Raw genomic sequence first — 53,173 nt, 5'->3', positions numbered from 1 at the left:
ACACGTTGTCCCGTACCACTGTTAGTAGCTATTAGTCAGTTGTAAACATTTATACTAAGTAGTTGAACTCTTGCAGCATCAGTACATTCACTGGAAATACTTGTCTCCTTAGAGAATGTGTTTAGAATAGCAACAAAGACCTGCTCTGGACTGGTCTGGTAAAAAAACAACCGCTTGTTCTACACTTTGGGCAGTCGGTTGTCGGTCAGACCTCCTGTCAAAGTTTGAAATGATCTGATCTGATTTTAACCTTTGGCCTTGACGTTTGCAAGCGCCATGTTGACTGTGAAGAAAGTGACACCATATGAGCTATGCTACGAATGAAACTGAGTGCGCTGTAAACAAGCATCGCCCCCTGTGAAGAGAGGATTGGTGAGCCAAACAACATCGTAGGAAGGCGATGGCCAGATCCACTGGACATTTTTCACAAAATCACATGCAGAACTCCAGAGAAAGTTGCACCAAGGGTAAAAGAAGGAAGTACAACATAATCGTTTTCTTCATCAGTCACCTTGCACACAATGACAGAGAATAACAGCTGTCTTCAATCAGCTGTCATCACAATTTGAATCCACATAAATAGAATAGGTAGGATTTCTTATCAAAAATAAAGTAGATAATGTTAATTAAATGGAACTATCCTTGATGAAATGTGAATAATGTGAAAGTTTATAGATAAAATTGTCCAGATGATCTTTTTACGGTGTAGCAAGTTGTGTTTTGCTTAACCTATACTGAATTCTAGGCATCTTAAGATGATTGCTTTGTTTGTGCTGGATTTTATGAGGGTCCCTCTGAAACTCGACAGCATGCAGGGACGCTGCAGGCTAAGCTCAAGGATCTTTTGTTTAAACACACACTGAGACCGACGTGTAAAATCATGCCTCAAGGCATTTTACACAGCATGACTGCCAAAAACAAGTATTTGCCCACAACATCACATAGTCACAGATAAAACCTGGGAGCTATGACTCAATATAATAACATGTCTGATTTGGGACTTATTATGTGTTGTAATTTTCACTCGCAATGACTTGGCCAAAACCCTCAGAATCTAATAATCTACTATTACTAACAAAAAACTACTACAAGTAGATGTTGTTCAGATTGGCTGTGAAAGTGCTGACAAATATTTGAAAATGGTCAACATTTAATAAATAAGTGTAAAGGTACAATTAGGGTTTACACTGTCTTTACTTAGCTTAGTCTACATGTGGAAAAAAATACACATATACAAATCATTTTTAGAGGTGCACCCATAAATTGTACCTGATTTTCTTAATTTTAGATGATAAATGAGAAACTGATCTTGTCCACTGATCTTATACTTTTGCAAAGGTCTAACTCTATTGGAACATGGATCACAGCCAAAAGAACGAGGTTCCTGGAGGAAGCCTTCTAGCCTTACATGCAGCTCAGCTTTAGAAAAGGGGAGATGAGCTCTGTCTGTCATCCAAGGGAAAACTGGAGTAGAGCCGTGCTCCTCTGTATTCTGTCTTCCCTTCTTTCTTTTCCTCTTTCTTTCTTTCCCCATAAATTGACCCTTACAATATGGCGGCTAGGTTGACGTGTGTTCCTCTGGCGTTCTGTGTGTCAGCTCCCTGCCACATTTGTGCTGCTGTGCTGCCACCATTTGGTTAAGTGATGGTACTGCAAGAATGAAATTTTTGCTTTGAAGCGCTGGTTCTTCACAAATATTCGTGTCCGGTTTTTTTTTACTTTCAGCACCCATTTTGCCTCATATTTTTCAAACAAAAATAGTACATTTTTAAATCTTTTATATTAGTCCTTATTCCCTTTTGACAGATATTGAAGCTTCATTAACTATGATTCCTTTATCCAGTGCATATGGTGATGCATCACTAATACAGTATTAATATGCACAACTCTCTTTGTTCCCCTGGACCTTCTTCATTTTCTCCGCAGTCGTTAATGATTTGATTGGACTTACATCTGTAAAGACTTCACAACATTTTATTATTTTGTAACTAATAAAGTGATGAAATAATATTTCCAAATTTTGTTTTTGTTACAGCCTTTCTCCAAAATGGATTCAATTAACTTTTTCCCAAAAGATTCTGCACACAATATTCATAAGTGAAATGTAGTTAAAATAAAGCAAACATATATTCCATACACTGTATGAAAACTATAAGCCCTATCTCCACTGATCACCTTTCAGTTCATGTGTTTCTACAACTCCACTGTGATAAACCCAGCTGTCTGGAAGTGGTTTCAAGAGCCTCACCTCTGCCTACAGGGCCATAGTAACAGTTTATATCAAAGCCCAAGGCAAGTTATTAAGTTGCCCACAGATCTTTGAAATTATCCAGAGATATTTCTTCACCTCCACCTGCACACATCACACATGCAGATGTGAGGTTAGAAAATAAATGCAGGGATTTGAAATAAAAGCCACATGAAGGAAAAGAGAGACAAAGGAAGAGAACTCAAAACAGAGACAAAACCAACAACTGAGCAACTCAGATTCAGCAACTTTGCTGCTTTAATATTGCATAAGTAAATCACTATTGTTGTATTGAAATATTAAAGAGTAAATTATTAATTTTTCCAAATCTCTCCCCCGCCCCCTCCCCCTGCCCCCCCACACACACCTTGCCTTACCATATATGGGATGTTGGAGAATCCAGTTAACTGAAACACATTTAGTTACTACTGTTAATATTGATTGCATGATGTATTTTACAAGCTTACCCTTCAATTTGTTAACCAATATGATATTTCAAAATGTATTTAATTTTGGTTGTGTCCAAAATTTATGCAAAAGTTGCATCCAACATTCAGGGAACCTTTGGGAAATGCTCCCTTAGGATTCCACAAATGGTGTAAAATAGAACCAAACATCAGAAAACCTTCGGGAAATGTTATCTGTACAGTTACTCTGTAGGATCTGGTGTAAAATGGTTATTATTTTGACTAAATATAAACTATTTCTTCAGAAGAGTATACTAAAACAACTATTTCTCGGTTACTCTAGAGGTTCTGGTGTAAAATGGCTACTATTTTGTCTAGATATAAACGAATTCTTCAGGACTATATTCTAAAACAGATTTCCACTAAAGTTTAGAGGTTAATCTTGTTCGGCTAAACTCGGTAGTACTCGGGAATAATGGGCGTGTCTGACTCTCGTGCGTCTCAATCGGCGTGTGGTACAATCGGATGATCCCCGGTGGGCGGAGTCTAGCATGAGGAAATGGTACTGTTGGCTGATTGCTCCTTAGGAAACCGGCGACGACGAGCATCCGCACCCATCAGTCTGTCCATACATTCCCTGTCCCTTCAGTCCAACGTCAAAACTCCAGCTTGTACCGGGATCATTTTGTCAAACAAAGTCTGAAAACACCTCCCCGGTACGTTACAACCAAGCAGCTCTTGTATGCTTCGTTTTGGAGAAACATCTGTGAAGAACTCGGAGATTACGGTTTCAGAGAAGCTGCCGCAAGATGGAAACGCAGATACATGTGCCTGTCGGGTCGCCGGTTATCAGAAAAATCCCCATGTTTGTAGACGAGCACAACGTGAAAGAAGGGGCGATGAAGCTCATTAAAGAGTTGAGACCGGCGTGGGAGCCTGACAGCGTCAGAACCAAGGTAACATTAGCCGCTATGCTAGCCTGTGCTAGGCTAGGCTAAGATTGACAGCTCCGTAGCATCACCGGGCTGAGGCAGGGGCAGGGCCGGGGAAACATGATCTATTGGGCAGGTTGCATTTCTTTTACAGTGCGCTGACTGCTGGCGAGACGCTCTACTAATTTATTAATGATAGTGGATTATATGTCTAATATGTTCTGATAGTCATGTTAGCAAAAATATATTATTGTCATTTCAGAATGCTATGAATGAACTCAGTGATTAGACAGCTCCGTTATTAACGATGATGTATAGACGGTGGATGGCTCAGTTGGTGCCATCCACCAACTGAGCCATCCGGTTCTGGGTTCTGGGTATCGAACCCAGAACCAGCGTGGTGGTTCTGGGTTCGATGCCCGGTCTTGGGACCATTTGCCGCATGTCTTCATATTCACTTTTCTCTCTATTTCATGTCTATCAATTGAACAATAAATACCACTACAGCCTAAAAAAACAAAACAAAGACACTTGAATCCAAACTCCACAGCATACAGGGATCAATAACGCACCTTTCAGTTTAACAATTGTACGATTTAAAGATAGTTGGACAAATAAAAATCTGAAAGGTGTGGCTTGCAGTCGTATTCTGCTTGTCTCTACAAGCCTGGCAAACAAACAATTTCACTCATTCTAATATCTTTGAGGAACAATTTTCAAGAAGCATCACATATACCTAATGTAATGATAGGGGAAGCACTGTAATGTTGAAAGTCATCAAAGATCAGTCAGTCAGTCAACAACTACTGCCATGACATTAAAACAAACATATCTGTAGATTTGTTAGTGTCAGTCATGAATCTCTGACCGGCAACAGACCAGACTGCTTCACTGCTCTAAAGTAAAATGTAGCTACACCTTCCCGTTTGGACATCTTGCCATCCTTTGTTAAAATGTTTGCTGTTAAAGGGTCCATCATATGTTCAAAGAGGAAGACCAACTGTATTCAGCCTGCGGACTTTGAGTTTTGGTTTTTTATCATGTCTCCAGGTTTTAATGTCGAGGCTTAAAACCTGGACTGTGCTGCTGGGAGCAGTACAGTCAGAACATTCATCAACTCAAGCAAGGCTGCAGTTACGGCACAGTTCAGCAAAAATATTAGATAACGTAGAAGCATTATGTGATCTGCAGTTCACGTCAAAGCTATTGATCTTTGACCCTATGTCTTAAAAGTTTGTGTCCTTCCTAAAGGTGGGTTTTACAAATTAAAGATGAGCAAAAAACATGATTTTTTTTTTTTTTTGCTAAGTTTCTCTTGATTTGTAGTCTGGTTTTTTAAAAGAAGAGTCTGCATCAGACAGCAGTAATTGTGGTCTGTCAGCAGGACTAGTTAATACAAAAACCTGTTGAGGTGAGATCGGATGGAGACTGGAGTCTGACAGTGGGACAGGGGACAACTCACCCCCCTCAGTCGAAGTCAATCTGGTTTTTTGCGCCAAATATGGTGATATTCCAATCATGCTGAGGTTTAAAAAAAAAAAGGAAAGAAACAGACTGAACATGCTGGGTTCTTTTCTAGTCATTGTGGTAACTCAATGCCTTGCACTATGAAGTTTCATCAAGTTCCCATCTGTGTTAAAATCAGGATCACAGGTTGGTGTGAGACCTGCTGGCTAATGAAGAACATATTTAAACCATGCCTACCTAAATTTTTACTGCAAGAAGTTTCAATTCCAATTTGTTTAAAATGTGTGACCAAATTCTTTTTATACTTTAAAATGATTTATTTCTATTGCATTTAGATGATAGAATCAGAAAATCCCAGTTGAGTTCTAGTTAGGAGACAAATTCAAATTTAAAAATACTTCATTAATTCCAAAGTTAAATAAAATAAAATGGACATTTAAAGTGACACATGCAGCTTTTACTGCTCTTTATCTCCAGCTGCACGTTTCAAACACAGCTAGCATGTTTGCATCATAGTAGCTAATCCCTGCCTAAAACTGGTACCACACACAGCAACCAGACACACACCTGCTGCTGAGGGTGTAAACACCGTGCTACATGCATTGCTTTCACTAGATGTCCACCTTGTTTATCAGCCTCCATCAGGGTACTGATTGGTGGTGTTAGGCGCTGCATTGTGTGCTGGGTGGATGGGATCAGAGCTGTACTTGGACCTGTGTGTGCGTGTGCGTGTGCGTGTGCGTGTGCGTGTGTGTGTGTGTGTGTGTGTGTGTGTGTGCTGGTGAATGTTCAGTGATAACGGAGAAGCCTGTGCGCCCGTCTTTGTGGTGAGTCGCGTTTGGAATGTCAGATATGTGTGAGTGAGCGTCTGGGCAGAGACGGACGCAGGCGGCTTGTGTGTTGACATTGTCAATCAGACATTTAGTTTTTCATTCTGCTTGCTGTTGTTATTGCAGAAGAGCCTGACTGACACAATGAAGTTAGGTTTCTACAAACTCCTGGAACATTCCTAAGACCACTTCTTCAATAAGCCATTTTCTTCATCACCTCTTATGAAAATGAAATCTATTTGAACATTGGAGATGGAATCTCAACCAGTTGTGGAAAGACCCCCCATTATTGGAATATATATAAACATGACTTAAAAGATATGTGACTTTGCAATTAAGTACCTTGATATTAGGTCTCTGTCTCTTTAAAAACTCCTGCTCTTTCTAAAGCTCCACCTTCAGGAAGTCGTCAAAACATGGCTCCTCTGTTAACCCGTTTTCACCACGTTTTCACCAGCATTGCACTGAGAAGAAGCTCCTATAATGAGCTCAACGTATCTGCAGTTCCACCAGGTTTTTGCTAGTTGCTACTGGCTAGTCTGAAGGAGCTGAGTGGGACAGGGGTGGGAATTACAACATGATGTAAAGCTCAGAAAAGTCAATTCTAAATAATACTGCCCCTTTAAATACCATAAGCCTTCAAAGTGTATCTGAAACATTATGTATGAAGGCCAAACTACATTAATCAACTATGATATTGTTGTTCAAATGCAATTTGCGTTAACATTACGGTCGTTTTCACAGGCTTGAACTAAAAATACTTTCAACTTAACCTTCCTTATTTTCCCTTCTTTCACCTTTTCTCTCCCTCTACTTTGGACTAAGGTCTCTGGTTTTTCCTCACTCCTGAAAGCAACACAGCACACAGTAGCCAGCTTAGCAGCCAGACGGGCAGAAAACCCCCCCAAAACGTCATTCTGAAGGTGTAGCGGCTTTTATTTTGCCTTGCCAGAGGAAACCCTGAGGTGCCGGAATGGGGTAGACAGTTGACAGTTTGGAGTGAGTGTGATCCAGAAGGCGGTGGTGTGATTCTAAATCAATTATTGACACACCATGCTGCTCCTCCCTTAGTTATGAGCCAAACATCTCTCACTTCATCCGTAAATAAAGGAGAATATGTGCAGACCTGCTGTTCCTCTGCTGCATTCTGCTGCAGCTCATCATATTTACACAGGTGTTCCTCTGCTCTTGTTTGGTAAATAGAACACACTAGCTGCCATGGTTGCTGTGACGGACGTTTCCGTGGTAATGACTGCCCATGTGTGAGATGTCAGGGTGATTTCGTAGAGGCTCATCAGGGCTGACCTTCCCTCTGTCCAAGGCTTCTGCTGATGGAGGGCCGCATTAACTCATCCTGGTCTTTGTCTTTTTCAAAAACACCAAACCTCCAAAGAGCCAAAGCTCTGGCATCAACCTGAACTCCTTAGTGGAGAACTTGTTAGGGGTTTTTCCAGGTTTCACCTGCCTTGCTTGTGATGGTCCTCTGGTTCACTGTCGCAGAAATGATCAGCTTTAGTTCTTTTTCTCCATCTTCAGTATGGTTCCTCGTGCTTCAGTGTGGCTCTGGTCCAAGACAGTTTCCCCTTTCCTTCCAGACTCTGCAGCGCAACTTCTTGGCTTTGTGTTTAGCAATTATACACTTCCAAGTTCCACCTTTTGCCTTTCTCAAAATGAGGTTGAGTTTTAACATCTGTCAGTCAGTTTAGACTCAGACATGCCAACATCTCTATTGGAGCTGGGCAGTATGGCTGAAAAGTAAAACCAAGACCAAATTTTTTTCCCCCTCTTTTCTCACATTGTTTTCTTAAAAATAAATTACAAATATCAGAAGAACTGGCTTTTATTTCAACGATCTGTTTTGTGATTTGACCTGAATTCAAAGTCCAGATAAGTAGAAGATTGTCAAACTTTGAAACGTCTTTTAAGAACTGACCTTAAAAACTGAAAATTTGATCAGTCACTAAAATCAATAAATGGACCTGACCTTTCTTCATTTTGGTTGATTGGTTGATACATACAGATAAAAAAATATTGGTAAGGACCAAGACCAGAATTCCAACAACCGGAATAAAGACTGAAGTTGGTGCACCTTTAGTACTGACAGTATTCTTCTGTAAATAGAAGGGAGAAGCTGGTTCAGGTCAGTTTTCATGGTGTGCAGCAGGTTGGAGGTGGGAATGTTTCAGGAAACATGCCTCATAGCAGGAACGCTAACTTCCTGTCTTTCTCTTCAAGTCCTTCACCGATGGGACCACCAACAAGCTGGTTGGTTGCTATGTGGACGACAGCCCCAACGATGTGGTCCTCGTCCGAGTGTACGGCAACAAGACGGAGCTGATCGTGGACAGAGACAACGAGCTGAAGAGCTTCCAGGTAGCGTGGGCGTGTTGACCTCCAGGTGCGAGTGGTTTGGTTCTCCTGCCTAAACCTTTCTCTGATCCGCCGCGCTCCAGGTGCTGCACGCTAACGGCTGCGCCCCGCGCCTCTACTGCACCTTCCAGAACGGAATCTGCTACGAGTTCATGCAGGGGGACGCTCTGGGGCCACAGGACGTCCGGGACCCCACCCTGATCCGGTTAGGACCGCATCATCAACCAGTTGACTTCTGGGTTTGAACTCATTTCTAGCCGACTCATTGGTTCCGTTCTGCTCCCAGGCTGATAGCCAGGGAGATGGCTCGGATCCACGCCATCCATGCGCACAATGGCTGCATCCCCAAGCCCAACCTGTGGATCAAGATGCGGCAGTACTTCTCCTTGGTGGCCATAGAGTTCACCGATCAGGCCTCCAACATCAGGTAAGCTCTCTCTTTCCACTTTGTTCAACTTTCACCGTGACGTCCATGCAAATATTGCCTGAAGAGCTGCCTGGTTTGCCTGGAAAATAAGTGGGAGCAGCTGTGGTTTCCTCTGTCACCTCAGCACTTAGTGGAGAGGAAGAGAGAGAGAGGCAGTGTGTCTGGTTTGCAACTTTAAATAATGGCCTAGTAAATTCATTGCTGGGCTTTGATGTAGCCATATTAACAGAAGCATAAAAATCACTGGTTCTGATACAAATGTTGAGTTTATATATATATATATATATATATATATATATATATATATATATATATATTTGGGAACTTCTGATTTTGTTGTGACCATTTATTGTTTTTAGATTGTTTTGGATTGTGATCGCATGTGAACTTTGCCTTTATTTTTGCACTGACCAGCTGACATCAGCTCAAGTAAATGAATTTCTACATTAAAATTAGAGACGGGATTGGAGTCATTGTTTCTTGTCTAAACAAATCACCTTCTAAGAACGGACCATCCATGTAATGGATACAGATTAATCAGTCCTCCTCTATTTAAATATTTTCATTTTTTTTAAAGGTGACCTATTATGCTTCCTTGAACAGGTTAGGATGCTTCTATGGTCTATACAAAACATGTTCATTTCATTTTTTGCACAAAATCATTCTTGGATAATGAGATTTTAATGGATTTAGGGCGTCCTGTTACTTTGAATCCAAATAAGCTGCTGCTGGCCACGCCGTCCCCCCAACTCCACATTTACACTCGTGAAAATGGAGGCAATCAGATGCTCAATCATAGAACTGTATCTTTGAAAAGCAGACATGGATCCTCCTGCACAACCAACAAGAATGCAAAGTGGGTTCTGGACGGTAAATCAACAACTACTCACTAGTATTTTGAGCAGTTGCAGCCATTGCACAGCGAATGCAGCAGTAAAACCAGCCGACTAAACATTCTGGAGCTCAGCTTGGGTTGCTAGGTAACGGACTGAGCTCAGCTTCGTAATGACTCGGTGCCCGTTGAATGTGACTCATCAGCTGGGAGTTTTTTGTAAAAGCTTGTTTTTCTGACACCAACAAAAACATTAACTTATTGTGAATTTTGCACAATAAGTCCCCTTTATTCTCTTCTCTGTGTAATTTGCATGCAAACTCAACATGGACGGCTGAGTCTAAATGATTTTTACAAACAAAAAGACAGAAATCTTTATGGAATTTTAAACTTACCAGAATATTTGGTCCATAGAGGAGAATTATCTGGTAGGCTGAGGTTCCAGCAGAGCCGCTTACTGGTTCTGAAGGGTTATCTGCCAGAGATGTTAAAATTAAGTGTAAATATATCTAAAATATTGAACCCAAGAAACACAACAATGGTATCTCTAGCTCTTCCCTGTAACTGTACATTTCTTCTATGGTTTTAGCCAAACAAACTTTTATATCAGTTGAAGTCAAGCAACAAGTTATCCCAGAGTTACTTAGTGAATATTTAACATGTCAGTTAACATGATCGTGACCTCAGTCCTGCAGGAGGAAAAAAAAGAAGCTTTTTACATTCTGGATCCACACCGAGTCTGTCACAACATTACATCACCTCATCATTCATCCTGAATTTCAGTTCAGTTTCTACTCTTACCCCGAACAAGTTGAATAACATTTCCATAAGTTCACTGATAACTTATCTAAATGTCTGATTATAAGTAATCTATTCATCCATGTTGGCAGCTGGCTCACAGATAAGTCACTCTATTGATTCTTACTCTCGGAGCCTTTTAAAAGTATTCATTCACCTCCTTTGAACTTTTCCACACTTTCACGTTACGACCGCAACATTCGGTGTGATCTGCTGAAACAGACCAACACAGAGTCCTGCTTGAATAGAAAGGAAACTGATGCACAGTTTTCAGCTTCTTCCTCTCTAAACTATTTATTGTTGTGGAAATTATTTTTCTTATTCCTTTCAGCAGTAGTTGGACCAGGAGTGGTGGGTTTGTAATGGGATGTTATTCAATGACACAAACACTTTCATAATTTTATAATTATACATTTCATCCATCTTTTACGTCCTAAATTTCTCGCATGCGCACAATGCCAGAGGGCTAAAAGATTAATCTTTTATATGCCACCTGTAGCAGCACTGCTGCAGTAGTACAACTAAAGGAAACCTGGATGTGTAGGCCTCACTAATTTAGCGCAGTGCGCCACAATAAAGGGAAAATAATGCAGAAAAACAGTTGAAGAACAATTCAAAACCACTTGTATTCTTTTATTCTCTCTCGTCGTCTCAAAACTACACACAGATCAATTGCCATTGCAACTGACTGACAACAGCTCCACTAGCTGGTAGAGCAGAGATTAGTAAAAGTGTCTTAAGATTCAACACACACAAAAAAACACAAATATTTTCCACACTAAAAACAGAACTTTCAGTCCATTGTGGTATTTTTTTAGACTTGATATTTATTTTGCGATTATTAATGTGCGATCATCTGAACACAGTTGGTTAGTTAATGTAAACACCTGCTCTACTGATGATCTGTTATAGTTGGTATCTTAAACACCTTATTTTTAAGTGAAACACACAGAATTCCACAGCACATCTACATGTTAAGATTGTCAAAGTCAAGCTAGCATAACTAACCTTCTTACTCACTCTGGCAGTATTTTTTTTAATTAAGGTTTTCCTGACCTGTATAATGTGATATTCTTGGACCTTGCTATCTAGTTGTCATAGTGTTGATAATTACTAGAAAACACTGCATCCCTTTTATGTATCATGCATATGTTTAAAATTTAGCGTAACTTGACAGCTACTCATCATTAGCGAGCAGTGTTTGCCTTCCAGCAGGGAACACCACACATGTGATGTCACATTTTAACCCGTCTATTGGACTTATTTTTAGGTAAAAAGATCAAAATCGGGCAGTTCAAACCATCTTGAAAAAGATGTGTGTAGACAAAAAATCTTTTCTGATTAATTTGCCTGCTGTGTGAGTGTAGCCTAAGTTACACACAGGTAGATTTCAGTAGAGTCTGAGGGGTGTGATTACTTCAGCCTGTACTCTCCACCAATTAGCTGAATGAATCTGGCACACAGAGGTGTGTTGGTACAAAGCCAGGCTGTGTCTTATGTAACTGCTGACTGCATCAGTCTCACGGAGGCAGATGTTTGCTCCATGCACGGAGCAGCTCACTTTACTTCCTCGTTTCTTCCCACTGAGTTTCCCACAGATGCTTTCCTCACTATCCTGTGGTAAGATTACTGTAGATCAACCTTAAAACGTGGGATGAGCTGAAATCCAGTCAGTGAGGAGAAGCAGAGGGTGTGAAATCCAGCCTCGCCTCGTCCCGTCAGACTGACCCGGCCGGGATTAGGCCCCATAAGCCCATTAGACTCAGCGTAGGGGTCTCTGCTCAGCATCCCGGACCTGGTCAGCTGAGGCTCTCACAGAGGCTTAAACCTGTGGGCCAGAAACGGCCTGCAGATCATACAGGTCAGTTGAAAAGAGGCAGCCTGGAGCTAGATCACAACGACTAGATGAAAGTTAAAGGAGCAGTATTGTGTTTTCCAGGAACATAGTGCCATTTTATAGCACAATCAAGTAAATATGTTACCTTCAATTGTTAAAACATATGCTTTATATATATATATGTATATATATAGATGTGTGTGCGTGTGCGTGCGTGCGTGCGTGCGTGCGTGCGTGCGTGTGTCAAATATGATTTAAAAGAAATTTGACTTTGTAATTTATGTCCTTGAAATTGGGCCTCTGTTTCTTTAAATCCTCCTGCTCTTTGTAAACCTCCGCCTTCAGGAAGTCATCCCAACATGGCTCCTCTGTAAACGCTTTAACAAAGTTTTTACCAGTGTTTCACCGAGAAGTAGCTCCTATAATGAGTTCAGCTGATGCTCAGTTCCACCAGCTGTTTACTAATTGCTGCTGGCTAGTCTGAAGGAGCTGAGTGGAGGAGGGCTGCTCTGTGAGTCAGGAGCTCATAAACTCTGGAATTGCAGTTCGGAGGAGGAGCTGCATCTTGAAGGCGGAGCTTGGTCCGGGCAGGCGTTGTGCATAGCTGGATGGTTTCTATTGAGATTCAAGGATTTCTCAAACCCGCATAAAATCAATCCTGTTATGTTTTTGATGAGGAAATAATATTATAACATGGTATGCAGCTATTATATTATAACATGGCCCTTTAAGTTGCCGTAGGGAACATGCAGAGAAACGAAAAAGACAAACATGAATAAAAAAACTGAATCATGAGATGTGAAAAGCAGCAGGAGTTCCCCCTCCCACCACCGCCTGGTGCTGTGAGCTTTGCTCTGTTGTTCCCACTTGTTTTTCACCACATGTTTCCAGCTCACGGATTTCAAAACAAGAAGTGACACTTTATTTTGGTTAATAACAGCAAGCGTAACTGTACCTGCCACTTCCTGTTTACCTTGGCATTGGGTTTTCTGACACTCGTGGTTGTCGTCACAGCAAAGTGATCATTTCTCTATTTCCTCTCTCTCCCTCCCCAGAATCCAGCAGGAGGTTCCCAGCAAGGCGGTGCTGGAGCAGGAGATGCTGTGGATGAAGGAACATCTGTCCACGCTGGGCTCCCCTGTGGTGCTCTGCCACAACGACCTGCTCTGCAAGAACATCATCCACAACAGCAAGGAGGGTAGGTGGGCTCCGCTGGGCTGAGAGTCTGAGTCAAAGCCCAGCCTGAGATGGAAGATGGAGCTTTTTTCGAGCGGAATTGCACAGGAAGTCAACATCCAGGCTCAACAAAAAACTAATATCATCAGCATAGAGCCGTACTTTGTGTTGAGTGTGACCTCTCTGCAGGTTCTCAAAGCATCTGAGGAATTATGTCTTGGAACAATAGTGCAGCACATAACCGAAGACCATAAAGTAATGACTGGTTGTGTTTTAGGTCACGTTCGATTTATAGACTACGAATACTCCAGTTACAACTACCAGGCCTTCGACATCGGCAACCACTTCAACGAGTTTGCAGGTTGGTGATCAACTTTACGATTTGAATGCAGAAGGTGATTTTGTTTGGGTTATATCTCTGTTGTATCCTGTTGCTGTGGTGATCAGGCATGGCCGAGCTGGACTACGGCCTCTACCCGAGTCGCCAGATGCAGATGGACTGGCTGAAGGAGTATCTGCAGGCCTACAAGCTGTTCACCAAGAACACCGACCAGGTCAGCCAGCGGGAGCTGGAGACGCTCTACGTTCAGGTCAACAAGTTTGCTCTGGTGAGGAGAAACGGCCTGGTTCATGTTCAGATCAACACAGCCCGGCTGTGGAACCGCAGCTGATGTCTAACGTTTCTCCCCAAAGGCTTCCCACTTCTTCTGGGGCTTCTGGGCTCTCATCCAAGCCAAATACTCCTCCATAGACTTTGACTTCCTCGGGTATGTTCCTGTTCCTGTGTGTGAAAGTGTGGGAGACATATCTCACATGATGAATTAAAATAAGTGTGATATTTTCCATTTGGACAGCAGTCAGAGATGCTCCCCTTTAATATTGTTGAAAAGCTGCCATTTTGAGAAATGCAGCCAACATTTGATAAGAAGTATCAAATGTTTGCACTACCTGCCACTTTTGCCTGTTTTCCCTGTCTAAGCTGAATGCTGTTTTTTTAAAATATAGTTTAAGTTAGAGACTTCCTGACCCATTGTAAATATTTCTGTTTTATTTTGGATCTTTACATTTTTTCTGGTTCCACTGATAAATATTCTTTAGAAATTAAAGTTTTTTTTGTCTCCCCCCAGTGGGTGTGATTGCATTTTTATGCTTTTATTAGACCAGTAAAAAAATGATCTAAAAATAACAATATTATTGTTTATTACAATCATTTCTGGGACTGTTTATTGATTTATTGTCTGGTGTTCCTGCTGCTGTCAGTCACTTCCTGTTGTCTTTGGCAGGTACGCCGTTCTTCGTTTCAACCAGTACTTCCACATCAAACCCACAGTGATGGCGCTGCAGATCCCAGAGTGAGAGGAGGAGGAGGAAGAGGCCGAGGGTCGGGTCGGGTCGGGTCGGGTCGGTTCTGTCAACCTGCTGCTGGTGGGCGGGGCCTCTCACACCACCAGGCAGCCTTCGTCTTAATCAAGCGCAATTACTCTCCTGCAAACTTACCTCAGCATCCTTCACCAGTCTGACCGCAGAATGACTGAAGCTCCATGTTATTGATTGATTTCTTCATGTTGGGGTCAGAGGTGATGACCTCTGAGCCAGACTGAGGCTCGCAGTGCTCCCCCTGTCCGGATCATTCGTCCTCCTGCTCCTCCTCAGGTTTGGTGCCAGCAGCTCATGTCTGCTGGGACTCTGTGACTCCACGGCCCTCAGGCAGCTGCTGCTGAGCCTCGGCTCAGCCAACGTGTCAATCTGTTTGTTTGAATCACACAGTGAGGAAGAGGAGCTGGACGTTTAGTTTGTCTATTTATTTTCAGTTATTCTTGGTCTCACCTGCGGCTCTGCCAGGTGTTGGTGTTTTGCTTTTGGGGCGGAGCAGAGCATCTGTCCGCTTTTCCAGCTTCTTGGCTTTTATGGCTGCAGCGACTCGCTCTGCTAACTTTCCATTTCAGCTTTCCAGACATGTTGGAAAATCCTGACCTTTGACCCCTAAACCCAATATGTCTGCTCTCTCTCTCCTCATGTTTCAGCCTTCTGCTTCCCTCACTCCCACCTGCTTCCTACATCTGGAGCCATATTGGATTTTACTGTAACACATGGGATTTTGAGTCATTCAAGGTCACTTTGTTAGTTTGGACAAAATGAATCTTTGAACCCGATTTTAGAAATGCAAGTTAATAATAACTGTATAAATATTTCGGGGTGCACCGATCGCAATTTTTTAGCTCATCACCAATATTTTTTCCTTTTTTTTAAGCCTGACATTCCAGTTTTAGCCTTTGTCACTTTCTTTTCTCTGAAAAGTTGCTGAATGTGGCTCCAAAAGTTGCCAACAGTGGCTGAGTGTTGTTAAACGTCCACATCCAGCCCACCGGGTCACATGGACAACATGATTCATTCAACCCGTTTTTAGAAATGCAACCTTAACATGTCAGGGCACAGATTGCACTTTTTGACCAATCAACAATTTCTTTTTTTCTTTCTCTTTGAAGCCGAGTTTGGCTGACATCAATTTTTATTTATTTATTTATTTATTTTTCTTGGTCTGAAAAGTTGCTAATTAGATCATCAAAGGTTGTCAACTGCAGCTAATGCTACCATAAACGTCCAGCTTCAGATACAACCATACATGTCCAGCCGTGACCTGTGGGCCGGTCCGTCAGTCAGGTCACCAGGTCATGCAGAGCAAAGTGGGACAAGCTCATGTCCCAACCTTTGCAGAGGCCCATCACCAAAAATGTATAATATCTGAGCCAATTCCTCAGTGCATCCCTATAAAAAATTTTTAAAATAGGAAAAAAAAAAAAAGTCAAAGTGAAAAACGTGTAGTAAAGTCCCTCCTGTTGGATGACGTGTTCAGAGCCTGAAGATGGGAAGGATCTTCAGTAAACTTGTCTGGCTGTGGGGTTGGTGTGTCTATATGACTCAAAACACTCCATACTAGTTCATCTAAAAAAACAATAGGTGCCTAAATGAGGATTATCTTGCCATAATTTACTTTCTCTTACTTAAAACTACCAGAAGATTCCATTTCCGACCGCAAATAGAATCATAAAAACATCGACTACATAAAAACTTGATCGGTGCAGCTCAGCCTTTGTCTCCTTCATTCTGTCTCAAGTCATTTTGAGCCATTTCTTCACACTCCAACACTGTATGACGTCTGTCTGTAGTTCAGTACAGCCCCCACAGGGGGAGCCGGTGAGCCCGACCTTTGTCCTGCATTGCTGGTGTTGTGTAGCGGCTGGGTTTAATAATTGAGCAGACTCTGATGCTGATTCGCTTTGAGCTGCAGGGACTTCAGGGAGAAAGTGAAGGAGCCGTCCGTCTCTAAAGCCAAACCCTGTCTGTTCTGACAGAGGATTGTTTTTTATGTCGCCGTGACGACTGTTGAAACGTGGCTCATGTTTGGGAGCAGAGAAGCTGCAGTGATCACCAGGCCACAGAGCAGCTCATGTAGATTTTCAGACTAAGTTAGTGAAGTAAATACTTTGATGCACAATCACAGCTCGGCCTGGAGAGAAGCCGCATTTGCACCGTAGAAACGCTCCGAATTGACTTCTGACCTCGAGCCGACCTCATCTGCTGACAGACTTACTCAGAGAAAACGCTGCAGACTGATTCTGCTCAGAGTCGAGGCTCTATGTTTGGACCACTGAGGTTTCTCTCTCGTCATCAGTATTTCCAGATGAGCTGGTTGCTTTGTGCTCAGCAGAGCAGAATTAGCATTAAAACATTCCTGCACATTAATTTCCCACAAATCTGTGAAAGCAGTTTATTTATTGAGTGAAGCTAGCATTACATTTCCCACCTTTTTATCGTGTTCTTTGATCACACCAGTGACAGTCTAGCTTTGAACTGCAGCTTATTTAAGGTTGGATTATTTCCGAGTGAATGTACTAATGTATTTTAAAAAAACACTGTTGAGTTTAGTTTTTATTTTTACTTTAATTTCCTTTTTGTAAAGCATTGCCAGAAGGGCGGAGTTGTGTGTGAAAGGAGCCAGAGTCTGGCTTCCAGACAGGAATTTGTGAATGTGTGGAGAACTGAGGATGTAAATACTGTAATAAATCCTGTGAAAAGTTTACTGTACACTGATCGTTCACAGCCTGTAGGAGTGAAAAGAATTATTTAACGACTATCGGTAAATATTTCAATTAAAGGCTAAATTGATTTTAAAAGGATTCTTCTGTGTGATAAGCCTCATTGTCTGGGTGTGTGTGTGTGTGTGTGTGGATGGCCTGTGGTCCATGTTCCAGCTTCCTTTCTGCCCATGAAGAGCAGGGACTCAGGACCCGAGACGTCCTGCCTGTTACTGTAACACTCGGGTGGAAACAGAACGAGTTAAACCAGAAAACCACCACTGAACTGATCCAAACCGATCGTTATTTAACTGACACCGAGGATGCACCGATATGAAAGTCTGTGTCTTAATATCTCTGTTGTGGCCAATAACCAATATTTATTGATTTTATGTATTTCGCTTTCCTTTTGTTGCCAAATCCTCTTCCTCTGCATCCTGAAACAAATGGCAACAAGATGAAAATAAACATCAGGTGTTGGACCAATATCAGTAGTTTAAAAAATGAAACGCTTCATTTGTCGCCGACTGAATGCAGATATATTGCAGATCCCTCGTTTCTACAAAGATCCAACGAGGCAGAATTAACTGGACAGTTCCAGATAAACCAGAAAGTTTCTGTTGGTCCATCTGGAAGATCAAAACTGTTCCCTGCAAAACTTTATTTAAACTACATAAATTTTAATGTTAAAAATGTTAGTTACAGTATCATGTAAAATTGACTGTCATAATATGTCATGTCATAATATTCCTGTACCTAAAACATATCTGGAGTGTTGCCTTGATTCTTTCATCCATGTTTGACAAATTATTTAATCTCCATGGCAACCATTCAAGTTTGTAGAGCATTTGGGAGAACCAGGCAATTGGCAAGAAGTTTAACTTATTAAAAACATCAAACATGATTAAAACAACCAGTTTATTGTCTTTCAAAAACTCTGAAAACATATGGAAATGTACACCTTTAAATTACACAAGCTCTTATAAACAAAATAAAGTTTTTCTATATTTACATCAGCAGGGTAATGACAGGTGGTTCTAGTATGTAATAAAATAATTCATTTCTGATCTCTGTACACAAAAGAACCAGCATGTTTCTGATGAACCTTCATGTCCAGTTTAGGCCTGAGACACTTTGTTTAACCGACCTCACGCTTGGCTAATGGTGGATTAACAGCTAACAACTTCTTTATTGAAATAATCTAAATACCACAGAGCCAGGATATGATGAGAACAAAGACACCACAGTTATGAAGTTATATCTTGAAATTCATAAGAACATTTTTTTAACAAGATAAAACATTAAGTACCAGGTTTTCGTCTGTGTGATTTTAATGCAGCCAGTGAAGCTCAATAAGCTAACCTGTTAACTACTAGCTAACAGTTTTCTTCACCAATTTAAAAAAAATAAATAATCTTAAAACTTCTTCTCAAACATACATTTCTTTGCTGGAACCAGAATTGAGAAGTCTGAGTCAATAATTTCAATTTAATAAAAGGTAGGAATCATTTCAGGAACCTACAGTTTGTCAACTTGACCTATGCTAAAGTTTATACTATCAAAGTTAGCACATAAAGTCAAAAAGCCCCAGAACTTTGTGGAGGGAGTTAAAGATTAGGTGATGCCAAAAGGCCCGTCAAACTCAAAGTGAATTTGGGGAATGTTAAAACACTGCTTTCAGTAAGAGGAAACATCCATTACTTTACAATGAAATAGGTTTAATAATTCAGGGTCTAACTGTAGCTTATGATCATATTACTGGTAATCAAAAATTATAAATCTCAAGGAAGGAACAAAATTTAACTAACTTCTTGAGGTTTTGTTTGTTATTGCTGATATTAGCTTGTGTAGCTAGGGTTTCTGTTGGGTTAGCTCGCTGTTTAAACAAACACACCGGTCGCAGCTGGTTATGGTTTGCCCTAAAAATAAAGAGAAATGATTTGTCGTCCCTCATCGTCAGCAACTACATGCATCTTTTCTAAATGGATTCTCTTGTTGGCAGCAGTCTTACTGCAGCTAGCTAGCGATTTATGAACAAAACTCCAGTCAGTTTTTTTTTTTTCCATTAAAAGCTCGTAGGACGTAAACCTGATGTGATTCTGAAGCTAAATGTTTAAAAAAATCCTTGTATGCCATCACACCAATAACTGACCATCAGCCATTTGTAAAAACAGAACTTAATATCACACAGCCAGATAAGGAAGGGGGACCAACTATGGTGCCAGTGTACTCATCATGACCAGTGTCTCTAAAGAAGTGGAAAGTGCTATCGTATTACAATTTGTGTCTGCCGTCAGATGGGTGCAGGTTTATTTACGTTCAGCTCCCTTTCATACGCAACAGAAAGGTTGTGTTCAAAATCACTTTTTTTTTTTTTCTTTTTTTTTTCCATCTGGTTCTCCAAGGAAACCAACTTAATCCATTTCTTTTAGTGCTCCACTGTTGTCATAACTAATATTTTCTATTACAAAGCAAATCTTGAATATTATTACACCTCTGCAGGTCCAAGTTACAGTTCATCGTGGACCGAGTGATCTCAGACATTTTTCTTGCTGCTGGACGATCTGAACGAGAATGTAAACGATGATGAATGAAGGAACTTCAGCATCGTTTCACCAAGAAAAAAACAAAACAAACAATAAAAACATGTATTTAAATGCACAGATTAAACACAACAATCAAGAAACACTTAAAAAGCAAAAAACAAATATATGCAACAGGCTGGGGGTCAACCCTCCGAGCCGGAGAGAGAGCTGAAGCAAACACGCTTCACTTTAGGAAAACAGAAGAAATGTGGAGGAAAAGGAGGAGGAAGAGGAGGATGTGACTGGGGTTATCAGGTGATGATGGATTCACTCCTTTTCAAATCATAACTTTAAACAAATTTCTTTAAAACTGCTTTTATACCTGATATCTTCTGCACTTCATGCTCAAGTGATTTTATTATTGTATCTTTTAATTGATTTTATGCATTTTGTACGGTGGCAAGGAGCCAATGAATAATAAAATGTTTTTTTATGATTGTTAATTTCAGGTAAAAAAAAAAATCCAAGCTTTAATTTGTCCACCAGATTTTTCCCTTCGGTCTCCTGGTAGACTTTATGATGCCTTACAATCTGGGTTAGAAAATTCTTTAGTTCTGTTTGTTTGACAGGAATCATCAGGGGAGCAGACACCAACAGACAAACATACTCAGATTAAATGTTGGAGTTTTGAGATGACGGGTTAAATTATTTGAAGGCTTTTCCAGATGTGCTGATGAAAAAAAAAACACAATAAAACAAAGCAGCCGACTCTAAAAACAGACATGATGATGAAGCACCCTGCTGTCATCAGGCTTTTCTTTGGTCAGAGGTTTTGGGTTGGATGTGAACGGTCCAGTGCTACCTTTATGTCTGCCTTTTGTAATGACTAGCTTCCACCACCAGGGGGCGGTGCGGACCCAGTCTAGCGTCCTGGGCTGCCTGACAGGTGAAAAGCAGCTAATCTAAGTTGAACAGTTACTTTGGAGCTTCCTGCAGCGATTCTAATCCCTGGGAGGCGTATTGTTTGATAAAAGGCAACATGGAAGAAAAACAAGAAGCAGAAGGGATTAAATGATAACTTTCTACATTCTAACAATAGTTAAAAAAAAGAAAAAAGAAAAGAAAAAGAAACACAAAGCAGGTGATGACTCATCTGGGAAGGGAACTGATAAGGACTTGTATGAGGGAACTGGGTTTACTGGGGAGTTTGTATTAATGTACAACCGGAGAACGTATGTGTGTGTGTGTGTGTATCAGTCGTCCAGGATTTGGATTGTGATTGCCTCAAAACCAGGAGCGACATCTGAAGCTGAAGTTCTGTTCGTCTTCCTCTCCGTCTCCTCGCTCTGCCAGCCCACCAGACCCACCGGGCCCCCGGAGGCCCACCGGGCCCGACCTGATCAGTCTGTGAGCAGCACCAGTTCCCCTTCACTCCTCTCTCCCACGTCGCTTTCTTCTCCTTCGCTGTACGGCAATCGCTCTCGCTTTCTCTCCCTCTCTCTCTCCCTCTCTCTCTCCTGCACCCTCTCTCTTTCCCTGTCCCTGGGCAGTGGGGTGGGCGTGGCCCGGTCCTCGGACCTGCGGGCGGGGGGCGGGGCCTGCGGCAGGTAGTGCTCCAGCAGCGCCGGGTGAAACGGTAAGCCTGGGACGGAGATGGAGCCGCCGGCTGGGTACTGGTCGCTCTGGGAGTACTGAATCTGCTGCGGCTCTGATTGGCTGGAAGACAGGATGAGTCACCGTCAGGGCGTGGCATCAAACACGACGCAACACGATACATAAACAATGAGTCTTATTCATTTTATTCACTATTAAAAGTACTAATCTATGTGCTAAACCCGAATGAAACAGCTGGAGTGGAAAGCTGCTGAAAGAAACCAAACTTGAATTTACATGTAAAATGCTTCAACTGGGGAAAACTACAACTTTACGTCACCCTGAACGCACCATAAATTGTCCCAGAAATTATTGCGATAAATGATAATATTGTTTTGAGACCATTTTCAAATAACCTAATAGTAATGGCATAATAACACTGCAACAACACATTGTCAAAGACCAATAAACTTTAAATTCTAACTAACATTGAAAACTGGAACTGGAAGAGATTTTAAATATACAAAATAAAAATAAATCAATTATAAAGTCTCTAAACAAAATTGTCCTTCAATAAAAGTTCTAGTCATAAAATTAGAAATCATGGAGCTCATTTTAATTTATTTAATTGATTTATTGTTTATTGCAATAGGCCTAGTGGAGGCAGCATCATGCTGTAGGGATGTTAGAGGCTGGAACAGAGGCTCCCTCTTCCTGCTGCATGAAGATACTTCACTATTTTGATTCCCTCGTTTTAAATGTTTAACGTCTTTATTGTCCTAGTGATTAAAAAAATTCACTTAATTAAAAACAAACACACAGTAAGCACTCATAACAGTTCCTAAGGGTCACACAGGATTTCCAACTCTAGATATTATTTTGCAAAACCTGATTAGAAAGTTAACTGGTTTAGGTCAAAGCATTTTCATGTGTTAAAATGGCCTAGTCAAATTCCACCATTAAAATACGCGGATGTTTTGACAAGACTAAATGAGAAAAAAAAATTTTTTGAGCTCATACATGTTTGAATTTTTTCATCCACGCCAGCTCCAGCCGAGTTATTAAATCTGTAATCTTTGTTTTATGAAACTTTCTGCTATGGCAAAAAGAGCATGAATAACAGCTGTTCGCTTCATCTGAAGAACTTTAAGAGTTGCATTCATTATGGAGGACAGGCTCCGAACACTTCAATAGTCCAAAGACAGCTGGAAAAGCTGAAGGCCGTACAGTTTGTGGAGGGTAACCGTGGATTACCGTGGGTTACTGTCAGTAAAGAGGGACATTGTTGCTCTCCTCAGGGACTCTCTGTCAAAGCGAGTGTGAAGCGTGTCGGTGGGTTCTCTACCTGTGTGTGTAGGTGGCCCTCTGCTCCTGCCTGCGGCTCTTCATCATGGCTTTGTACTCGCCCACCCTCAGCCTTCGGCCCTCCACAATGCAGGTCCGTTTGGGTCGGGGCTTGTACTTGTAGTCGGGGTAACGCTCCAGGTGCTGCCTGCTCAGCCTCGCCTGCTCCTCATAGTATGGCTGCTTCTCCTGGTTGGACATGGACTTCCACCTGGAGCCTGGAGACAGACACACTTTAGCATCAAGGACGTTTGAAAATGTCCCGTTTTGGTCAAACTGCAATTTTATCAACTTTTTCTTTTAAGTAAAAATGTTTTCCTCTTATTTATACAACTTGACCTTTTATTTAGGTTAGTGTAAAGGAGGCAAGGATACACACTTTTTAAATAACAAAAAGAAAAACATTTCCTCATAAAAATGACCATGGTTCTTTACTTTGTGGTTGGTATTCTATGATTTTATGTGGAAATATTCAAAGCATATGAATAATATGCAGCTGGTTGTGTGTATGTTATCCAACAGCAGCTTCAAACACTACACAGCATCACTGAGGCATGAAGAGTACCATGAGAATATCATTCCAATGTTTAATGACTAAAAAGTAAAACATTATCAGTTCAAGTTGAAGAACAAGAATTATTTCAGTTGTTATTGCCAAGCACAGAATTTCTCTACATGCATGAAAAACCTGATAGCCTAGCTAAACTGGAATGGAAACATTAGCAACCGTTTTGGAGTGACGCTGGAGCGCCACAAACCAAATTTCAACCGCAGTCATTCAGCCAATATCTTTCTCAATATGTCAAACCAAAAACAGTTATTCAGTAAGATGTACTAAATGTACAGACAATAAAAAAAAAGCACAACATATGAAAAAAACTGCAACAACATTTATGCTGATGGCTAACCTTCATGCAGTTAGCTAGGTATAGTTAAAAAGCTAGCAGGTTAGCAAGCAGGCTACTGTGTTAACAAAAGAGTCAAAACTAGCTTTTTTTAGCCTCATTTTGGATTTTTTTTTTTTCATATTTAAACACCAACTTTCTACTAAAGAAGAACAGATAAGACCATCAACTAATAGACAAGAGGTGAGCTAGCTAGAAATCTCTGGTGCCTTGGTGAGGCTTTATTACGATCTTAGCACCAGATTTTATTTTATATTACCCGACTTGCTGGATGTTGACATCATCTTTGCAAAAAGCTACAGTTACAACGGATTTTATTAACCTGACTTTCTGCATATTGATTACGCCAACAGAATAGAGTCAGATGCAGAAACCCACCAGCCACTGGAAGAACCCACCTAGGATCTTGCTGATGGAGGAATTGTGCATGTCTGGGAAAGCCTGGAGGATCCTCCTGCGCTCGTCCTTGGCCCACACCATGAAGGCATTCATGGGTCTCTTTATGTGGCCGGTAGAGGAAGTGGGCCGGGTCTCGGAGTAGCTGCCAGGAACAGAGACGGGCAGGGCCCCCCCTACAGAAAGACACAGACAGGTAAGGCTTGAAATGTCTCCCCCCATTAGTTACTTATCATGGCTTCAGTGTGTTTACTTTTCAAACCACCATTCTGATTTCAGCTGTGGGTCAATTCACAGGATTGTAATCAAGTTTTATATCTTTTTGCATTTGGACCAGCCGTATCAGAGGCTGTTCAAATTGCAGTGCTACATGTGCAAAGATGGAAAACTAAAAGTCCACAGAAGACAGCTGGTGTTAACTGTTAGAGGAGAGGCTGAGATTAAAATGGAAAGTTTGGATGCCATGTCACCCAAACTTACAAGTTTATTATGGATGGGGGGAAAAAAATGTTGATCAAGTTTATGCAAAGTCAGTGTGTAGCACTCTACTTCCATTCATTACAGTTTTTTGTCTCCATTGGCGCCAATTGACTTCCACTCATTAGAAGACAAAATGACTCCTGATCAAGTCAATAATAATCTTGAGCAATCTTCTTCCAGTAGGTGCTGATTTTTAGAGTCACACATTCCCCACAATAGACCAACAGTAGATTGTAAAAAAATATATTTCTAAATAGATTCCATAGCTGCTGTCCACATTCAAATCACATTTGGGAATACACTTATGGAACAGATTTGAATGTATGACTATTGTAATTATTAAGATTTAGTTTGATGTACTTAAAGTTCTGCCTGTAATTTTTCTTTAAAGTCAGTGTTTAGAAAAGCGCTGTACAAATTAAATGCATCATTATTATTATTATTATTCATAATAATAATAAGTCATCTGCTGTCAAAGTGACACTGAAACATTTACTAAGAGGGGAAGACATCTTGAAACTCTGCTGTCCTACTTTGACACGTTTGAATTAAAACACAGTGTTAGTTGAAATATTCCAGCGTTAACATTGTGTTTTGGTGAAAAGCCTTCATTCTGAGTAGAGAGCAGCAGCAGCATGGTGGGAACACCTACCCTCAGAGTCACTGCTGAGATGCTCCTCGCCGTGCCTCTCTTCACCGCGCTCACAGTGACTTATTTTTTCTGCATGAGGAGAACCTTTATATTCCTGCAGATAAAAACAAAAAACAAAGAGGCAGATGAAGTCATCCATGCTATAACCTCACTGATAGATCAGCATTTGAATTTGGATGGTGGTAAAACAATCATCCAGTGTTGGAAGAGTGGCACAAAGTTCTATTTAAGGTAAGAGACACGGCGCCAGCCAATCAGAGTGTAGCGCTCAATGTGCAAAGATGGAAAACTGAAAGTCCGCACAGGACGGCTAGTGTTAATTGTTAGAGGCCCAGATTAAAATGTAAAAAAAAAATTTGTTTTGTTTTGCAAAACTGCTCTTTTATCTGTCACCTATTCTGCTGCTGCACATTGTCAACACAGTGGAGAGGAGTGGAATACCAAAATAGGTCAGTCAACAGTTTTGGTGCTACCGCAGAAGCACAGGAGAGATGGAGCAGGATAATAAAGGAGAGGAGGAAGAGGAGGAGGAGAGCTAAGTACAGTATTAGTGAGGACAAAGAGGGAGGGCAGGTGGCTGTCAATGCCACACTGAGGCCTTTGTGGTATTGTGAGGCGGCAACAGCTGTTGCTCAGGACAAGGCTGAGCTGAAGCTTCAGTCACCTCAAAGAATGAAGGCTGGGATGGGAGGCCGTCGTCACGAAGCCCGAATCCTAAAGTACTAGACCGTTCCTCAACGACAACAGAAAAAACACAATTCAATTTTATTTCGTTGAACTTAAAACGCAGACGAGTGTGAAAAACAAGCACGGACAATTACCCTAACGCAGTGTGATGAACTGTAACAATGTGCCTCAGAGTGTGTGGCTGCACCACAGCTGGGATATTTGTCCATCAGTTTAGTGCTGTGGAGAAGCATGACTCGCTGTAATCCAAAACCACACTGACCTCTAAATTACATCCTACATGTCAGATGGAGACTGACTTGGGACTGCTTTCCCATTCCCTTATGGAGTTTAATCAGTTAGAGGCTATTTGGAGTCCGCGGTCTCATTTAATACCCCATTTGTTTCCGTATGTCAACAGCGCCGCCACATTGTTCATATTTGCTACCTATATTGGCTGATTTAAAAACGGCTTTTATACGTGTCTGAACACGAAGACATGTAGTGCTTTTTTTGTTTTGTTTAACCCAAAGTCCTGCAGCTATGAGGTATTCCTGTCAGATACGGTGATCCTCTCTATGCAGAGTGAGTGTACTGGAGATATGAGGGGTGAAATGCAAATTCTAATACTACATAGCACTACAAGTGCCTCCAAATGGTCAGATCATCATCGGTTCAATTATTCAGAACATAGGTCCTCTGGTCTGCTGTTGGAGCCACTTCAAGCATTCAGCAATGCAAGGCAAACTGAATATTCATCAGTGCAGACAGAGCTTCTGCAAGGGTCTAATGAGATTTAGCAATGTTATCATACAGTCACTGCTGTGACATTTCTGCAGCACTTGCATAAAATCTCTAACAGTGGCACATCTAGCTGATTTTTCTGCGCTAACCGTGACGGCACCAGTGGGCTGGTCAACTGAGCAAAGATACAACAGAAAAGATGTGACGGTCATGACACAGAATTTCTCTACATGCACAAAATAAAGATAAAGTGTTATTGAAGCGTATTAGCAAATGTTTTGGAATGACTGTGGCTCAACCCAAGCCAGCCAGATAATACCTTTTAGGATTTACCAAACAGAAAAATGGTAAGTAAGGTATGAAGACAATAAAAGCACATCTACAAATAGAAAAACTGCCATATTTATGCTAATGACTGCCTTTCATGCAGTTAGCTAAGTATATTTAATAAGCTAGCAGGTTAGCACACAGTCAACAGCATGCTGTGTGTTTCTTTAGCCTCATTTTGGATTTTCTTCATGTTCAAACGACTGCATTCTATTAAAAAACAGATACATTTCTAACTAGCTCTCCTCTTGTCTTTTCACTGGAGCTCAGTTTTGTGCCAGCTTTTAGGTTAATCTGACTTTGTGGACATAACATCGATCAACATCATTTTTGAAAAAAAGTCACAGCTAGAAGAGATTTTAAATGGATCAGATTTTAGCAGTTGTATGATTTCTCTATTGTCTTAAGGCAAAAGACCGCAAACCATCTCTCCTGCTAGCATTAGACACAAGTTTGTTTGTTTTTTTAATTTACCCAGAATACCCTGCGGTATAGTGCATTTCCTGCTGTTGGAGCGGACTCTAATTCGCTTGGCATTCGTAACACATCTGAGTTCACTTCAACCAAACCGTCTTTCAGGCGGATCAGAGCTTACTTTTTTGCTCCTTATCAGAGTTCGATTGTGCATTCACACCTCCCCAAACGAACTGGACTTTCTACAAACGGGAATTGGACTGAATCAGACCAATGCTACACTGAAAGAAGCTATGCTGTAGCTACAGTATTGATCCAAACAACAATCAGGCGTTACAGCCAGCAAAACGCTGTTTAAAGGTTACGCAACACCACAGCTCATTACTCTAAATGTTTGTTTTTGCCCATGTTATACTTTCATGGATTATAATATACTGTAGGTCATCTCTGTAATTTTGGCCACAATGACTAGAAAATGCCATATAGCTGTTTTGTTTTGACAAACTAAATTCCTTTCAGTTACACATCTTACAGTGATGTAGTTCTAGCTGCACTCTAATAAATGTTTTCTACTGATTGAGTAAACAAATATTGAAGCAATAAAATAACAAGGAGATTACAGAAAGAGGTTCATCCCCTTGTGACCTCTTGCTCCCATCTGACTCCGTGCTGCTACTGATCCATTTAACCATGAAGGTGACGCTACTCTCCGACTATATGATGTAGCACTGATGTAGCTTTTATGGTCACAGATTATTCCATAACCAAGATGAGACCGACAGGAGGTCAGCATCAGGTCAGGTCAGGATGAACTCTCCGCTGTTTCTGTCTGAGAGGAAGACTGAAGAGATCAAAGTAATGGCACCCTAATAGCACATAATGAAAAACGTATGTGTTTTTAATTGTTAGAGCTTCCAGTCAGGTTAGTACAATATCGCCAAGGTACTTTTATACGCTGTACTAACTTTGGCGAATATTCAGAGTCAGCATAACCAGATAAAAACAAAATGCATCAACCAAAGAGCCAGTCTGTTCAACAAGCATATAGACACAACAACTCACCATTTTTCCAGAACCGTCTCTCTCTCTCTCCCTGTCTCTGTATGGGTCCCTGTCTCTCCCTCCGCTGCTGTGGCTCCTCAGGAGCTGCTGGGCATCATGGATGGCCTGGGTGACCACGTCGCCGTCTCCTAGGAAACCTGACGACAAAGGCAGAGCAGACGGACGAAACGCTTGAAAACGAGCGACTAGGTGAAGGAAATAAAAACGGGGTTAAAAAAAATACACTACAACTACAATAAACTACACACGTGTATTACTGTACCTATTCAATTCAACAATTCGAAGGAGCAAACTTTCTTTTTATTTACTTAATTTTAAAATTCACCAACAAAACAGAGATGACAATGAGAGCAAAGCGGACGGTCTTTAAAGGGACAATGGAGAATTTCTAAAGTAGGGTTCTGTATAGAAGGTACGGGCAGTAAACGTCTAACTTGAAGAAGAAAACTCCCTTACTGGTTTTATGCTATTTTGATTGACAGGCTGTTTGTTGAGGCTATAGTCTGAGAGCCATTTTTTATCATCTTAGTAACTTCAGTCTCACAAATTTCCAATACTTTTCCAAAAGTGTTCCCATGAATTGCTGTGATACGTTTATGTTGCTGGAATGCTGCTTTTCTATTGGCCCAGTTCACACCATCTTTATTTATATACTTATGTACATCACAATCCCAGCAACCTGTTTGTGTTGCAAAGCCAGACATGTTAAACATCTTCAGTAAGGTTCAAAGGAGACCTTACAATATTCAAACCATCTTTGTTTAGTCTCTTATTTTGAAGAAAGAAAAGCAGCAGTTCCTAAACTCCTATAAAAGCCTATTTTAATTCTTCAGACATTAATGCAGAGTATGCATCAATGTGCTCAGTGGAAACCATCTTAGTGCTGCAGCAGAAGCCAACATTTACCGTCTTCCTTCTTTCTACTCTGAAGAGGGTCCAGCCAATCAGTGGCCAGGAAAACAAGTGCTGCTCCTGGATTGGTTGCTGTGCAAATGGCAGCCAAAAGTGTTTAAAGTAGCAGTGTAACCTGCTATTCCTAAGCTGCATTTTCTTTCAGATCTTTTAGATGCCATCTACAAATAATAAAAACAAAAACTAAACAAAAATAAATTGATGATGGGGCTTCTCTGTAATTTGGAGTTACGTTCCACAGAAAAATCCATGACTAGGTGAATCTGTCGGTACTGATCCGTCACTAGGTGGGGGTCCACTGTAATAATCAGTGCATTCCCTAGTGTACTACAAGCCTGGCAGGCCGCCAGTCTTATAATATAGTACATGCGTTCATATACTGCCCCCTGCAGGATAACCGTTGTTTGTTTTTTAAAACATCAGTAACACTGAGAGCAAAGACGAGTTGAAGAGTCGGTGGTGAGAAGCACAATGGCAACACAGCATGGTCAGAATATGAACACACTTTTATTCACCGGATCTCTGTAACCACTTCGTGTCTCTACTGGTCTGCATGCCAACTTCAGTGAACAAAGTGACAAGTCATGCATAAAGGATTAAAAAAATAAAATCATGTCTTCCAATAACCCATAGTTAGCAAGTCACATTTTCAAATGTCCAGTCAACTTTAAACCTTTTTCATCCCAAAGACACGGCAGACGTTCAGGGGGAAACCCTGAATAATGATTTCATTCTTCAGTTGGTGGCCAGTCCAAGCACTCCAGTTCAACCAGTAGAGAATTCAAATGCAGCCATTTCCTTATTCTGTCATATTGGATGCACATCACATTAAAACTGGAAAAACTTTTATTTTTTTACGATTTCATATATTATTTTACATCACAGAAATCTGGTAGGTGACCTTCGGACAACCCCAGCCTGCGGGTTACTCACTGAGGGCGGGCCGCGGCGGGCTGCGGGACACCTCTCTGGGTCTGTAGGCGCCCTGCATGGATCCCACCGATCCCAGCTCCAGGCTCAGAGGGCTGGACGTCTTCCCCAGCTCCATCCCCTTGGGCTTGGAGGTCAGGTTCAGCGGCTGGCTCGCCTCCTGCGGGAGAGAGCAAATCATCAGGGGGGCGGGGTCTCTGCCGAAGCCAGGCGGAGTGACAAAGGATGAGGGTGTGCGTGGATCCCGGGTATGAACAGCACACCTGACATGTTAGAGCACATCCGTCACACCTTAGCATTTTTTTTTCTTTTTTGCCTTATTCTCATCCTCTCATTCCTTTTGTTTACTCAAGCTGTGTTGGTCCATCTCTTCTTGAGAACCTTCCGTGCAAACAGCTTGCGCTACACCTACACCGCACACACTGAACCTTTGAACAGAGGGTGTGGCGTATTCCTAAAGCTTTTCAGCCTCCTAAATGCTAGAAAAACCCATTGTTTGCTCAATCCTGAGAGAATCACTTTCCTTAACATTGCTTTAAACCACAAACACACATTCAGCACCTACACCCACTGCAGAGCAAATAGTTTCCCATCTACCGTCTTAATGGGTGCAATAAAATAGCAGGCGGATAAATGGGAGGTAATGTAAACAAGAGTGTGATGCGGTACCTGGCGGAAGGAGCTGCTGCTCCTCTTGATGGGCGTGTGGTGGCTGTTTGGGAGCAGCTGCATGGGGTAGTCGACCGCTGGGAAGAAGCAGAGCACAGGTTTACAGGCTGCAGACGGATCCAAACGTAGAAACGTTCAGCATGCGTTTCCATTGACCATGTAGTTGTACAAATTGGAACAGCCAAAGTAAATTTGCTTCATGGAAACACGGCAATTTCGACAAAAAAGAAGAAGAAAAATCAAAAGTTTTTGTGTTGTAATGAGGTGGTTTTTCTGCAGTATCTAAATGAGTATAACTACAAAATTGCAATGAACACACTTTTACTGCATCGTGTGAGTCATCATCGCGTTGTCACCACTTCCTGTCAGCATCTTCAGAAAGGACAAAAGAAAAGTGACAGGAAGTAGAAGGAGGATGACGACGTGGCGAGGGTTTTTTTTAATGACGTTGCGTAAACAAGTGATTTTAATTACATTTGTTATATAATGGAAACACCACAACTGCAAAATGATTTTCTTGTCAGCATTAGCGGAATATGGACAAAGTTTTGCATACATTTTGTAATGGAAACACAGTGACTAATGCACCGAGGTGGTCGGAACATTTTCCTGACCCTTCACAGCTTTGGTGAGCCACTCTGACCAACGCAACATTGTGATAACGTCTAATGAAGTTTGTGGCTATAAGTTAACAAAGTAAGAAGTTCATCCTGGGATTACTTTGGCATGAACTGGATCACGCCGCCATGGCAGTGGGTGGTCCGGTGTGACGAGAGGAAAAACAAATAACATCTACCTGACCGTCATCACAGACCAAATGCACCCCTTAAAGAAACAGTATCTCACCATATCAGTGGCATCACCGATGCCAGATGAAGCAAAAGATGGTTCAGGATTGGTTGAAAGAAACAAGAAATTTGAGGCACAGCTCAGAATTGGAAAATTCACCGAGTGATAATCTGATTGAGCATAAATATAATCTGTTCCAGTCTGTTCTGATCGGCTCAATTTGGACTCCAGCTATACTGGACTGGACTGTATTTGGTTCATTTCATTAAACTTAAATTCTATGAGAGAGAAACTAACAAAACAAAACGAGTGAAATTCATGAGCAACTGCATCCATCCTGGTTCATTTAAATCCATTCATTACAGTCCAACTCGCCTGTTCAGTTACCATAGCAACACAGCTCAACTCCATCAGCTGCGAGACATTACAGTGAGGTAACCGAGTTAAGCTGGACTGAATCTAAAGCGTGTGGATAAAGAGCCGTGCTCAGTTATAGTGTAATGCAGGATGGAAATGACCAGCAGAGGCACCAACAATGACTTCATGGACACGCCGTCGGTTTGCATGCTTATCATAACCTGCATAGTTAATATCTCCATGGAAATACCAGTGGTAACGTTGCTATGGTAACAGAAAAACATTGAGCCTAACTGGTTTCTCACTTGGTGACTGTACAATATTTTCATGACTTTTATGATGTAAGATATTTTGATCTGCCCCATTTGTGCTTCACAAATAAACTTGATTGATTGAATGACCGATTCATTGAAATGCTCCAAATAATTTTTGATGCTATCCAACATCTACACTAACGTGTAAATCACTGTGATGATATGAATGTTGGGCTTATTTGAAAATGAGTTTTTCCAGAGTGGAATAATAATAATAATAATAATAGTAAAACTTCTATAGAACTGCCTAGAAAATTCAAAGGAAAAAATTCCAAGAAGCCTCAAAGTGCTTAAAAAGATCAAAAGAAATTATTTTTATAGCAATCACCGAAAGATTAATAAAATGATTAAATTAAATTGATGTTTTTGATACGTCTGGCAAACATAGATAAGAGGTGGTGCATGCTGCTTATCTGTCCTATGTGGACATCATATCACTCTTCTAGTTTAGGTTAAAAAATAAAAATAAAAAGATATTCTGAAAAAAAATAAATAAATCAGCGATTCAGGTTTTCAGGAATAAATGCATCATTACAGACGTTAAAACAAAAAGAGCTTTTATATGTCAACCAAATGAGCAAAATGGCGGCGATGAGTCGACACGTCGGTAAGCAGAGATGTACTTTCAGATTACATGAGGTGTAGAAAGGCCAGGATGTTCCAGACGCAGCTGGAGTTCACTTCCAAATCTTTATTTCATATTAGTCCATAATTCAAAAGTGATTTTAGATTGGACCATATTTTGACAGGATAATTTAAATTCACCTGAAGTTTTAGGGAAAATCCCAAATGAACAATACGCCACTGATGTTCAGGATGCAGCTGATGCAAACGTACAAAATAAAAAAAAAAGTAAAAAAGAGGCACCACCAAAATGAAAGTCAGCAGCCTTTCTTCACACACCTGACAACACCTCCCACTTACGCAGTGCTGAACTTAGCTATTTTAACGTTCCTCTAATCTGTTGTCTTTCTCTCCATGCTCCCATTTCAGTGTTTTTTTTTTTAATGTTTTTAATTTCTTTTTTACTTCTACTCACTCGGCTTGCAGGGGATGGGCTGCAGAGGCAATGTCATCGGGGGGTCTGAGGAGACGGGGAGGGTCTGGGTGTTGGGGTGGAAAGCCGGGATCATCACGTAGGGCATGTTCACCTGCTGGGACAAAACAACAAAAAAAAGGAACCTTACACAAAATGTTCTGGGGTTATTTTCTCCAGCACTCTAATGTGCTGACCTGCACTGAGAACTTCTCATTTGTAACGGTCATCTGGTGCCGCCTTGATATATGGAGACACACAAAAGCTCTGGAGAGGAGCTGACCTGGATCTGCTGCTGAAGCAGGTTGATCTTATGCTGCTGCTGGATCAGCTGCTGCTGCTGCTTGGCGATCTGAGAGACGAGGCACATTCATTAGCTGCTGTGTGAGCAACCAGAGACGCACGCAGTACAAGGGAAAAAGTCAGAGCACTGCTACAATCTGTCACATTTGCTCAACAGCTGCGTTTCCGTCACAGATGTGTGCAAATCTTTGTCTACGTTCCGCTAATGCCGAAAAAACTATTTTGCATTTGCGGTGTTTCCATTAAACAAGAAATGAAATTAAAATCACACATGAATAAGTTTGTTGACATGATAAGTGACTCAAAATCATGGTGCTGACTGATGTCGGCCTTTTATTCATGCTCTGGAGCCACAAACCCCGCCTACTGTGGAGCGGCTACATATGCGGCATTTTGGGGAAATTGTAGTCGGTGATTTTACAGAAGAGTTATGGATTTAACACACTTGAATGTCACATGACTTTTTATGAACTGTGATGCTGTGAGAGCTCTGGTGGAGCCAGCTGCACACGGTCTGCAAAAAAACAAAACAAACCATCTTTCTCCTACTACTTCCTGTCTTCTTCCTCTGCGTTTCTGACAGTAGTAACAACCGGTTGATGATCATGTGACCTTTGTAATGCAAGAAACTGTTTTTTTTTTAATTCAGTTGAAGAAAAATAAATAAATAAATCACCTAACCCGCTAAAATGTATGTTTTTTTGCGCTAGAATGCATGTTTTTCATTAAGCGAATTTGTTTTTTTGTCATTTCAATTGGTTCTATGGTTGGTGGAAACGCAGCTGGTGACAACGTTCTGAAATGCCAGACCACAGGAACGTCTCATATCATCTGACTGATGATATTCCTGCAGGAAGCCATACCTGCTCCTGCTGCTGCCGGGCCAGCTCCATCTGCTGCTGCTGCTTCTCCAGCAGCAGGGCGGCCATGTTCCTCTGCTCTGAGTGGGCGCCCAGCAGCTGCTCCCTCAGGCCGCTCAGCTGGTTGATCATCATCAGCAGCTGCAGCTCCTTCTCCGCCAGAGACTCCGGAGTGCCTGGAAGCCATCAGAGCAGGCATGTCAACCTGGTTTTCATTTCGTCTCACACACACACACACACACACACCACAAATGTCCTAAAAAAAAGGGCCAATGGTGGCAGAATCTGTTGATAAAACTTCCCATTAAGAGACTATTAAAATGTGAATAAATAGCAGTCTGATGAGAATGTGTCAAAGTTAAATAACACTGAACACAACATAGTTTGGCACAATACAAATGCCGGATTTGGTCGCAAGTTTGACACCTGTGGATTAGAGGAATAACTGAATCTAAAAATAAATATTTATTGGAAAATTCTTTTGATCATTTTTAAGTTTATTGTTAGAAAGAGAAACTTTGTTTTTGTGAGCAACATTTCAAATTTGACAAAATGTAGATTCCTGTTTTTACAGGAAACAATCTAATATTTGCAACTAATTTTCAGTGAGTGATTAATTAATTAACATTTTTCAAAATAAAAATGACATTCTCTGATGAATTTTAGTAGTACATAATATTTATGCATTGCAGTAATCGCCATGGAAACAGCTGTATTTCAGATGTGTACCAAGTAGTGAGGTGGTGATAAAATTGGCTGATCTTGATCTGCTAAATGGAAACTCCAGATCGTTTCACAGTTAGACGGAGATGTGGTCAGGTTGCTTAAAAACCTCTGTGCCAACGTCAAGGAAGATATAGTGACATTACCCGTGCTAACTGTGCTAATTTCCTAAATAAAACATAAAATTTCAAATCCATAATCATTAATTGTCTTTTGTTAACAATGACAATGAAACTTATCAAAAAGTGGAAAGCAGGATGGAGATGTTAATAGTAGCTGGGAAGATCAAGCCCACAAATCGTCTTCATTCCATATAAACGCTGCAGTTGCTGCCATAACTTTGGGTCAGAGTTATGCTCGGGTTGTTGACAAAAAATATATTTTTTTCAAAGATTACAAACCCTTTTCTTTATGAATTGTTCACAAAAAATAAATGAATTAAAAAAACTGAAATTTGCTCAATTATTCTTTTAAATAATTTAGCAATAAAATTACAAAATTAATAATTGGCAATCATAGTTTAACATAATGCATTATTACATTATTGCGCCCATGCAAAAACAACCGCAATCAGTTTTAGCCAAGAACACAGTAAGACTACTAATGGAATATTAAAGCACAGTTGTTCCATTTAATCTAAAAACCAATACTTAATGCAATGAAATACAAAGAATACAAGCAGCAAATCGAGTAAAGTTGTTTTTTTATCGTTTGTTTATTTTTACTTTTTTTAAATCAGAGCTGACCTTTGAGTTGTCCTGCGCCCACTGAGCTTTTATCCAGAAGTTTCTCCTTCCAGTCGGTGTTCAGCAGCTTCTCGATGGTTGGCATTACTGTTAACAGAACCAAACAGGCACTCAGCTGAACTGCTCCGCGCGGCACTACACGACACCCAGAATCTACTCCGTCAAATCAAAACACATCCAACTGTAGCGCTAACTACTTTCTGCGGCTCCCCTCCCGCCCAGCCTAATGGCACTGATTGGAGAAGACGGTCGGAATGTCGAAGGCCGCGCGATTGTTTGTGCATCAGGGAGAAATTTGGAGTGTTTGAGTGGATCAATATTTGGACAGAGAATAAACCAAGGTCACAGAGTGGAGAGAATTTGAGAAAAAAGAAGAAAAAAAAATCAACCAAAGAGTTCAGAATTGTGAAAAATTTGAGAGTAGAGAGTGAATCTCTGAACAAAAAAGCACTTTCAGTCCACTTTAAATCAATCTAGAGCCCAGCGACAGCATGACTGTGCTAAGCAACAATACAAAATTTATTTCACTTAATATGTTATGAATATAGCTTGAACATATGATTACTTAGAGAGCTTGAATATAAAGTCACAAACAAAAAGTCTTGGATACTGAAATGTTGGCCTCTGGGGGAGGTTGTGTGTCCATTTCCTACACAGCATACACATTGTCCTCACCTGTGGGGGGCGCTGCAACAAGAACCACCGAAGAAAACAACAAAAACAACTTCTGACGACACTGAGCACAACTTCTTCTCCAAAAAAAAAAATGTAAAAAAGATGGAGATGCTAGTGGTTGCTGCCTCTTGTCGTTGGTAAAAGATCAAAAACCATTTCTTCTGCTAGCGCGAGCCTTGTGCACTTGTTTTGGCTGCAAGTACCCAGAATGCCCTGCGCTACAACCTGCTTCCTGATTTTGGAGGGAGCAGACTTCAACCACGAGAGTTCAATTACAGATTCACACCTCCCCAACCTAACCACACTGTATAGATAAACAGACATGTTTGATTTTGAACTATATCAAACAGCTGATTCAAAAACTGTCAGAATATTTGTCTAAAAACACTGATTGTCCAATCTAGGGTTGGTCCAAAGGGAACAAATTAAGTAATCAAAGGTAAAACAGTTTGTTTATTTAAGTTCTTACTCCATCTCAATATGATTATATTCAGTTACTCTTAAAATACATCAATGTGGAGGCCATAAACCTTAGAGACCTGAACATCCAAGAGTCTGCTGACCAGAAGGGGTGGGCGATATGGACACCAGTCAGATGTGCACACAGTAACTGTATTTAATCATATTTTCATATGTATTGACTTTTATTGATACTCTCTTTGAACAAACAGGAGTGTTACAACAGTCCGTATTGTAACACTCCTGACAATATGGACAGTTGTCATCATTAAGCATCATTAATTAGAATTTGTTATGGCTACAATAATAAATAATCTTATCATGGTTAGAAATTTATCACGATAAGTGATAAACGATACAATAAATGCCCAGCCCTACTGACCAGTCATGCAAGAGACTTTAAAAATACCAAAAGACCTTAAAGTGGCTTTTAGTTATCATGTCTTACTATTTAAGAAGTAATGTTACACTTTTACATTGTGATAAGTTATTATAGATAAAAGAAATAACACTGTCTGGAACACTAGAACATCTCTGAAGTATTTCCACCAACAAGTGACTCTCAAACATGACTACAGACCTTCCTTAATTTTGGCTTGCCCCTCTGATCGCTCGTGAATCCCGGCTTCCTTCGCTCCCATGGGGCTTTGCTTGTGAGGCGGCTCCTTTCCTGGAGAGCCCTCCTATAAGAACATGGAGCAACTCATCACCACACCAAGCTAATTTGACCGTTTCAGCATCGTTCCCCAATGAGTGGGAAGAATCTTTATTTTTAAATGCATTCCTACTAATAAGACTCCTTACCGAAGGGGAGCGTGACAGTGGGGGGGTCAGCTGGCGCGTCTCTAGAGGCTGACTTGTTGACCAGTCGTGCAGAGTCCTGGGGTGCTCCGAGTTGGTTTTGGCTCCGTTGTCTCCGCCGCATTCCTCCTGTTCCACTTTGACACCGATGTCCGCCATGCGTACATCCCCACCGGAGAGGAGGTGCAGAGCTGAAGGGCTGGGCTCAACCATTCTGTTGGAAGAACAAACACACACATAATGCTAATTGTCCTCTGGGTGTGGCACGCTGCGAGTCTCTGCCATGCTAATTTGCCCGTTTTTGTACAGGTAGTTGACACTAAGCGTGACTCAAAATGGAAATTACATGAAGACAAGGGAAAGTTTTTGAATTGTCTCATTTCATGCACTGGCAAACTTAAGATGTGGGCACAGTCCTAATTAGAGGCTTGGCCACAAACACGAAAAGATTAGATGGTTTTTCAGTCCCACCCTGTGTGGTGCTAGCCTTGGCTTGCAGAATGTTCCAGCTTGAGCCTGGAGTTCTTTCACAGGGTGGTTCAGGTTGACACGGACTGCAGCCAGGTCCGCTTTTATTTAGTTACCAGCTTTGACTTTTCACTGGCCGGCCCAGAGAACGACCTTAGCACTGGAAGTAGCTTTACACGGTGGGATTATGAGTCTTAGGGCTAAACTGTTGATGTATCTCGGATTTTAAAAGGAAGACTCCAAATACATGAAAAACACCGGAGATGTGGTCAGGTTGTTGAAACTGAACACAGATTCTCAGCAAAATCTCCACCTGAAGATATCATGCCTCCAGGTCAGAGGTCATGGCACCAAGTACATTGGCTTTTCTTTCATTTTCTTTCACATGCATTGTAATTTTTAGTTAATTTTTATGGGTATGTTTTGCACCCATAAACAAACCCATTCAATACATTTTACAGGTATGACAGTTCATCCAGCTACACAGTAGATCAAATTCAATTTAACAAGAAAATAGCTTAGGGATATTTTGGGGCAAAGTGAAAATCTGTTTTTTTTTTTTTTGTATACATAACCAAAGATTTCACAAATCTGCATTTTAAGGTATTTGTAATCAGTTTTACATTTATGTGTATCTATGGTAACGAGCAGACACTTAGAGCAGGAAAACTTATGACCCTTTTTATTCGTTACTTCAAAGTAGTGGTCTCAAACATTTATTACTTTTATTCATTTACTTACTGAAGACTTTCCAAACCTCTGACCTCCATTTGCTTTGGGTCATAAGTGATTATGACCTCTAGCCAAACAAAAACAGCTCACAGATAAATCACCCGATACTCTATTACCTTACATCAGGACTGTTCAGATTGTGGCTTGGGGACAACTTGTGGCCCCAAGTTGATTTTTTGCACCCTACAATTATAAATTTGACCTAACAGTGCAAGATGAGGATGAAACTACAAATATCTATATGCAATCTTCTTCCAAAAATGTTAGACACAACACAAACGTGATCGTCTTTTCTAAGCCACTGAGTTCCATTTTAATTTCGTGGTAAACAGAACCACATCAATCCTGTGAAGTGAACTTATGCTCCAAAATGAACAGGACACACACATCTGCTTTTAACTACTTTATGAAAACTTTGCTAAATACAGAAAGTATTTTTAAATTAAGACTAGCCCAGATCTTGTTTTTTGTTGTTGTTTTTTTGTTTGTTTTTTGCTGATACAAAAATATATATAAATTTTCAGTTTTCAATAAACATGGAGATTTCTTAAGCAATACTTTGGGGAGTGCAGGGGTTGGCAAAATCCCACTAAAATGCAATGTAAAGTGTTACATTTCAGAGTAACATTTAAAGTGTTCAAGCTGCAAGACCAAAAATGACTAGTAAGAAGCAATGCACATCAAAAATGTTTTTCTCAGTAAACTGTTGAGACAAACTAAGATTGAAATATTGTTGAGATGAGTTTGGTTCAGTGTCACTAATCTAATCTCTGCTAACCCTTTACAAAAATGTAAGGCTCTAAATAAAACTAAGTTTTAATAAGTAACCCCACTTAGTAAAACTCCTCAAACATTGATTTATTTGTAGTGTCTCTAAATACAGGTTACGTGTTATTTAAATTGTAACTTGTTAAGTTGCTTTATTTTTAAACTTGTTTTGGTTTTGCCTTGTCCTGGATGGCTGAGAACCTACAAGTAGAAATAATGAATATCTGGGAAGCATCAACTTAATGCTCAAGGCACCAGGGATTTTCACTGAAAAAAAAAAAATCACGTTATTTTGTGGGTTTAAAGACTACGTTTACTACTCTTCTCATTAACTTCAGCGGTAGAGAGTTAAATGATTAAAGTATTTGCTTTAGTCTATCAAAGCAATGTAGCCAGTTTTGCTAGTTTTGATTTCCAAGGCATAATGTGGTAGTTTATCATGACTCAGCCAAAGTAATGAAATAACTGCAGTCTAATTTTTATTGTCAATCCGTTTCATCCTATTGAGCTACATATCTTTTGCTTTAAGTATTTACTTACTGGAGGGGTTTTTGCTTGTGCAGCATAACCACAGCTAGCTCCTCAGTTCAGCGGCTCTGACAGGGTTTTTCCGCTGCGCTGCTGCTGCTGTTGTTGCTCCTCCTACACATTGGACTGAACCATTGTTCCAACAATGGCGGGGGAAACATAAAATTTCATCCTTATTTTTTTCCATAGATGAATGGCAGATTTATTTAGTTTTTTGTTTCTTTTGCATTTTCATATAGACATTTTTCAACAGTTTCTTTTGTGAATTTTTGGGGAACGGGAACAAATCTACACTTGAAGATTGGGGAAGTGGTCCAGACCCTTTAAAACTCTTTTTAAGTTTTGGATTGCACATATAGTATGTCACAATTCATACTATTATTATGCACAACTATTGTGACAGTCATTCTCTTGGCATTCTGTTTTATGGCATACTTTTGTGATATGTACACAGTTATGTGTTGTTTACTGTATCAAATAAAGTTCATTATTTGATATAGTACATTTCAGCAAAGAGGCAGCACAAACTTAGTGCCTCAAATGACAAAAACATAACACAACCAGTTATGAAACAAGCATCGAATGCCATCATTAAGCAAATATACTTGAAATATAATCGATAAATGTTCTAAGTTATTATTAATATTATTTAGGCAACTCTTAACAGGTGAGATCTTAGCCTTGGTTTGAAGGAAGTCAGTGTTTTGGCTGTTTTCCAGTTTTCTGAACGTTTGTTCCAGATTAAAGGAGCATAGAAACTGAATGCTGATTCTCCAAATCTATGACATTTTCTGTTCCAATAAAAGAAAAACAACTTTATTTGTTTAACTAAAACAGATCATGATTAGTTTATTGTTAAACAGGTAAAATATATAAATATATTTTTGGTGATTTTTAATCATATTTTTTGACTGACAGCACTTTTAAGTTGACGATTTTGGCTGATGTGACAAACGGTTTGGATCTCACCCAGACTGCAATCGACTCTACAAAGATGACAGAAAATAACTTTTAAATTGCAGCAATTCCTGAATGAACAAAGTATCAGAGCGGCTGTGAAACGTTCCAGGTCCAAACAAACAAACAGTTGTAGAAGTCCCGTGTCAGACACATCCACATTTTGTACATATTTTTGTCGCTCTTTGGGTACAAAACTAGAATGGAGATGGGGAAAGAAAAAAAAAAAAAAAAAAGGGGCAAAACCTCAACAAGCCTAATCCAGAATACGGTGACCTGGTTACGGTCAAGTTAAAATCAGTGTAAGTCTCGACTACGTGACAGGAAAACAGAGGGAGACAGGACAGGTTGATTGAGAGAGGTCTGAGTCCACGCAAACCTGAACAAATACCAACTCGGGATTGTGTGTGTGCGCGTGTGTGTGTGTTATTTCCAAGCTCTACAACCGGAGGAAAAGAAAAACACAGCAGACAGCAGAACAAAACAAACAGAACACACAAGGGCAAAAAGTGCACATATATATAAAGAGGCAGAAAAAAAAGCTATTGTTGGAGCCAGGGAACAAAGGAAGCCAGGACAATGGGGGAGAGGCTGACAAAAGCCGCCGGCCGCAGGAAACGGGCCGGATAACAATGCCAGCGGAATGTGCCGACCAACTCGGGAACACGGCAAAAAAAAAAAAAAAAGAAAAAAAAAAAAAGCGGAGCGCCACCGTTCTGTGGAAAGCATAATAATGACTCAGAGCCCCCCCCGCTCCCAGACTGCACACCCTGTTTCTGAACAAAGGCACCTGTCTGCCAGGGTCCACAGCTCCAGACCTCACCAATATGCTTCAGTGTGTGGGTGTGGCTGTTAGGAGACATATACAAACAGGTAGTAATGGTGACCTCATTTAACCATTATACTGCATCAAAAGTTGAGGTTTAAAGGTACAACCAACTCACCAAACAAGACCATTCACCATGCTGAGTTCACAAGAGCAAGACAATGAGATTTTAACAATATTTACAAAAAAAAAAAAAAACCTGAAGATCAATTTATCTTCCGTTATTGTTTTGTAAATGGAGAAAAAGTTGCATGAATCTATAGAGCTCTGGAAAAAATGAAGAGCCGACTGCACTGAACCCCACTGAAAACCTCCTGGTTATTCCACCAAATGTTGATTTCTGATCTCTTCCTGAGTTCAAATATTAATATTGTTGTGTCCAAATGAATATGAACTTGTTTTCTTTGCATTATTTGAGGTCTGAAAGCGATGTGTCCTCTGTTATTTTGACTATTTCTCATTTTATGCTATTAAACACTAAATTTTTGCTCGGAATTTTGGAGACATATCAGTAGTTCATAGAAGAAAAGAACAATGTTAATTTTCCTCAAACGTGTAACTATAAAGAGTAAAAGCAGAGAAACTGATCATTTTAAGTGGTCTCACTTTGAAAAACTTTTTCTGGTTTCTTTGTTGTCCCAACAGTCCAAAAGCAGCAAACGAAAAACTGTCTTTTTACATTTTTAAGAGATATTATACTAATGATATAAATTTTTACAATTAATAAAAAAAAAAAAATCTCCTTCAAAATTGTTCCATTCCGGGATGAAAGTGTTGGCCCTGTTGTACTTCAGTTTCTCATCATTTATATGGAGAAACTTTGAATTAAAACCTTCCATTTATGAAGGAACAATCTTCAAACTAGAACATTTCTGAAGAAATTTAAACGGGGCCTGCCAAAGTGTGCCCATCTAATGCTACAAATTAGCATCAATGCTAAAGTAAGCTGCAATGTACTGAATAGCATGTGGAGAGTCACAAACATGTTGAGTAACATGGACTTACTCCATTCTGTATGTTAAAATTAGTGTACAAGTTAAAATGAGCCAAATTGCTAACATAATGCTGTCACTAGCATGTTGTTTTACATTTACGTCCTCTATTCAGTATACTAAGTGTGACTAATAAATAAGAAAAATAGATAAAAGCTATTTTTAGGGAAAAGGCTAATGCTAATGGGGAGCAGTGAAATGCTAATGTTTGTGTTAATGTTAGCAAGGCAGTGTATTAACCGACAAAAGAGATGCAACTACTATCATGAATATAGATTAGCCAAAAACCCTATAAATTACAACGAAATAACACTACTTCTGCTAGCCGCCAGAAGTAAGACCCATAATTGTTTCCCCAGTAAGCCTCCCAGGAGTAAGGTGGATAGAATGTTCAGTTCCAATGGTATCAATGACATCAGCAGTAATGTCATCACTCTATGATATCACCAGGGAATCTCTCTCTTGAATGTAGCTCACGGACAGTTTTCTCAGACCTGTTCCACAGTTCTATCGCGACAGATCACCCTTCAGAGCACGTTTGACGTTCAGAGAAGCAAGAAGTTACTAGATTATAGACATGAAGCAACAACAGATTGTTTGCGAACATGAAGTTTTTCCAGCTAAGCTTTCATGGGTCGAAATGGTAGACCTCAACATCCATGTCGACTACGACGCTATCATTTTCCCTGTTGAAGATGACAGCCCCATTGAGCCGGAAGATGAATCAGAGATCCAGGGAGAATCAAGTCCTTCCGGCGACTTTGAGAGTCCAAGATCATTGGAAGTCAAACAGGAAACAACACCCTCTGCTGGCTTCAAGATACCCCCCTCAGTGGAAGACGTGGAAGAGATTAGCCAACACGTCAAAGATCTGACAAAGCAGGTAGACGATCTTAAAACAGAACTGCAGAAAAAGAATTTTGAACTCCATGAGGAAAGAGACCGAAGGATTGCATGTCAGGCTGAAGTCAAATCCCAGCAGGAGGAGATTCAAAAAATGCAAAAAATGTTGGAAAAAGAACGTCACCTGCAAGTGAAACGTGAACAGGTTTCTTGCTCTTCCAAAGTTACACCTGACAAGAACGTTCTTCAACAGCTGGAGTACTTCAAATGGGAGGCTGCAAAATATGCCTCCCGCAACAAAGATCTGATTGAAGTAATGGTTGAGGAATACAGAGTGAGACTCAAATATGAGGAGCAGCTCAAAAGTCACTCTGAGCAAGCTTCCAAATTTAAGGCTCAGGAGGAAATGGTGAAATCTTTGCAGGGCCAGGTTATGGACCTGAAGGTGGAGTTGAAACTTGCTCTAGAAAACAACCATCCTAGAGTCTCCACCCGACCAGAGTTCCCCCTGCAAAGAGAAGGCTCTCTACAAACAGAGGAGACCAAGGAAAGACAGACCTTGAATCAACGAGGGGTAGCCATGCATAGTCTGGCTCGGCCTTTACATTGACCCACATCCAGGTTGCAAACAGAAGGCTTCCTGCAAACAGAGGAGACAAAGGATAGACAGACCACCAATCAACCAGAGAGGTCTGAAGAAAGATGGACCTCCAATCAACCAGGGAGGTCTGAGGAAAGATGGACCTCCAATCAACCAGGGAGGTCCGAAGAAAGATGGACCTCCAATCAACCAGGGAGGTCTGAGGAAAGATGGACCTCCAATCAACCAGGGAGGTCTGAGGAAAGATGGACCTCCAATCAACCAGGGAGGTCCGAAGAAAGATGGACCTCCAATCAACCAGGGAGGTCTGAGGAAAGATGGATCTCCAAACAACCAGGGAGGTCTGAAGAAAAACGGACCTTGAATCAACAAGGGGTCTCCATGCATAGCCTGGCTCAGCCTTTGCGCCGACCCACACTCAGGTTGCAAACAAAGGAGTCCACACAAAGCCAAACCTCCACACAAACATGGAGGTCCGAGGAAAGACAGACATCCATGCGACCAACCTCCACTGGTTGCATGGAGGACCTTCATGTTGGCGTTGGCATGAAGGCCAAGCTAAGCCCGGCTCAGCCTTTACACCGACCCACACCCAGGTGGCACTAACCTATCCAAGCCCAGGTTTTGCTAACACTTTGCATTATGAAAATTTGAGGCTTTGCACAAATTTGGCAAAGCCTTAAATTGTTTAACAAATATTCATCCATCATCTAGTATGTTAGATGATGGATGAATATTTGTTAAACAGTTGAGAGTAAAATACGAAACAGAGAATTTGTGAACATTAATTTGGCTCTGCTACTGACCAGAAACAACCAATCAGAACCAAAAGGCAAACCTTTGGTTCTGATTGGTTTCTAATCAGACCCATTAGACTACTGGTGTACTGCAGTTATGCAATTGGCAGAAAAACAACCCAACATTATATCATTTATAGAATGATTTAGAAAACGAAATGTAATTCAGGTTTGTCAAAACTATTTCAACCCATATTAGAACTTTGCATTGATTTCCCTTCATTTTAGTAGCTCCAATTTTGCCTAACCCAGACATTTTCCCTAACCCAAACCAATACTAGTCTATTCCTAACATTAACTAAACCTTAATTCACATCTTGCCTCTAAACATTACCCTTGACCCAAAGCAATGAATCCATCATATTAGGACAAGTCTTTGGTCCTAATACGGTGGACCTAATATGACACTGGACATATAATGGTGCGTTCACACCAAACACATTTTGACCGTCAGGCGCATCTGGTTTATATTCAAACTCTATGTGGAGGCGTGTCAAGGGCCGTTGCAGCGCTCTTCGAGCGTCTAGCGCGGCGCCATTTGAATCGTTTGACGCATCCAGCGCATCCAGTACTCCACATAGACTTTGAATGTAAACCAGACTCGCCTGATGTTCAAAACGTGTTTGATGTGAATGCACCATTAGAATGTTTAGTTCCTATTGTAACAATGACATCAGCAGTGATGACATCACTCTTTGATCCATCAAATGAATCTCTCTCTTGAGTGTAGCACACAGACTGTTTTTTCAAGGTTCCTGTAACTTTTAAGTTATGAATCTTCTACAGGAGCATTAAAATTATTTGAAGGCACAGAATCAGCCTAGTAGGTTCACATTCTCAGGTGAGAGACTCACCTGGTATAAAGTTAATTTTTCGGTACTGGAATTTCACCGAGGATAAATTACTTTAATCAAAGCATGTCATGAATATATGTGCATATATTCCATCTTAAGTACATAGCATAATACTTTTTTTGTTGCTTTTGCCACCACTAGATATGCATATAAGATAACATAAACAGCACTATTCAGAGATACAATGAGTTTATAGCAGCGGCTCTGATGCCAACATGTCCAGAAAACATATTAAAGATTGTGATTGTAGCATGTGTTACACACATCAGGGCTGGTGTTGGTGTAACAGATGCCGATTTTCCTGTAAAAGTCTAGAACAGGTAGGAGTGATGAGGCAGAAACAAATCTGTGCTTCACTAATCCTAATGTGCAATGTTTTACTTCCCAACAAAATCTCTCAGGATGTTTTTTGTTTCTTTTTTGGATGATCACTCAGCCCTGAAAAAAAAAATCCAACTCTTCACAGTCAATAATTAATCTGCCTTTAATACTCATAATGAATCTCTGCAAACATCTGTCTGGAGCTGTACACTCAGTCGTGGTGGCAAATTGTCTAATGTGACGTCACATAAATGTATTACTTAAACAAGACAGTATGCCTTCATTAGACACTTAACATCCAACCCTGTTTGGTTTTATTCTTCTTTTGTTAATAAAGTGTGTTGGTTCAGGAGGTTGTGCCGTTTCACTTGTGCTGCCGCCAAACCTGTTTAAATGTGGCCGAGCCCATCACCGAAAACAAACAGGGACCTAAAAAGCAGTTAGAAACTCCCTGTTCAAAACATTTAAAATAATTCCACTGTTTAAATGAGCATTTCAAAAATCTTTGTTCCAAGATAACTGATGCACGGTTGTTGTTTTTCTGTGTATTGCAACACAAATCTACCTTTCTGGTCTAAGTGTAGAAGTACGTTGACACTACTGTTTGAAGACTGATGTTCTGAGTTTTGAGCCGTAAATATAAAAATGCCTCTTGAAGTCGGAATTCCGACAGCCGGAGCTTACCGAGCAGCCCTGGATTTCATGATTGCTGCTCTTAAACTCTTTACTTCTGCTTGATGTTTGATAACCACTATAAAACTTGTATTGTAAAAAATGTATTGTTAGCTTGTTGGCTAATAGGAGCTGGCATTGAAACAAAGCAGATGGCACCGAGTTCTGACTGAAGGTAAAGTTATTCCAACTTCTAATTTATGTCCAAGTGGCATTAATTCGAGTGAACCTAGATATTTGTACAGCTCTTTCTATTCAAATCTTAATATCCAATGTAACTTACTCAGTTGACTGCAGCTAAAACTCCAGAGCACATAAAACAGCTGTAAACATGTGGGACGGGCAGCCTCACTTCAAGTCAGCCACTTGACTACTTTTAGTTCTTAAAGTGATCTGAATTATTGGTGTGTTTGTTTTAGATCACAAGCAGGCAGAATTGGAGGCTAAACTCTTGTGAAGCGGAACAAAACACACACACGCACACACACACACACACACACACACACACACACACACACACACACACACACACACACACACACACACACACACACACACACACACACACACACACACACACACACACTGGCAATTCAGCCAACAATACTCAGGAAAGCATTTCAAACGCACCGATTCACGTTCCATTCGCAACTGGAATAAATCAACAGCTTTCAAAAAAATCTGCATGAGCCTCATCTTGTTTGACAGCTATTTTCAGGTGTGGTGTTTGTTTGTTTGTGGATATTTATGTAGAAATAAAATCGGGGGGTGAAGAGGGAGAGGTGGGAAACTGTTTGACCAACACGGCGGCGGCCACCGTCGGCAAGGGGTTGATTGTGCGACGGCGGGTGGGAAAGGGGAGCAGAGGGGCGGGGGGGCGCGGACGGCGGCAACACGCTGAGTCCAGTCCCACGCTCAGAGTTATTCCTGGGTCTCCTCTCGGCGTTCCGGAGGGAGCCGGACTGCAGGGCTGCCACAGGTGGCGTTCACACGCTCAGAGTGAATGTGTGTCACTGGCTACAGAGGTATGCACAGAATCTCAACGACCCACAGAGCTGTTGACAGCAAGGAATGCGCGTCAAAGGTGTGTGTATTTTTCACCAGCGCAAAAGGTTTTTGTTTGTACTCTCTTGGACAATGCCGTCGGCGTCTTAGTGAGAACAATGCAAACCAGTCAAGGTTGCCGCTTCCATCCCTCTCCTCTGGTTGAACAACACACTCACAAGTCTATCCGTGGCAGATTGCATCCATGCAGAACCCGACCTTGTGTGTGTGTGTGTGTGTGTGTTGCATTATTTGAAAAGCGTTGCCTTCTTGTGAGGCTATCTGATTGAGGCCTGGGTTTTTTTTTTTTGCGACCACCTACGAGGCTGTTTGGGCTTTTATACGGCATTGTCGCATGCTGCTGAGAAATCACAATGAAGCTGTGACCTCCAAGCAGATGTTGAGCTTTACAAAGTAGAACAAAGTGAGTGAGCAAAAACTTGTATTAGTGTGTTAGTGTATGCATGCATAAAGCAGGAAATAAACCAGCCAGAGCAGGTGATCTTTGCTATGGAGGGGAAATCGCTTACCTGCAGTATCAAATGTTTGAGTTAAAAAAAGAATAGTAAGCCAGACCTTTCAGTCATGCATACCTATCACTAGTCATGATTAATCCTGTAAAGCAAGACTAATATGGGGAAGAGACATGAACAATTTAATTAAAACCATTGTCGAGTTTAAAAAACAAACTTTAAAGCCATTATTTCATGCTCTTTATGGAGTTTAAACTACTTTTACTGAGTTGGCAGAGAAAGTGCCAGAGTCGTACATATCTCAGCCCTAATCCTCCTTGACATGTTGCTGCACACTGCCAGCTGACTGGCTGAAAGACAGCTGCTATGTTTTTCAACACTTTCACAAAAACCAACTTAACTGTTCGAGAAAAAAAATGTCATTGTTAATAAACAAGGGAGGACAGTGTGAAAACTACCAACTGTTACAATTCAAATGATTCATGTTTTTCAATTTAGGTAAAGGTCCTTGTGTAAAATACTTCGATACAGTGAAACCTTCGCATTTTCACTTATGGGACACTATTTGGGTCAACCATTAGCTGTTTATAAAAGGAGCATTCAAACCAACTTGGCTTAGTCCACTCTAATCAAACTTCAAAGAAAATTTTGCCAGTTAGCAGCTAGCTAGTCAAGGACACTTTGCTTACAACCTTTTCCCCAAGAAAACAACACCAGCCTTCAGAGTGTTCAGGAGGTTACAACAAACAAAAGTAGTGCTTCTTTTTCTGTCTTTTCTAATGCTGTACTTGTAAAATGTTTTAGCTAACAACCTAGCCATAGCAAACTTAAGCACTTCAGAAACGTAGAGTTGCGTCGTTTAATTCTACTTCCATGTCGGCTGTATTGGAGCATTCGCACAGAGTAAGACACCTCTGCTCAGCCATTAAAAAGTTTTATGCTGTGTTTGGATCTACCCTGTTAATGGTAGAGCTGCTCTCACTGTCCAAAAATACGTGCAACCAATTTCTGCGGACCCCAGAGATGAGTCACACAGGTGTTGAGATTGAAGCGGACAGCAGAGTGAACCAGACGGTATGAAATGGCCTTTGTAAGCTAACACCACCTCCAAACACACGCTGCCTTAAACTGGTGCTGCACAGAGTTACCTGATGTTTTCTGCCAAGATGTCAAAGAAAAACTCTGTTAGTGTTTTCCAAATTGTTAATTTATGTGTATGGATCACAATTGGCTAAAATAACCTTTCGTTTTTAAAATCAGTGAAAAGCACAAAAACTTTTGTCATAACAGGTTGTTTAACTTTAAGACTTCTCGTCTCCTTTTCAATCAAACAAACTACTTTGTTAAATTTGTTTGCCGTACAGCTTATGGAAAGCCTCGCTTGCTGCTCGTAAGCGGTCAAATCAACAATTCAAGAAAGTTTTAAAAGCCTAAAAACCGAAAGATTCATCTCAAAAACATTTTCTCAAATAAGCAGTTTTAGTCGGGGCTTACAGGTGAAAGGTTCGTGGCCTGCATGGTAGGAATCAATTTCTTTGGTTGCCTCTAAATACAAGCATGTGTCACATGCATCTGGCAGAGCAATTTTCTGTTTTAAGTTGTTCTTTGTTTCTTTTTGTTGTTGTTCTCTACAGATGACGGTTCACTTTTGATAACTTTAAGGAGAAACCTTAAAGGTGAACTGACCTTTCACATCAAGTCCATGGCTCAGTCTCCACGCGGAGTTTCGGTGCGTTGTACCACGAGTCTTTTACGATTCAGCGCTGCCGGCTGAGTCCTCCTACCGCATGAATGACAGCAGACAGAGGAAACCTCTGCTCTCAGATAAAAATCAACTCCTCTCCCTTTTGAGCGCCGACAACACTGAAACGTTACACTTCCCACGACAAGAATCACTTCACACAAAAACTTCAGTTACCCAACAAGTTGTAACTCGCAAAACCTAACATTTAGTCCCCAGGGGGTTGGCAATGCAAATCCCTTCTGTTGTTCTCTCTTTCTTTTCCTTTCCTTTTGTTTCCTCCTTCTTTCTCTCTGTCATTGTTTTTCTTCTTCTTCTTTGCCTTTCCCCTCCTGACAAGAGCAGCTTTTCGGGCTTATATCATCCTAGTTGCCTTTCAACGAGTGCCTGGAGCAAAATTGTTCAGAGTACACAAAAGCCAGAGTGCGTGAGTGCCAGGAGGCTTACTCAACAGATGAAAGAAGTGTTAGGCATCTAAAGGTTTATTTGACAATATATAAATAAAGACAATTTTGCATTGTCATCACTGTGACTGACAGCTGCAACGGTAAAAAAAAAAAAAAAAAAAAAAAAAGATTCATGCAAGAATGTCTCATAAAACTTCATCCAATTACAGCAAACCCAAAATTAAAACATTAAACACTTAGAGAAAAAAAACTTTCTCTGTGCCAGATTTCCACTGCACCATAACATATCCCTGATTAGCACGCCATTTCTCACGCATTGTTCAATTGTCAGCAGCTTTTCGTGACAGGGTTGCCCACGGTGAGTTCCGACCCGCCGCGCAGTCGTGTCAAGACAAGTGTGAAGCAATGTATAAACAAATGTTTGGGGAAATGTTTCGCAGTTAGCAGTATTTGCTTAGGGATGATAAAGCAATCCAGCCGCTGCTGCGGCGGCAGCGGCAGCGGCTGGAGCCGGCGCGGTCTGCCCACAGGGCCTGGCTCTGCCTTATCGTGGAAAGAGCTTCCAGCAAAGTGCAACATTATTTAAACTAAACCGCATCTCATCTACAAAGCTTTTAACGCAACACATACACGACTGAGCTCACTTCGCGGGCTACAGATGTTCATTTTTGATTAAAATTGAGAGGCATGTGTCGGAAGCGAGGTTGTGTAAAGTTGAAGAAAAATTATAATTTCAAAAATATTCTAAAAAATAAAAATTAAATAAAAAAAACATAACCCATTATCATTCCTCCACCTTCTCCATGCATTCTGTACTGACCTGGCAGGGCCGGGTGGATGTGCGGGGATCCAAAATCGCTCCCTGCCTGGAACAGAGCTGCTGACACAAGTCATAGTGAGTGGCTCTGCTCTGCCCTGCCGCTCCTGTAGCGTCTGTCTTTTCTACTCTGTTACCTCTGACCCAAGCAGCCGCCTCTCCGCCGGTCGGTCCCCGCTCCCCCCCAGACTCTCCCCTCAAGAGGGAAAAAGTACAAAGAGCCTCTTCAGATCCCACCGCACGGGCTGAGCATTTGCATAATTAGCATGCTGTTGCAGGTAAGCCTTCCTGCAACACGACCGTGTGCGATAGCGATCAGGCGGCCAACCAACAGGTGTGATTTTCATGTGATAAAACACATTCATCGGAGGAGGACGCTTTCTAACAAAGTCGGCTTTATCCCCTCCGTTATGATTTCCTGGACACATGACCGCAAACCGGGAAAGCGAAGCCAGAATAATATGTGAAAGGTATTGTGGATTCAGCGTTGAAAAAGAAAACATTTACATAGCAGAGAGGGGAAAGAATAAGGTGTCACTGTAGCTGCTTTTCAGTATTTTAAAGTTGGGAAATTATATGAGCGTTACATTTTGGAGTTGGTTGGGCTTTTGTTTGGTTGTTTGTTTGTTTTGAGTTTTTTTGGGGGGGAAATTTTCGATTTTGCAACATCAGTGGAAAGAAAGGACTTTCAATTCCAACTAAGAATTGAATATTTATGGTAAAAAAAAACTTTTTCCCAAGAAATGTCAAAAAAGAGGAGGAGTTCCAGGTTGGGTTTAATACCCTTTTCACCAAGCTGTACCCCACTTTTCTACCTACGGAAGTTCATTTTCCATTTTGATACTCAATTGTATTCATTTATCTGATTCTATTTGGTTTTGAGGTAAAAACATAAGAATAAAAAAATAACATGAATATTTTGGCTCCCGTTGCTCTTTAGGCTTGCCAAACTTAACCAAAACCAAACCACAACAGGCATGAGTGTCCTCTTGCTGTTAGATATTTACTGGAATAACAAATCAACATTTTAATGCGGCAATTATTCAAATATTGTATTGTATCAAAGTGAGTATGAATAATCCATTTCAAAACAGAAATCTCAGGAGTAATGATCGCAATTCTTTTTTATATATATATATATATATATATATATATATATATATATATATATATATATATATGCGCGCGCGCACACACACACACACACACACAAGTAATGGAGATGGAAAATGAATAAAGGTGAGGAAAGG

The 53,173-nt window shown here is 40.8% G+C and overlaps 3 protein-coding genes across 5 annotated transcripts; 2 read left to right on the top strand and 1 right to left on the bottom strand.

Annotated features, from left to right (window-relative positions):
• Positions 1–3,211: 3,211 nt before the first annotated feature.
• Positions 3,212–17,502, top strand: etnk2 (ethanolamine kinase 2). Its single transcript, XM_014977600.2, has 9 exons — positions 3,212–3,611; positions 8,120–8,257; positions 8,338–8,459; positions 8,541–8,681; positions 13,204–13,346; positions 13,602–13,685; positions 13,772–13,932; positions 14,018–14,091; positions 14,608–17,502. The coding sequence occupies exons 1-9, from the start codon at positions 3,465–3,467 to the stop codon at positions 14,678–14,680; spliced, it is 1,083 nt and encodes a 360-aa protein (XP_014833086.2). The 5' UTR covers positions 3,212–3,464; the 3' UTR covers positions 14,681–17,502.
• A 3,578-nt stretch (positions 17,503–21,080) lies between these two features.
• Positions 21,081–52,240, bottom strand: sox13 (SRY-box transcription factor 13). 3 transcript variants are annotated; one of them, XM_088005320.1, is made up of 15 exons: positions 51,927–52,240; positions 38,086–38,296; positions 37,862–37,964; positions 36,148–36,234; positions 34,682–34,854; positions 33,799–33,867; positions 33,519–33,633; positions 31,020–31,096; positions 30,354–30,510; positions 28,509–28,645; positions 25,960–26,028; positions 25,296–25,389; positions 24,166–24,339; positions 22,864–23,080; positions 21,081–21,641 (listed from the first exon to the last, which is right to left on the bottom strand). In XM_088005320.1, the coding sequence occupies exons 1-15, from the start codon at positions 51,998–52,000 to the stop codon at positions 21,326–21,328; spliced, it is 2,073 nt and encodes a 690-aa protein (XP_087861446.1). In that variant the 5' UTR covers positions 52,001–52,240; the 3' UTR covers positions 21,081–21,325. The 3 variants fall into 3 exon arrangements, with proteins under 3 accessions (XP_087861446.1, XP_087861447.1, XP_087861448.1); XM_088005321.1 differs by lacking the exon at positions 25,960–26,028 and having other exon boundaries at positions 51,927–52,237; XM_088005322.1 differs by lacking the exon at positions 25,960–26,028 and having other exon boundaries at positions 33,519–33,630; positions 51,927–52,236.
• On the top strand, positions 43,931–44,981 carry LOC148159570 (uncharacterized). The gene has a single exon (XM_088006031.1). It carries the CDS (start codon positions 43,931–43,933, stop codon positions 44,804–44,806), a length of 876 nt encoding a protein of 291 aa, XP_087862157.1. The 3' UTR covers positions 44,807–44,981.
• Positions 52,241–53,173: the final 933 nt, after the last annotated feature.

Source organism: Poecilia mexicana, unplaced genomic scaffold (assembly GCF_051168715.1).
Source record: "Poecilia mexicana isolate PSO_F unplaced genomic scaffold, ASM5116871v1 scaffold_5, whole genome shotgun sequence".
Taxonomy (NCBI): domain Eukaryota; kingdom Metazoa; phylum Chordata; class Actinopteri; order Cyprinodontiformes; family Poeciliidae; genus Poecilia; species Poecilia mexicana.
The sequence above is the reverse complement of the archived record's forward strand: the minus strand, read 5'-3'. Positions and strand labels throughout refer to the sequence as shown.

What these genes read in the sequence shown, in the direction of transcription:
- etnk2 (XM_014977600.2), top strand. Translation starts at nt 3,465, where the DNA reads ATGGAAACGCAGATACATGTGCCTGTCGGGTCGCCGGTTATCAGAAAA. An exon ending in ACGAGCTGAAGAGCTTCCAG is followed by an intron (nt 8,258 to 8,337) that starts GTAGCGTGGGCG and finishes GCCGCGCTCCAG; the next exon opens with GTGCTGCACGCTAACGGCTG. An exon ending in AGGTCAACAAGTTTGCTCTG is followed by an intron (nt 13,933 to 14,017) that starts GTGAGGAGAAAC and finishes TTCTCCCCAAAG; the next exon opens with GCTTCCCACTTCTTCTGGGG.
- LOC148159570 (XM_088006031.1), top strand. Translation starts at nt 43,931, where the DNA reads ATGAAGCAACAACAGATTGTTTGCGAACATGAAGTTTTTCCAGCTAAG.
- sox13 (XM_088005320.1), bottom strand. Translation starts at nt 52,000, where the DNA reads ATGACTTGTGTCAGCAGCTCTGTTCCAGGCAGGGAGCGATTTTGGATC. An exon ending in CATCCACCCGGCCCTGCCAG is followed by an intron (nt 38,297 to 51,926) that starts GTCAGTACAGAA and finishes TTCTTCCAACAG; the next exon opens with AATGGTTGAGCCCAGCCCTT. An exon ending in CCCAGCCTTCATTCTTTGAG is followed by an intron (nt 25,390 to 25,959) that starts GTGACTGAAGCT and finishes TTTTATCTGCAG; the next exon opens with GAATATAAAGGTTCTCCTCA.